Here is a 72089-nt window from a genome sequence, read left to right on the forward strand (position 1 = left end):
CTAGCGCCCCTCACAAATGTAACTGAATTATAATGTATGTCCTATAAGTATGGAATTTGTTGTGTGCAAAATACACAACACTGTGTGGAATATCACAGAAATACTGTGTCAATGATAATGATAATAATAGCCTTTTTGTTAACATGGGAGGACATTTTCATATCAGCATGATTCTTGAATTAATACTATTTAACAATAACAACAACAACAACACAGTGGGGGGAATTATAAACAAATAAAAAGTAAAACAACCTGGTCCCAAAGTGCCCCAGATAGATACGTATGACACTTTTTTACTTTAATGGTTTCCCTCTGTCAGCCCCAGTGGAACGGCAGCTGGCTGATGGAGCTGCTGCTGATAACTGGATACAACGACATCTCTGTGGAGGGACTTCCATTTCCACTCGCTAACATCAGAGACTGTTCTGGGAAAAACAGCTCCTTAAACTAAGTCAGTCGTGCTGCTCATTTGACAAGTGAGGCTATCCCCACTGAGTGTTATGGCATTGTTAGAGCCAATTTGTACTTGTGAGCTAATGGAGCTAGATGTGGGAAATGGAAATTGAGTTCAGATACTGTTACAGATGTGGTAAACTCTCCAAAAATAACTTTGTGTTGTACTATATTTTCAGGATTGTGTGTGTGTGTGTGTGTGTGTGTGTGTGTGTGTGTGTGTGTGTGTGTGTGTGTGTGTGTGTGTGTGTGTGGTTGCAAGATGGCGGCAGGAGTGAACGCTGGTTTACCAGCCAAAATGCACTCATTCCACATTAAAACACACCCGTCGTAACTACCGTCGTCAATGTAGGGAAGAAAGGTTATTATTATTATGGATGTAACCAGATTGCTGCTCGCAATGTGCCTCATTGCGGTGATAAAGTCGGCCTTTAAAGCTGTTTTACCAACCGGTAGAATATATCAACAAAGGTGGAGGGTGTTCGACCCCACGCCAACAGCGGGGAGTCCAAGCACCTGGACAACATTTTCAATAGGTGGCTTAAAAAATAAACACATCCTGTCTAGTAGTGTCAAGTAATAGCATGTCATCAATGTGCTATCTTTTTTTCCTCTGTGTGTTAAGCATGTGCAGCAGTTATATCTGGTTGGACCATATAATGTAACCTAATTCTGATCAGTGTTTGGGTCTATTGTATTGTATTGTCTATTGTATCTTGTGCAGATCCAAATAAAATAATTAAAATGTGTGTGTGTGTGTGTGTGTGTGTATGTGTGTGTGTGTGTGTGTGTGTGTGTGTGCGTGCGTGCGTGCTTGCTATGTAGGCTGGCTATCGGCAATGACTTGGTGGATTAAGAGGGAGAGCTCTCGCCAAGATAAGTACCCACCCAGGGTCCACCTCTCACAGTTCCCCAGGCTGTTGTTGAGAAGTGGTCCATTAAGAGGCCCTCAGGAGGAGTTGCCTGCGGTTTATATTTTTATGAATCTTCCAGAAGGGTTTTTACAGGCTCTGCCTGGCTGCATCCGGCAGATAGCTCCCATGGCTACGGTGCGACGCATTAAAGGGGAATAGTAATTAACGGAATAAACATTTTATGAAGGGATGCGGTGACAATAACATTATCTGTTAGGCAGCAGGCTTTTTCTCAGGAATCACTGTGATTCATTGGAGGAGGTAGGGCGAAAATAATTAGAGCTGACGCATAGTAATAGCTTGATAGCAATTTGTTTCTCATATTTGTGGCATTAACAAATTTGTCACATTGAGGGGCAATTATCATGACGAAATAGCAAAGATGCGAGATTGCACAATTATAAGTTTGCCGTGACATGAAATTGCTCTGTTGCCTGCTGAGTGTATTTAATGAAGTAGCTACAGTATGTTTAATCAAAGTAATTATTTGGATGGTGACCTCAGATTGACTGCAGACGCACACAGAACATCTGCGGTATTAACCTAGGCTGTATTTCACCACTAAATTGCACACACGCCTTTTGAGTGAAAGAGCTTTATGATGGCAGGATTCTCCTGATCCGCCCTTCACGCTGCCAACCCAACAGCACTTTAATGCAGTCCCAGCCCAAGACATCCGTCGCTCAGCACGGCTAATCCAAGAGGAAGGAACTGTAAAAGCAGAGGCTGGTTACATCCTCACCACCCCCACACGACACCCTCACCCCCCGCCCAAGCGTGTCCTCCAAGCAATTTACCTCTGATTAAGCAGTTAATCTCTGGGAGTATTTCCGAGTGATCCATTTCCCTCCTACCAATCCTCTTGGCACTTTGTGGTCACTCTGAGGTCCAAATCTTCAGTGGGAAGTCGGAGAGAGAGAGAGAGAGAGAGAGAGTGAGAGGGCTGCACACTACCTGGGGAGAGACAACAGTTTTCTGGGCTTATCTGTGCTCTCCTGGCCGTCCTGCCAATGCCTTATAGGAAGAAGATGGAGGAGGAAAGCTTTGAAAAGAATCCTCCAGCACCAGAGACGATTAGACCGGCCAAGTCCCAATCAATTTGCCCTGTGTTTCTTGGACTAAAGAAAACCCATCTTTCTTCCCCTCCAAAGGACCAAGTGCACCTTTACTATTCTTGAACACGCTTTGCAGACAGAGCCCTCCGGGGTCTCTATAAAGTAGTTTAGTCAAGGTGTGCAAATTGTCATTTAAGTTTCTCTTACTGCCCGCAAAGGACAATTTCATTTGAAAATGTTGACACTTACTCCTGTATAGTGATTGATGTCAAAATTCACAGTGAAATTAAGTTGTAGTCAGTGTTGTTTTTGTCGGCTATTTTTAAATTTAGTCTCAGTCTTAGTCCAGTTTCAATCACCGTTGTTAGTTTTTATAGTATTTAGTCGAACTCATCCTATTTTTATTTAGTCACGTTTTAGTCGACTGAAAGTCGAGCATTTTAGTCTTAATCTTAGTCCAATAATCCGTAAATGTATTTGTCTAGTTTTGGTCAACAAAAACTGTTGACATTTTAGTCTAGTTTTAGTCTGACAATTATTTTAGCCCTTTACTTTTTTGTCAGCCAATATGTTTCGATCTAATCTAAAAGAATATTTCACATAGCATTTTCTGTCATCCTTTTGATGAAAAACACAATTGTAAGAAATACATCCAGGAATGGAACATGTTTTGATTGAATCTGCAAATATATTTGGAACCATAACCAGTCACAGAAATATCGACGCTTGCATCCTGTTTAACTACTGATCCCAGTACAGTACAACAAGACAACACCAAATGATTAAACCAATGTCCAGTTCAACCAACTGAACCCATGCAGTAGCCTACTTCCAGGGTGGTTGGTTTACCAGGCTAGTAGCCTATAGACTAACAAGACAACATCAACATCTAGTTATAGAACAATGTCCAGTTCAACCACTCTGACGTGGTTTCGTCAGATGATTCTCAACTGATTCTTGTAACTTGGGGTCACCGTTTAACAATTCAAGAGGTGCAATCAGGTGCTCTGAATTTCAGGGCTGTTTATTAAGCTCAGCAGTCCATATACTGAAATAACATAGGCTACTTGAACATTGACGAAGTAGAATTACAATCAGAAGAACTTTCAGAAGCATTCAACCAAGCCATTTAAATGGTGTGCCATTTATATTTTGAATATAGGAGCACAATTACCTAATTGTGCTTCAAGCTTGTGCTAATTGAAGCTTGTGCTTCAAGCAGGATGGAAAACTTAATATAATGACTCACTCCCACTGGGTTAAAAAAAGGATACATAATTGCTGTCCAAGTGTTCAGAATTCAGATCCACCATGGGGGAACAGTGGGTGACGTGGGTCTGCACAAACCTTAAAGACATAGGGAAATGAAAAATATGTTTTCACACTTTTAGAGCATATCCAATCCTATCTATGCCAAAACAATGGGAAAATGTCAATTTTTGTGTATTTTTATATCAAAATTCCATAATTAATTACTTCCTTTGAACGAAAACGCGATGCATGATGACGCGTCGAGGCCCGCATGAATAAACATTGTAACATGTTGACAGATTTTCAACCATTTTGGGCCACGGTGCTGCTTTTCTTTTCTACCTTTCATTACACAGTAGGTTTTGACATTTTCTATGTATGAAACATAAGCTTCTGGCTAAATGTACTATGTGTATGTTTCATTGTGCTGGGTGTCAACCACTTAAGTCTGGAGCTTTTTGGTGGAGCTGTTGCCCACGCAACCCGACAAATAAGCGGTTGAAGATGGATGGATGGATGTACATATCCACATTCATGGATAAACACGCCAAAAAGAAAAGTTGATGCATTAGATACAAAAAAAGAAAATAAATCACACCCGTGTGAGGTGAGGGGCACTAATATATTAACGTCTAACTCATGTTGATTAGGTGATGTAATGGTGATGAAAAACAAACATTAAATTATCTTTATTGTTAATGGGACAAGATGACGTAAATCTTCCCTTCATTGTCAATGGCGTTTTTAAAACAAACATTGAACTAAAAACAAACATTAAACCTGTATATCAAAAAAAGAAAAATCACACCTGTGTGAAGTGAGGGGTGCTCTTATCATCATACATCATCAATATCATCCATCATCATATGTCACATTGCGTGCTCAACCATCAAATCATCACAAAAGTCATTCAGCCAATCACAATTTGCGTCCTCACTTTTCCGTCTTCACTTTTGTCTTCAATGTTTGTGTTTACACAAACACGGAAAGCTGAGCATAGCTGAGTGGCAAGGGCCCCTCAAAAATATATTTTATGGGATTTGGGGGTTTTCAGGCATGAAGGGGTTAATATGCATTAATTAATGATGCATTAATCATAAATCAAATACATTGTGCATATCCACATTCATAAACACTGTAGAAAGAAAATGTGATGCATTTAGACCAAGTATTTTTGCATTAAATAATATAAAGCTTTATTTTCGGGGATTTGTTTGTGTTTCGGGCATTAAGGGCTTAATAACTAAAAATGCTCAAGGGATATCACTGGGCATCCTCTTGATTATTGTTAAGAAGTGACCCCAAGCTACAAGAATCAGTTGAGAAAAAAACTTTATCTGACGAACCATGTTCACCCCCACGGCTCCCAGACTACCACACACACACACACACACACACACACACACACAAACACACACACACCTGCACGCACGCACAATTGCGGGCGTGTAGAATAGATCATTTAGAAGTAATTTAGAAATATAAATGGACTTGTCTTGTAGTTCTACTCTTGTCCACTAGTCCCTCCTTGGAATTTTAGTATAGTTTTTATTTGTTGACGAAAATGTCATTATATTTAGTTTTAGTTTTAGTCATCATAGCTTAGTTTTTATCTAGTTTTTATTTGTTGACAAAATTGTCAGTATATTTAGTCATAGTTTTAGTCATCGTAGCTCATTTTTATTTTGTTTTTATTTTGTTTTCCTCAGTGTAAAAGGGCAGTTGACGAACATTTTTTGTGGTTTCTGGTTGTAGTAGACTTGTTAAGTAGCAGACATTTCTGAGGTAATTTACAATATTGTCCTTGTTTTTTTTACTCATTAGGGCACCACTTTTCCTGTACAGGTGTTTGTATGCCCTCACAAAATCAGATCTACAAGTTTGCAAGGCATTACGGCACATTCTGAGCTTGTTGGTTGGCTATTCAAATTTGAATAGAAAAATAGCGCTTCATTGAGTAATGTTTTGTAATAATAAACAAAATCTAAGTAACTTGTATAAGTAAAGATTTCAAACAACTGCAGTACAAATTACAATACCGGTATTTTTCTGTGAGATGTAGGGGAGTAGAAGTATAAAGTATTAAAAAATGACTCAAAACATACTCAAGTACCTTTAGTAAAAGTACCTTGAAATTTAGCAAATACACTTACAGCTCCGAACAAAGGGAGTCTGCCAAGGCGCCTCAAGCCTAAAACGGCTGATCCGGTGCTTCACAGGTACAAGGACTGGAGTTGCAGAAGGAGAATAGACTGGAGCAGCACGGACATTTAGAGCCTTTTATTAGGTGCTAAAGTATACAAAAGACTAACGTTTCGACCTTGCGGTCTTCATCAGAGTCATCTTACAGATCCTTCTCAAAAAAATTGAATAATATAATTCAAAAAGTGAAACTTTCATATATTCTTAATTGGGAATATTTATGCATGACCATTTCTAAGGAGTTTGTGAAGTTGGTAACCAGGTGTAGCAAAAGCCTTAGAAAATGGACAATCCAGTATAGAAATCAAAACGGTACATTTCATTACAAATTTACCCTGCCACACCAAAGTTTGCTGGTTGTATACGGACATGCATTTGAATTAGGCTACGTCTGTAAATTGGACTATTCGTGAACGACAAAGTTATTGCACAGTGCTTGAATTGGGCTTGCAGTGCTTGAATTGGGCTTGCAGTGCTTGAATTGGGCTTGCATGCAATTAGAGTACCAGTACTGCAGATTTGGCCCACCTGACTGAGTACCCTAATCATAAAACGTCCCAGCCGACACACTCAACCCCAGCTTAAATTATTTTCTTTATCCTTTATTGAGATAGGAAGGATAGTGTAGCTACGTAGCTATAGATAATACACTCCCACTACACCCACACGGAAAGAAAATATATGTCCACCGTAAGACTAACCTAAATACAGTAGGTTTGAATGGGGTTTCTAGGTGTAAGTATGTAGGACTAGTAGGCTTCCAAAGTTTGTGCTATTGCCATTTAGAATGCATTGGACGTTTAAGTTAAATAACTCAGAAACTACAGAACAATTCAAAGTAAAACGTTAGAGCATCTGTCTCCACAGTAAGCTGACTTATAAAAAGTGTGAATGGAGTTTCTAGGTGAAAGTGACTTTTTTGACATGCCACTATCTGCCATTGAGCCCCATTATACATTTCATTTATAATTTATAACAATATTGACATAGTATGTCTTCCGAAACCATGAACTATAGTAGGCCTATGCCGTTTTGCATGATTTTGGAGGATTTAAAAAAATTATGAAAATGATGAAAAAACAACATAGGCCTACTATAGTTAATGGTTTTGGAAGACATACTATAGTATCTCGTTTTTGCTAGATTTTGGAGGATTTAAAAAAAAGTGAAAATCATGAAAAAACGACATGCTATAGTTAATTGTTTTGGAAGACATACTATAGTATGTCGTTTTTCATGATTTGGAGGATTTAAAAAAATAAAATCAGGCAAACTCCAACTCCAACTCAGAGGCAAAGGAACACATGCGCAAATACATCCAAAACAGTGAAATGACAGAAATACATATTAAAGTCCAAAATCTAAATAAGGACAGTCAAAGTTCACGGTCCGAGGAGCGGATCGTGACAAATTTAACACATTTTACAAGCAAAAACAGCAGCACAAGATTTTCGTTTTTTGGTTATACACTTGTATATACATTTCTGGCTTGTGACAAAATACTGCAGGATATTATGCGGAGAACTTTTAACATAAAGTCCAGAAGGGTATTGTCTATGGAAATATGCATTGAAATCGTAGTGCCAAAGACGCGGGAACGAAAATCATTTTCTAGGCACTTTTTCTTGGGTCGCAGCACGGCCTATGTCGTTTTTCATGATTTGGATGATTTAAAAAAATAAAATCAGGCAAACTCCAACTCAGAGGCAAAGGAAGACTGTGTTGTGGCAGGTAGCAAGTGGGTCACTGAGTTAGGGTGCTGTCACCATTGTCTGGAGATTGTGGGTTCAAACCCGACTCAACTCTTTACTGTGAAGTTTTCCTTTCCACACTGACATCAAGTAGCCCGGAAATTCCAGCTGAACTGTGTGCTGCTAGTGGCCCAGTGGATAAATCAGATGATATCAGTAGAATTTCTAGTAGAATTGTGTTGGTTCAAACCCAACAAAATCTATAGGAGGGTGCTGGTTCAAATCATCTTTTGACGTGCCAAAATCTGCCATTGACCCCCATTATACATTTCTCAAATTTGAAAGCACTATATTCCTAGAACTATGAAACATTTCAAAGATTCCTTTTCAGGCAAACTTGTTCACAGTAAGATGAACCTAAATAGGTTTGAATGGGGTTTCTAGGTCACGGTGTAAGACTAGTAGCATACCAAAGTTTGTGCTATTGCCATTGAGAATGCATTGGGCGTTTAAGTTAAATAACTCAGAAACTACAAAACATTTCCAAGTAAAAAGTTCCAGCATGTGTCTCCACAGTAAGCTGAATTATAAAAAGTGTGAATGGAGTTTCTAGGAAAACATACTATAGTATGTTGTTTTTCATGATTTTGGAGGATTTAAAAAAAATGATGAAAACGAAAAAACGACATACTATAGTTCATGGTTCATATTTCTAAAACTATGAAACATTTCAAAGATTCATTTTCAGGCAAACATGTCCACCATAAGATGCACATTTGACTTTTTGCGGGTGATACTGTGTTGCACAAACAAAATTATACTAAGGCGCCCCCATTTTTGGGATTTTTCTAATGCATTTTCACACATTTTCAATTCTGAACAAAACAAAAGGTAAAAATAGCAAATTTCTGTTTGCTGGATTAAATTGAACAAACATAATTATACTAAGGTACCTTGACCACTTTTTGTGATTTTTCGATTAGAGAAGCTCATGTCAAACCCCCGGAAACGCGGAGCCAGTGAAATGTCACGTGGCACAGGAAAAAAGAGGCACAAGTCATTGTGGCATTGTGTGGTGACATGATTATCTAACATGATATAACATAACCTAATGCAATATGACATTTTGTGACTGAAATCAGGCCACGGCATTGATGATGAAAAGGCCGTTTGAAGGATTGTCATATCTGTTGACCACAGCACAGCCATACTTACATATTCAACAATTCACCAACAAAAAATAAATAAAAAAAATACACACACACAGACAAAAAGGTTAAGTTTATGCCCAAAACGTTTGCCTATAATGACATGCCCAACATATAAGGACACCAACATGAAAGTGGTTAAAATGCCTCAGCAGCAGCAGTTGGCTCAAACAGGATTTACTGGTCGGCGTGCTGCCTGGGAGCACTGGGAGGATTGGTGCACAAATCCAGGCCATCGTTAACACAAAAAAAAATAAAAAATAATGTGGAAATCACAACTATACACAACAAAATCATACACCTTTGATACAAAGTTCAGTGTACAAAGTACATACTACATATGTGTGCTTTGGGGTCCACTTTTACTCTGTCGGAGTAAAATTAACAATGAGGATTTTAATATCGCTGTTGTCTAACAGAAACCTCCCATCTCCATAAAACTGTGTTTTTTATTTTTTATAAACGAACGCCATCATACTGCAGTGTCACACAAAAGTATCAAAAGTAGCAGATCGGTAAGCTAAGCGAAGTGGCACGCTTTGAGCGGGATGCACACGCAGATTAGACACACCAACGGACTGAGGAAACAACGGTCGGACATGCGGTCGGACATGCGGTAGGACATGCGGTCGAACATGCGCTTCTCCGTGATTGCGGTTAGGGTTAGGTTAGGGTTTGAGGTAGGTTTTCGGTCTAATGATAGTCGGACCTATAGTATGTCTAAACTAAAGCCTGTACCCCTTTGAAAGTAACAGTACAGTAACAACTTGTTAATCATGTTACCAAGATTGTCTTTTTTCACCTTAGAATCAGAGCCTATTTGTCATTGGACGATGCAAAAACGCTGATCCACGCCTTTGTTTTTTTTTGGCTTGATTACTGCAATGCACTTTTTCATCTTAGTTTTAACTAAAACTAAGATGAGAGTTTTAACAAAAACTAAGATGAGAGAGCATTATTACTCCAGTTTTAGCTTCACTGCATTGGCTTCCGGTTGTTTTTAGGATTGATTTTCAATGGTCTCACACCTTCCTACCTACATGACTGCCTGCCTAAATATGTCCCAAACCGCCCCCTCAGGTCTTCCACTGCTGGCCTGCTCGCTGTGCCTACTATAAACTAAATAAAACTATAAAACACGTTGTTATTCATGTCCTCACTGTATTGCATTACTGCTATTATTTTATTTATTTTCTTTTTTTCTCCATTGCTCTGTAAAGCACTTTGAGCTGCATTTGATGTCATGAAAGGTGCTATACAAATACAGTTTTATTATTATTATTATTTGCAGATCTGCTACTTTTTGCCGTTTCTGAATTTGATCGCTGAAAAGTTACAGTTTTGGACATAGTGTATGAGGTTTCCACCCGACAGATGATAATTATGCAGGTATACAGTTTACGACTGAGAAATATCGACGTATAGTATTTATACGTGTACACACATAGAAGCTTTAAATGAGCTCACAAGAAGTGGAAATCCCCACAATATTAATCAAATGCATCGTGTTGTTCAGCTGGTTCATACTAGATTTGAAGTATCAACGGCCAACCGCAACAGTGGCTGAGGAAGTGCGGTTAAGGTTTACCTCTGTGTTTGTTGCGGTTCCCCCGAAACACACAGATCCAACTGCCCCAGATAGCAACAACAACAATAATAATAATGATAAAAAATCTTCAAATGTTCATGTTTCTCTATGCTAAAAAACAGCACTGTGTATGCCTTGATCCCGCCTCTAGCTGCCGCTGATTGGCCAGGCCGTTTTGTGGCCGGAGCATCAAGTCTGCCTGAGAGTTCCCAGATGGGAGCAGGAGGGGGGAACCCAGTGTACTCTCTGCTGCCCCATCTGGCGGAGTCAGGTTAGGGATTTCCAGGGGGTCTCCAGAAAAATCGTTAATATAGCGTCACAATCACCACATTAACCATATTTTACATGCGTGTGTAGATCTGCTATTTTGCTATTTAAAAAAGTCATGAAAAGTTATGCAAATCTTTCATGTATATTTTTTTAAGCAAACATTTCTTTTACACAAATCTTTGCTTCCGGAGATCCCTAGCTGGCAGAAACGTTTTTCAGGTGCAGGTCCGCGCCACCCAAAAGGACCCAATTTGGGGGCTCACGACTTGAAGCGGTTTGAGAACCACTGTAGAGGAAGCAGAACTTTGGATTGGGTTGGCAACAGCTCTCTCTCTGTGTGTGTCTCTTTCACTGCACCCTCTGGAGGACGTAGACTAGAGGATTCCGATGTTGTCGATGGTGATGAAGGTGGAGAAGTCATGTGTCACGTGGAATCGTGGATCCTCTTCCGGTTGGCTCCCGTCGGGTAGAAGGTCTGGAAGGCCTCGCCCCTCTCCACGTCCCACCACTGGTACGCACGGAGAGAGAGAGAGAGAGAGAGAGAATTAGCAAAACGTTCATCTGTCATCTGTCTACACACAAGCCAAACCAACATGAAAGACGCACACCCTGCACGCACACACATACATAAACACACGTTTAACACGAGTTAGTTTAATCTGGGAGTGTGAGAGAATGTGTGAGAGAATGTGTGTGTGCGTGTGTGAGAGATTTTGAAAGAAAACGGGCGACTTCAGTCTCCAGAAATATCAGCAAGTACTGTAACTGTATGAGCGTACACACACACACACACACACACACACACACACACACACACACACACACACACACACACACACACACACACACACACACACACACACACACACACACACACAGAACTGTATCTTCCTGCTATATCCATTGTTTGTCATCTCCGTCTGTATTTCTGCCTCCTGGGTTTATGGAGGCTCATTTGGGAGGATAGATGCAGTTTAATGAAGCATTAACTGTGTGTGTGTGTGTGTGTGTGTGTGTGTGTGTGTGTGTGTGTGTGTGTGTGTGTGTGTGTGTGTGTGTGTGTGTGTGTGTGTGTGTGTGTGTGTGTGTGTGTGTGTGTGTGTGTGTGTGTGTGTGTGCGTGCGTGCGTGCGTGCGTGCGTGCGTGCGTGCGTGCGTGCGTGCGTGCGTGCGTGCGCACACACGCACAGGGTAAAAAAATGGGTTACAAAATCGTGGGATAAAATAATAATTAATAAACGTTCTTGGCGGCTGAATCACATGACCCATTTGGACTGACCTAACAAACCTCTTTCTCTTCAAGAGATTTATTGAAAACGTAAAAAGAAAAACATACTATACTGTAGTTAAACATTAATACCACATAACGTGCGATATGCCCATGGAACACACAGCACATCCAGAAGTTACAAATTCACCTAGAGAAGAACAAAAATACAATGCATGGATGCAACTGGGACGTATCCCAAGGTCATCGGGGTTTCGGGTCTCACGAACATCATACCCCTCACTCGCCGGGGTGATCAAGTCCCGACTTACGTCCCAGTAGCTACCCTCGATCAGACCCACTAGGGAAAGACCAGGGCCACACAATCCGTTGGAACCACTCCGGAACTACTATAACCTATTACTTTGTAGCTTTTCTTTTATGTGGATAAATCCAGGTCTCTACTGTAGCATTTAGTATTTCTTGGCTGTACGCCTGCATAGTGTAATCCTCTGTTTCTCACCGCCTGCTTTCCTTCTCTCACTTTAACACACTTATCTCTCTTTTTCACGCATCCACACTTGCACACAGGCTAAACCAGAGGTGTACTAACTTAGCCTGGCTAATAAGCCAGACCGAATCAGCCGTTGGCAAAGAAAAATTGCCTCCGCGACAGTGTTGTGTGATATTAGTCTGGCTTATTAGCCAGGCTAGTAATAACTACAGTAAGTACATTGACTCAAGTACTAACTAAGTACAATTTTGAGGCATTTGTACTTTACTTGAGTATTTCCAATTTCCTATACCTTTACTTCTACTACATCTCAGAGGCAAAAAAAAAACTTTTACTCCACTACATTTATTTGACAGCTTTAGTTACTTTGTAGATTGTGATTATTATTACAAAACATATATTAACCACTTCAGCCCTAAAAACATTTTGGCCATTTGAAAATAGCCAATCTACAAGCTCACAATGTGTTTTCAAAAGTGTTTTGATACACATTTGAAAACGTGTGAAATGGGACATTCTGCATACTGAGTAGGCCTTTTGGTACTTTAAGTACATTTTGATGCCAATACTTTTGTACTTTTACTTTTTTTTTAATACATTTTGAATTCCGGACTCTTTTACTTGTAACAGAGTCCTATTTCTATATTGACGTATATCGATACTTTTACTTCAGTATAAAAATGTAGTACTTTTTCCCAACACTGCACACTTGTACACACTACACTTTCTCTTCCAGTATTCATAGTCGCTGTACAACACTGAGTCACAATGAAATATAAATTAGGCTTTATTCTCACCCCACTGGCACAGGTGGCCTGTTCCCTGTGAGGCAGCCCAGCCCACCTGCTTGATCCTCCTGCCATCCTATAGGAAGAAGGAAAGAAAACTGAAGTTCCCGACCAGATCAGCTCCATTCGCCCCTCGGCTTTGAGTGCCATCTGGACGCGTGGTATTTGCCTGACATTCTAATGCTGTGTACATATGTAGGGGGAAATCTGTTTTGAGCACATGGTTGTTTGGTTTACGGGCACGACGTTCATAGTATGCATGTATGCACATACTGTACATATGCAGTATACATCTTAGTCAGTGTATTATTCATCCCAGGCAGATGGGGGCCCCGGATGACAGTGAGAATGTGTATGCGTTGTGATTTATCGACGACTTGGGCGTGTGCTGCGGCACTGTGCGCTGATCTCCATAACAAGTTTTCATTTGTATTACAGACAGGAGTGATTACAGAGAGAGGATGGAGGGAGGGACAGCACAGACTACAAGGAAAAAGTGAAAATGTGTGTGTGTGTGTGCGTGCATGCGTGCGTGCGTGCGGGCGTGCGGGCGTGCGTGCGTGCGTGCGAGACAAGACAGACAGTCGTCCAGACTCTGACACAATGGGCTTCATTGGCCTCTGCAGTTTTCTCTGAAAGTCTTCGTCCCAGCATTTAACTGCTTCCTTTTTACTTTTTCTGTTGAAACTTTCACAGTCCCAGTCCCTCTCTCTCTCTCTCTCTCTCTCTCTCTCTCTCTCTCTGATAAATGGAAGATTATAGGTGCTCCAAATGTAAATCAGCTGGTGGAGAGTTCAAACGCAGAATAGAAATGGTTACAGTTCTCCTGTGAGTCCCCAGAGAAGTAGAGTTTGTAGAACTCATGGGGCAGCAGCAATGCTCCCTTTTCTCTCTCTGTCTCTCTCCAAAGCTTATAGCCTACTGTGACCTAAAACTACACAGTTTCACACTTTATGCAGTGAATGCAAAGAGACGCTGTATTGCTTGACATAAATATCTTCTCTTAAATTATACACTTTGAGTGCATTTGAGTGCATGTTAGATGGGCCAAAAGTAGTAAATTAGTAATCCACTATACGTACATGGGGAGCTGTGTTTAACATGATGTCAAATGGTTCCAATTAAGCTGCCACATGCTAGCATGATGAGGATCCAATTACAGGATAGTGAGGCTAGTTAGTGATCAAAAGCCCAAGCAATTGTTTGGAGCACTGAAATTGTTTGCCAGCCAAGTCTATGGACTTTGAGGATATGTCAGCGTTTTTTAGAGCACTGATGACGTAAATCATTTGCATTTATATATATGCACACACACACACACACACACACACACACACACACACACACACACACACACACACACACACACACACACACACACACACACACACACACACACACACATGAATTAATTAATTTCGGTGCTTTACAGTTAAATGGTAAAATACAGGACTTTTAAAGTATTGACAATACTTATTATCTCAGTTTCAGTTACACTATTTATGAAGATGGAACATGGGTTTTGCTGGACAGTTTTGTCCTCCAAGCCCAGTAAATCTCTATGGTCTGGTATTTCATTTGCAAGTTGTTAATTTGCTGCTCTGAGGGCAGCTTTTGAATGCTGCTCTCAGGGCAGCTTAAATGCTATACATACGTTAACGGTTTTACTGCTCCTGGTGGAACGTTCCGTCATAAGGAATCCAACCAGCAACTGGCTTCTGGCGTAATGTTCCGTCCGATAAGCTTTATTATTGATATCAAACCGGATCGCTGATTTCTTTTTTTTTAAATATTATTTTGGCTTGGCCTTTCCTTCTTTAGCGATCCTAGACCGGATTGCGCAACCGTGCTGTAATCCACCTCCCATTATACAGGCTGACTAAAAAGCGGAATAACTCGAAATCTACGGAGCTCTCCATGGTTTGGATAAAATGCGCGATGTTCGGAGGTCATTGCTGATTATCCGGTGGTTTAGATGGAAACATTGGTGCTTTCTAGAGCAAGGACGGCTTCATTTTAGCTCGCTAGCATTGACGCTATTTATTTAGCATTAAAGATATCCAGACAGGATATGAGTCCAGCGTGTGCTGCATTGAAATCAGCTCGGCAGTCTGTGGTTGGCTCTGCGTCCAGCAGGAGGCAGTATATTAATTTGCTGCTCTGAGGGCAGCTTTTGAATGCTGCTCTCAGGGCCGTTTAAATGCTATGCATACAACTACCGGTATGTTAATTTGCTGCCCTGAGGGCAGCTTTTAAATACTGCTCTCAGGGCAGCTTAAATGCTCTAGCCTACATACACCAATATTAAATTATGCTCTCAGCAGGAGCAGAGAAGAATTCAGCAGGACCAGAGAGCAGATTTGGAAGCTGGATCAGAGTGATGCAATATGGCTGTCGCTCCAACATTCAAAATTCCATTGAACCTGCCTCCCACTCTTAGCCCCGCCCCCTCTCACGATTAGCCCCACCTCCCACTCTTGCTGATTGGATGGGCGTGAGGGCCAATGAAATTGAATGCTGCCCTCAGAACACATTGGCTGCCGAACCTCTTCTGAAAATGTGGTGTTCCAGGGACCCCCAGAAGCAAGCTATGAGTTAAACACGTTTGCTGTGAAAGAATATATATTCAAAGATTTGTGCCACATTTTCATGATTTAAAAAAAATAGCAGATCTACAAGCTAGTAGTCCGGCACTTGGTGCCACGCTATGAGCTTGTATATCTGCTAAAGTTTAATATAATGGTTAAAGTAGTTAGAAGCTAAGGTGACACAGATGCCTTCCAGGTCTTAGTAGTGTTCATTCATTCATGCTATACCACTTTGCTGTTTTTTTGGCACAGCACCCGGCACAACATACACATGTCTGCTATCCATTCTCACAAGGAAGCACATGTGATCCATTCCAAGCCGAAGTGTGTGTTTTTTGTATCATGCAGTATGCATGCAGGTATCTGTTTTCTATTATCCCTCTGATGGTAAATAAATATGGACCTTGATCTTTCTGGCTATGTCAGGAGTCTGTATAAATAACCCATGGTCCGTTTTGACAAATAGAAGCATCCGGGGGGGGGACAAAACACAAATCCTCTCTCTTATCCACTGTATTCCTCACATTCTGATGCATTCTCGAGTGAATTCGGATGCATTCCACTGTTCAATGTCTGTACTTTCTGCATATAGACTATTTTCAAATAAATGTTATGTGAAAAGTGAATCCTGTTTTCTTGTGGGAGCGGTGATTCAAAAGATACCTACTGCACCATATGCACAGCAAGCATTTTAATATTAAACTAAAATAAATATATATACAGCAGCAGTTCAGAGAGAGAAACTATACTACTCTACGGAGCGAAAGTGCAGTACGTTTTTGGGCTCGTAGACTTACAATTTCATTCGACTGACCAGTTGTGAGGTTCGCGGACTTCTAGTATAACAAATTCTCTAAAATGTTGCCATGAACACAACATCCCTTTCATACCTAGCCTGGCTAATAAGCCAGACCGAATCAGCCGTTGGCAAAAAAAAATTGCCTGCTGGCGGATTACGGTCTGGAGAGGCTCAATTGTACGCCCATTTCCTACACCAGAGAACTGGTGTGGCCAATCGGGACACGGTATGCAATATGGGCGGGCTTTGGTACAGTGACGTTCAATGCTTGAGACCTTTGACTGACAGTAGCTCTAACCCAGCGGTGGGCAACTTTGACAATGGAGAGGGCCACTATATTTCATCACTCACTCCCTAGGGCCATATATTATGGTCGTCGCAAAAATAGCCGATCTACAAGCTCAAAACGCGTCGCAGCGCAACGCGTTTTGAGCTTGTAGATCGGCTATTTTTGCTATATTCGAATTGAAATCTTGAATTTTTGCTATTTTTTCTGAAAATTAATATTTTTCATTTCAAATGCCTTTAATTATACTTGTGTTGAAGCATTGAGCTACTAATTTAGACTGAAGTAATTAAAGCGGGTCATGTTTGCATGTTGTGGAATTGTAATCAGCTGAAACCAATATTATATCAGAATTCTGACATTAACCTGAGGGCCGCATTAAGTGAAGGTGGGGGCCGCATGTGGCCCCCGGGCCGCCAGTTGCCCACCCCTGCTCTAACCAATTGCGTCAAAGAGAAAATGTTTGAACCCGCCCCCCGGGAAACAAGATCCATACACAGCATCTCCAGACTCAAATTCCACACGACAGTGTGATTTGAGTCTGGCTTATTAGCCAGGCTATTTCATACCACCCCTTAATAGAGAAGGTGAGATATCTGATATCTCCGATCAGAGGGGAAGGTGATATAGCCTATCTGAAATCTAAGATCAGAACGAATAAAATACTGGGTACCATATATTTTTGTCATGACCTGTATTGCGGCATTAGTATTTATTTGTATTTTTTATCTCAGCAGCTGCAAGAGATGAGCACCGCGGTTCTCCAGATGGCACACGTGTGACTTTGTGTCTGCCGTTCTCCCTGACAGCCACATTAAGCTAAATGTCTCGCTGTAGATTCACTGCATTCAGAGGAAATATGCCTCATGAGAATTACCCCCTTCGGACATTTCAATAATGAATGATCCCTCCCTGTCTGAAGCTCTCCCATGGGTCGGAGAAGGGCTGATGTATGGAAAGCCAGAGGGGACACACAGGACACATTGACTACTGGGGCGGAAATTAACAATACGGTACTCTGACGAGGAAGCGATGGGGTGATGATTGACGATGATGATGATGATGACGGTGACAAAGACAGAGAATGCCAGCATCATCTGACAACTCTCAAACAAACAAGGTAGGACTATTGACATTTTGGCTATCATCAAGTTATTCCCTCAAAGGCTATAAAGTCATTTTTCTCATTTTGCATACAAGAACCATGATGAGAGCAAGGGCAGGGGAGAGAACATCTAGCATAACATAATTCCTCGCTAGCCTTTGGGCAAGCTGTGAAATGTTTTGTTAATCATTCATTACACTCCTCATATATTGAATTTCTGTTACGGTGTGTGCCTGCTTTGCATAGAAGAGGCCAATTAATCCAACTTGGCTGCTGCTCCTTTGAGAAGCCCCACTAATGCCATTAATGGGATGGCGGGTAAAGCCTACGAGGGAGCGTGGGTGACCACGCTTGGCTAGGGGGGCCAGAGCAGCCAGAGAGAGAGAGAGAGAGAGAGAGAGAGAGAGAGAGAGAGAGATAGAGAGAGATAGAGAGAGAGAGAGAGGAGAGAGAGAGAGAGAGAGAGAGAGAGAGAGAGAGAGAGAGAGAGAGAGAGGAGAGAGAGAGAGAGAGAGAGGAGAGAGAGAGAGAGAGAGAGAGAGAGGGGGGGGGGGGGGGGTTGGGGGGTTGACTCTGAACTTCAAAAAGCGCTTGGTCTGATGAAGAAATATTCAAATCACCTTGAACAGCATCTTAAAAACAGAGATGTGCACACACCCAAACTGTTGAGATTTAATCAGCACAGGCCCATGTCTACCAAATGACAAAGTTTAGTTCTAAGCACAGAACAGAACTGGGACATAATGGATAAAGTTGTTATACTCTACTTACAGTATAACCACAACTCAGGATTTCAGTTGCCGATAACTATACACAATTGGAAAGTTCACTATCTCTAGGGCTTGCTGTATTTTTGAAATATTGATACAAATTAAGATTAAAAAGGTCTAACCCTGTATGCATGGGCTTTATTTGAAAAGAGCTTCTTGCTGCTTCACCTCCCCCAGGATACCAACATCACGAAACTATTATGGCAGACAAATAAATTGGAACGACTCCATGGCGTGTGCTTATGTGTGCCGCGAGTCACCACAGTCACAGTTAACTCCGTCCGGCAGGGGCCGCGGCTGCACAGGAGTGCAAAGCGGCTCTAAGTGGTCTCACAAATCCAGAGACAAAAGGCAGACACGAGTGAGTAATTTATTGCTAGCTGCTCTGTGAAGAGCCTCGCACAGCCCACACAGACACGGGGGGGGGGGGGGGGGGTGTTGTTGGGCATATGCTGTGTTAAAAGACAAGCAAGGATTACGCTTATCAAGCATCAACTGTTTGGTCGCGCAGACAAAGGCTTATTGCTGTGGGACAACTTTAATGGCCCGTGGCGCACTGCGAAGAAGAGTGCCTTTTTATAGATCAGAAGATGGGCGAGCTGAGCGAGAGAGTCAGAGCAGGGACCACATTACATGCATAGACTATAGTCAGTGGTACATTGACTTAAGTACTGTACAATGTAGAATGTACAGTACTTGACTTGAGTATTTACAATACTTTTACTTCTACATCTACAAAAGCTTGCCTCCTCTCTTGGTACACACGCCCCAGAGCCGAAGGAGGCGCCTACCTATTTATGTACATAACGGCCGGGTCCATTCAGTTTTGGGTAAAATATTCTATGGGTCGGTCAAATTGGACCCATGAAGACCCCTATACAGTAGGCCACCATCCATTCAAGGGTAACGTTGTGTAATGGTGTATCTGTAAACGAGAAGAAGTTTGGCATGTAGCACATCAATGCACCTCTACCACCTCTATTCCACTCCATCCATCTCCAACTGCCCTGTTATCTCCGACTCTGTCTTTTATCTTGCATGTGAAATGAAATGTTGCAGAGAAACATTCTATTATTGTGCTCCATGGTGTCTAAGAGCTCATCTCCCTGCAGGACTACAGTAATAGGGTCAATTACAATATGCGCAGTGGCAAGCAAAATCAAACCCGCCATTAGCTGCCTGGCAACATCTGCCTCATTGCAGGGTGAGCACGCAGAGCAATGGCATACATTTCAGCCCAAGTATTATTATTTTTTCAGAGAACATACTGTGCTGAGTTTGCTCCTGTTGTACTAAACCATTATTATTGTCAAGGAGGTGTATCGCAGTAAATCTAAGTCAGAGACGGAATAGCATAATAACGGATGGCTCGGGGCGACTGCACAACTACTGCATGCAGTTGTTACTGAGAATAGTTAGTTGAAAAATGATAAGGTCTGCCTGTTAACATGCTCTGTAGGTCTTGAATCTGTAATTGCATGTAAGTGCAAGTTACGTACATGACACAATGCCATGCTACAAAACAGTGCAAAATAAATCAAGATTATATCATTTATAGCAGCACAATTCAGCACATACTGTAACTGAAAAGCATAATAACATCAGCACCCAATGAAATCCCAGCGCATCAAACTCAGCACAGCATCATTACACACACACACACACACACACACACACACACACACACACACACACACACACACACACACACACACACACACACACACACCAAAGGGAATGAAAGTCAATCAGGCATCCGCCGTTTGTTTCTCAATGCCAGAGACTTTGCTGTGAAGTCTGTGGTGGCTGCATGCTAAACAGGGACCATGCAGTCCATGGCTGTGTGCAAGCGGCACCGGCCTCAATCAACTCCCCCTGAGACTGCATGCGGGTTCCCTGCCGGACCCAGAAAGGAGCAGAGACTTTATGCATTGATACCACCCACCAAGGTAAAGAGTTTCAAATGGCTGGAATTACCGGATCAATAGGTGTGATTAGCAGTGGCCTTGTAGCTATTGTGTGCTGCTGGTAATGCATCACGTCAAGCTCAGCCCAAAGGAAGGACTTACTCTTGCTGCTGCTAATGGGGGTCCAAGGAGGAAGATAAGGGATTGGGAGGGACAGGGTGGGTGGGTTACCAGCCTAGTTTCCCGGACCGCTAGGCCGGCCCGGGCCAACCTGATTCAGCATTAAGTCTATTCGGCAGCACATGTTTGGTCCGCTCTCTTTACCTAATCACTTCATTACTTCCCTTAAAGCCAAACATCTTCATTCTTAAAGAAAAGGGGCACAACTGTAATAGAACGTGAGTCTCACATTTCAATTCCTGATGCTCCAAACCATACCTGACAAATTAAACTGAACCCAATGGTTCAAATCCCTAATGCTGAAGGTTAGTGTGTTTCGCTTAAATCTAATTTCTTAAAAATTATATCAACACACACTTTTGTCTCACTTATTGCCGACTTTAAATGAACATTCAGGCAATGAACTAAAAACACAATGTCAATGTTGCTTTAGTTGGAGGGACCCAAGCCATCACAAATGGTTAAAGTTAATTTACGAGACATGGAATGTGGATACAGCTTTCCTTCCAGAAATGTGTTTTTTATCATATTTTGGTATTTTGTCTTCAATCAGGCTTTATGTAAGGCAAAATATAAATAAACAGCGGGTGTGATCAAAATTGTTGAGAGAAAAGTAACTGAGGCTGCAAATTGTTATGGAGATGCGATTAAAGTTTATTTAGTCTAACCATATTCACTTGTCAAATCCGCTATGACACGAATAATATCAATCCAACTAAACATCCAAAGAAAATGCATAAAGAGAACTGAGGTTGACTACAAAGTGCAAGTTATTTGTTTTTAAATTGCTATTCATACTCCACATAAATGCCTTATTGATGCCATTATGAGCCATTATGATGCCCAGTACCGACATTATTCCAGCAATTACGGTCAATTTGAACATTGCCCGTAATGGGGTATAATCTCTGACTCAAGTTGTCTTTTTAAAGCAGGTGCATGATAATTACCGATACCCTGGCAGCAGTGGCCCAGGAGGCAGCTGATTGATTGAATTCTTTATTAAAGCGCAAATAACATGCATTTTAAAACTGCTTTTAATATTTAATATCATATTGTCTATGCCCCTCAAAGTTATTCCTAATGGTTTGAGCATCAATCACCACTCTGATATAACCAGTCCTTGTCATTTCTTTCTGGACTTTGAAAGCAGTTTTAGCTGCAGTACCACAATGTCCTGAGGTGGTGGGGGTGCTGATATGCAGATTATTTAATATTTGAGTCATTATAATACTGATGCTAGAAGAACCCAGGCTTGTTTCCATTCCATGCCAGCTTGGAAAATCAACAATGGTGGAGATTGTAAACAACGTGGAAATGAAAATTTGGAACTGCAGACTGTAGAAGAGGAGGAATTATAAAAAGTAGGGTGACATTGATGACATCACGATGAGGACAAAATCAGTTGAGCTGTTCCTGAGAGCAATTTCCATTAAAGCACCTATATGATATGAAAGCCTGATTGTTCAAAATTGGTTATTTGTGGGAATGGAAAACACATATGGGAGCCCCAAAAACACAAAAGAAATTGAAAAAGTTGAATTTTATGTTATACATCCTTTAACAGTTTGAAAAAACGTACATATAGACCTATATTTTTGTATTCTTATAACTACAGTTATACAATAATACACAATAATGTTGTTTCCATTGTGGTCCTGTGTAGACTGGCCGCCTGGGAACCAGACTGTCCCGGTCCGATCCCATCCGGTCGTCTTGGCTTCGTGATGGGAGTGTCCTTGAGCAAAACACTGAATCTCCGCTTCCCAAAGTTGATGGGATGAGTGGTTCTCCAGAAATGGTCCACTCCAAATAGGCACGCATATTTTGGGAAACTGCTCAACCGAGCGACTTCACATTTGGCCAGTGTATTGCTGAGTACCCCAGGCAGTGCATGTGTCCAGTGGGCACTGTGCAGTCGATCAGATGAGTGCTTCTCCATCAGAACCAGCCAACACACAGCCTAGCTGAACGGCATAACTGGTGGAAAAAGTCAAACAAGAATGACATGCGTATCATTAACTGCCAGGTGAAAGAAGCTCTCTCCGTTGTGCATCTGTCCCTGTCAAGTACAAATGAGCCATAGCCATTTCAAGCCTTTATAAATGTCCAAAGATGAAGGAACTTGGCGTGTGGATTTTTGGGCAGAGCGCAAAATGAATTGGCCTCACAACCTTTTTTCCTTTAATTTTGTTGGCAGCCACACCCTGCCAAAATCCACAATATGGAGAAAACACCCTGTGGGCCCAACACAGAGTGAGTTTGCCTCTCAGCAAAATTGTATAGCATTCTGCCAGCTTAGGGAGGGATAACATTTAAAGACAGGGAAACAGATCGTTTTAAATGTTGGAAATTCAAATAATGTGGAAAAAGTAAAAACTGTTGTTGTAGTTTGGCATTCTCATGTTTATACATTTTGGAAATCTGTGTTTGAACAGCTCCAAAATCTATCTATAAATGCACCATGTCTCTGTCTTTACGTGTGTATGGCTGTAATCCATGCAACTCGAGAACCGTTCGCCCCACCTACTTCAAATATGACACACGCATTCCACACCCCCACAGGGAGTGCAGTGACCAGTGTCACAAAAGGCCTCTGCCCGGGCTCTGGACGGGGCCCCTGACCAGGCTCTGGACGGGGCCCCTGACCAGGCTCTGGACGGGGCCCCTGACCAGGCTCTGGACGGGGCCCCTGACCAGGGTCCATATATTGAGCTGGCCTGTTCTGACATCACAACACTCCATATTTGGCCATGCCTCACACAGAACCCCAGATAGGAATAAAGGGACACAGATGCACGGACATCTACATAGACTCCATATTTGGCCATGCCTGACAAAGAACTCCATATATGGGTATAAAAGGGACACAGACGTAATAACTGGGTGGGGAATGCATTCCCAACTTGTATCATTCAAAGTAGGCCACTGCCCAACGGGCACCGCTCTAGTTAAACAAATGGCCGGTAAATAGTCCACCTTAGTAAATTCACCCAAGCTGCCATACAAATAGCTATAGTTATGTAGGACCCTGCTTTTCAGATTTTCTTTTTTAAAGCAACTGATATTGTTGTATAGATATGGACTGATGTGTAAATATTTGAGGTTGTCCCTTCTGTTGCTGTATCCTTAACGTACAGTACCAGTTACGTATTTCTATTTTTTATCTCCACATTTTGGTTCCATCTAATTCCATTAAATCCATCAGTCAAAATGTGGACAAGAAAGACAAAAAAAGAGCTTTATAATGGTTAAAGACAAATTATTGTACTGCATTTCAGTATTCTTCCATGTTGCCAGCACACAAACCACTCATCACCCCTGGTCCCCCTATAACCTCTCCTCTCACCTGACACTGCTGTATCATAGTCAGTTTACATGTGTTTAGTCCAGTCCTGGTGGTGCGTTTGGAGTTGCTGACTTACTGAGTGAAATTCATCACAGCATTCCATTACACAGACAAGCAGCTGTGGCTGGCCCTGGGATGAGAGGGGCCAATCAATACATTCAGTATCTGCCCCCTCTAATCTCTGTCGCCCATGTCAGCCCTTCTATCTGAAATAGATCTCTGGGATTAGGAGGCACCTCTTTTAAGACACTGCTGCCTGCTTGGTGCTGGCTGGCCAACAGGGGCCTGACTGTGCTGATGCACCATCAGACCAAGAGCCGAAAGACACACACACACTCCACAAAACAGACGGAAGAAAGAGGCATGAGGGAGATTCAAGGGGCATGGAGAAGGAAGTGATGAAGAGAAAGACGTATGAGGTGAGAGAGAGAGAGAGAGAGAGAGAGAGAGAGAGAGAGAGAGAGAGAGATTGGATGGGGAGAAAACTGAGAGATGTGGGGAGGGGGGGGATCGGGGGTGGAGGAAAGATGTTATACAAAAATAGAGAGTGAAAGATTATGGGGGGAAGAGAAAAAGGTGAGGTGAGGTGAATAATGTGCGGGTGCGAGTGAGTGAGAGAGTATAGACTAGAGAATGCAAAAGGGAGATAGATCCAGAAGGGAGGGGGTGGCAGGTGGAGAAGGTGGAGGGAGGGAGCGACAGGAGGATGAGGGAGAGCAGAGGGGGAGAGAGATGAACTGAGGTACAGGGAGGATAAGACAGGAGGATGAGGGAGAGCAGAGGGGGAGAGAGATGAACTGAGGTACAGGGAGGATAAGACAGGAGGATGAGGGAGAGCAGAGGGAGAGAGATGAACTGAGAGGTACAGGGAGGATAAGACAGGAGGATGAGGGAGAGCAGAGGGGGAGAGAGATGAACTGAGGTACAGGGAGGATAAGCTGGACAGGAGGATGAGGGAGAGCAGAGGGGGAGAGAGATGAACTGAGGTACAGGGAGGATAAGCTGCAGAAACAGGCAAGGCGAGAGAGCCCATGTAATTTCTCTAATCCTCCTGGCATTTATACTTCCACCAGCCAGATAATGAAAAATAAAATGGAAAACCTCTCCTCCCAACTGGCCCAAGGTTTTTTTTATTTGTATTTATTTTTAATCTGTTGCATGCCTTAACTTCCCTTTCTCTCTCTCGCTTACTTTCTCTAGCGCTCCTCGCGGCTCAGTGGACGAGTACTGAGCCAGCAGAGATGTCGGTTTGTTTTATTTTGGCAGGGAGGGTGGTTTCTGGTTGATCCTCACATGCATGGAAAGATGGTATCAAATGGAAATAAATATGTTATGGGAATTCAAAGACCTTCATCAGGTTCAATGTCTACAGACCAAAATGTTGTGATTCCATAACATTGTATTTGCATTTGATGTAGACAGTATGTGGGCGTCTTTCCTTCTGCGTTGGTCAGCCATTGGTCTTGGCTATATAATGTGCATGTAGGAGTGACTCTAGTGAGACAAGCTTACATCGGCTCTTAAGTAGAATTGACAGCTGCACCAATTAAAGACAAGTCACTGTAACCTACAGTATGTTAAGTTTAGTGTTCTTGCTGTTCTGCTGAGAGCAGAATGTGATGCAGAAACCAACAATCAGGCCTGACATTCAGCGGACATTATCTCCACCAAGGAAATTATTACGCGTTTTCTTTTAAACGATTAACAGATACTGTAATACTAAAAGGTCTTGTTGTAACTCCAGTCATGTTTTATGACACTATTGTCAAAATAATGATTCAGTAGAACGGACGTGCAGAGATGGTTTAATAATTAACATTCTTGTGTCAATTAAAATTCTGCTCGAGCACGTATATCGGCTCTAATAAGCTACGCTTCTCTGTCTGATTGAAGCCTGTTTACCGCCATGATATGACTGTTATGACTGTTATTTTCACCAAATGAAATGATAATTTAGCCCTGACATGGAAGAGAGCTGCAATACGTGTCAAAAGCAGTGAACATAACACTTCCATTCTGCTCTTAGGACCTGCAGCCATCTGACAAACCCTTTTTTTCCTCACTAAGCAAATGGCAATTAACCTCCAGCATCTCCGGGTCAGAAAGAAACCAGAAACACAAGGCAGCATTTCTACAAGTTTGATGATGCCACTGCCCTCCGTTCTCCCCTGAAACACTCACTCTCCTTGATTGGTTCAACCGAGTGCCAGAGTAATGTCTGTTGTTACCCCTCAGCCCCCGGGCAAGGAAATCTCATTTCAAAATACAGAAGTAAAAAAGAAAGAACCAAATGAATGAGTCACTAGAGCTGATATGAATGTGATCAAAGGGAAAGGGCATTCATTGGAGGTGTTGTTTATCACTTATCGTTGGTAACCTTGCTGTGTGTTTATACGTAGTGTATAGGCACAGTATAAAACTTGGATGTCCTCCACATTCGCAGCCTGAGGCATCCAAATACCATGCATTATTTTTCATAAAAAATAAGGGTTTAATAGTCAGGGAGCCAAAGGCTGATTTTTGGCTGAACGTGGTTTCGTCAGATAAAGTTTTTTTCTCAACTGATTCTTGTAGCTTGGGGTCACCTCTTAATAATTCAAGAGGGTGCCCGGTGATATCCCTTGGGCATGTTTTGTTATTAACCCCTTAATGTCCAAAACACAAAAAATCCACCCAAAATAGAGTTTTATGGTATTTCATGCAAAATACTTAGTCTAAATGCATCAAATTAGCTTTCTACAGTGTTTATGAATGTGGAGATGCACAGTGTATTTAATTTATGATGAATGTATTATTAATTCATGCATATTAACCCCTTCATGCCCGAAAATCCCATACAATCTTTTCAGATTGTATGCACAATAATCAAGTGAAATGTATCAAATTTGCATTCTACAATCTGTATTAATCTGTATTAATTAATCTGCTTTGCATATTAACCTTTTCAGGCCATCCATCTTGAGCATCTTGCACCAAACATCCACCGAACATTTCCCACAAAAATAGGGTTATGCTAGCCTATTTCATTTACTTAAATCCAAACCATCAAATTTACTTTCTCCAAGATGTATTCATACATGTGGTGATGTTCAATGTTTTGAACTGACAGAGTACTTTGACCCCATTAAATAATACTGGTCTATAGAACACAGATACTATTCCACCAAAAATAATAAACATACTCAGCTGAAAATCACAGCTATGAATATTATCAATTCAATGCTGTAGGCTACAGATAATAACCCCAATTCATACATACTTTTTCCTGCTATGCATGCCTTGATGATTTTGTTATATATAGGCCAGTAGGTTCACTGTTAGCTGAAAGTGGGCTTTCTGGTGTTCTGTGACTGTCGGATGTTTTTGCCAAGATGTTGAATGGGAAAGAAGTTCCTTCAGAATGTGTGTGCGTGCCCTGCAGTTGATGGCTGAGCATGTTCTACAGAGTGATTGTAGATGGAGGCTCCATCTATGATGGAGGCTCCAGAGGCAGAGGACCTGATGTGAGCCCAATTGGGTCAGATTACAATTGCTGATGTCAATTGTCATGACATCTAGTCTGAACATGAGATGACTGCCTTCTCCATCTGATGGTATGGCCTCTACTACATGTACTACATGTGCTAACTCTACAGTGTACATGTTCAAAGGTATTTTTATGTGACATCACCTATTGCTGGAGCATGGAATGGTCGGTGGACCAACAGTTCATAGAGTTCACCTTCATGAGGTATGGCCACAGTGCAGGATGAGTTACCTATTTGAATAACCTTGAAGCAAGTGACCCGGAAGACCTTGGACCTGACTTGTCACATCTGCTCCAAGATTAAGACAGACATGGAAGAGACAGGGATACTGCAAAGTCTTCTCCCATGTCTGACTACACTCTCCTCATCTTGTGCTATAGGCATTCCAGGCGAGTGCCATCTGGACCTTCAGGTCCTGTTCCCTTAAGGAAATTATGGAGGAAACTAGACTACTAGCCTGGGAGAAAAGAATGTGGGAAAGGACATGCATCTACTTCAAACCTATAGCTGCACTACTACCACCAACACATCAATCATTCATTGAGAATGTTAAGATGCAAATACACCAGAGTAAAGCCAAGTGTGGACAAGGACGGACACATGGTGGTGAATGGAACACTGTCCCCCCCCCCTCCCAGTGAGCTGTGGCGTTCCACAAGGAAGCATACTAGGGCCTTTACTGTTCCTAATATATGTTAACGACATGACTTCAGCTTGTGACTGCAACTTGTTCCTGTCCGCAGATGACTCGGCACTGCTAGTCTCGGACAGGAAGAAACTGCAGGTTGAAAAGGCCCTCAGCTCTGAACTCGGTAGAATCTGCACCTGGCTCGCTGATAACAAACTATCTTTAAACCTGGGAAAAACTGAATCCATTCTCTTTGGCTCTAATAGTAATCTCAGCAAGGCAAATGGCTTCTTGGTTAGAGTGGGTGACAATGTTATCACACGTAAAGATGAAATTACCTACCTAGGTTCCATCCTGGAGGCTAATCTTTCCGGTGATAAAATGGCCACCAACGTAATAAAAAAGGTCAACCAAAGAACAAGATTCCTTTACAGGATCTCCTCACTGGTCAACAAAAACACCTTGAAGACCTTAACAGGAGCCCTTGTACAAAGTTTCTTTGACTATGCATGCACCTCCTGGTACCACAGCACCTCAAAGGCCCTTACAACTAGGCTCCAGACTTCCCAAAACAAACTGGTCAGGCTCCTACTTGGCCTCGCCCCCCAAACCCACCTCACCCCTGCCCACATCGACAGACTGGAATGGCTTAGGGTCGACGACAGAGTACAGCATCTTGCAATGGGTCTGGTCCACAAGATTCGATACACCACCAAGATACCCATGTACCTGTCTAGATACTGTCCACACCCACAACACCAGAGGGAGTGCAACGAACCATGTACAACCCAGATTCGGCACAAACAAGGGACTAAATTATTTTTGCTCCTATGCCACCAAAATGTGGAACGCCCTACCAACAGTCATTAAGACATGCGAATCCCTTGACTCCTTCAAAACCGCTCTCAAAGGGCACCTACGGATGGCTGCAATTCGAAACTGGCCCCCGTAAAATCTGAATCCCCCAAACACGGACGCAAGGACAACACAAGAGACGGTCGCGGCCACACAGCCAACTCAAGGTAAATGGCCACGGAGCCGACTTGGGGCCCCAACGCAAGGACAACACAAGAGACGGTCACGGCCACACAGCCAACTCAAGGTACGGCCACGGAGCCGACTTGGGGACCCAAAGCAGCTCCTCCAAGGCAAACAAACAAAGGATATCTGTATATGTTTCTTTTCCCTTTTTACCTCCATTATGATGAATTCCTGTTCTGTTCTTTGTCTATATAGAAGTGTCTATTTGTACGTCTCTAATGTTTTGATGAATTGAACATGGTGGACCCTCTTGTAAACAAGTGTAATGCTTAATTGGGTCGTCCACTCACAGTTAACAGCCTTTGTATTGAGTTTGTGCTTGAAATGTACTGTAATTCTGCAAACTGTTAATAAATATTTCAATCAATCAAACAAACATGCACACCGCACAGATGAACAGTCTGGTGAGACGTATAGGACACTAGGCAGGAGGCCTCTCAGTGCCTGATATCCCCCAAGAACACACAAGGCAGAGAGAGCTTCCTGCTAGTTCTGGCAGGAGAGAAAGACAGTGGGTGGGTCCGCGGGGGGTGCCCTGGGCGCGGCGGTCGCTGGGGTGTGGTCAGCACTGGTTTGCTGCACCTGGCCGGCAGGTTTTTCGCACTTCCCTGTTGGCCGGGTGTGGCTCTCTCTCTCCCGGTGCAGGTTGCGCCTCGGTGATGGCTGCTCACGGGGTGCCCCTCCGTAGACTTGTCTATAGCTGGAAGCCTAGAGGAGCAGTGACTTGGCCAATCACTGCTGACCCGCCAACTGGAGAGTCCAACCTTCTTAGAGGGTTGAAACTCTCTAAGAAGGTTGGAGACCACCTGATGACCTCTCTTCCAGGCCAAGGCATCCATTAGAAATGGATTATATTCGCATCTTTGATGTATTTACAAACTAAACAGAAGGCCCACTTTTAAGCAGCTTTGTGGCAAAATATTGATGGGCATCTTCCACCAGCATGGGACCCAGAGTAGTTTGAATGGAAATACACAGATCTATCAGGTCACTGAGCCCTACCACTACCTGAAGATTATAAAGTGTGGCTGTAAGTAAGAGCGAAAACCTGTGTACATAGTAGGCATGCCACGGTATGAGATTTTACAGTACGGTACGGTGCCGGTATTGAAAACCTATACCTCAGTATTCCACGGTATTTATATAAAAAAAAAAAGATTGCCCCCCCCCCCACCCCCCCTATGTCTAGTGACTACCCCACCTCCTTATAATCCCTTCTTTGTTCCCCAACCTGTAGGTCTACATATCTTATTTTTTTATTTTTTACCTTTTATGATAATTTGAATTTTGTTATTTGTCATGTGACTTGTCATGATTATGAATTGATTACCCAGGACCGAATGGAAACAAGACTGCAAGGACTTTTTTCAGTGATCCCTTTGGACATGTGTTTGACTGTACCCTATACTGATTACATTTCTACCAATAAAGTATTCAATCAATGAATCAATAGCTATTCCCCACTGTATTTCACTGTACTATGGCTCCCCCTAATGCCCGTTTTGTACCCTGCACGCTGGAGCGCAATCTGGTACAATCTGGTAGTGCAATCTGCGCATGCTCACAACTGCGTGCCTCTGTGTTGACAGTTCACACTTTTAGTTTAGTACATGTGGAAATATGGAATATACAATTGGATCTGGGTGTCTTTCAGCAACACTAACTCAAAGGTAGGAAGCAACTTTTCAATCTACTGCAGCTGTGTGGTGAAAATAAATGTTTTGCCTTAGTCTGGGAGTGGAGTTGCACTGCATGCGCAGCATGCGCCGTCCACCAACGCTGTATTAAAATACCGTAAACTCGGAGATCTCACGGTATCAACACCGTGGCTGTTCCTGTCGCAGTATTACCGAAATTCGGTAAACCGCGGCATGCCTAGTACATAGTCATTCACATAATGTTCTGTTGATGTTTTGGTGTAGAATGCTCATGACAGGCCTGAAAGAATTAATTCATAAGAAAAGAGATGTGGTGGACATGACCACTTCCAAATAAGCATTTTTTTAGAATGCATTTACATTGATTATTGTATTTTATGGGATTTTTCCGTTTTAAGCATGAAGGGGCTAATATAAAAACATGCCCTATTCTTACATAAAATATTGTACATATCCACATTCATGGATAAACACTCCAGAAAGTACATTTGATGCATTTAGATCTCAAAAGATATAGATTTTATGGGATTTGAGGGTTTTCGGACATGAAGGGGTTATTATGCATTTATTAATAATGCATTAATCATAAATGAAATACACTGTGCATATCCACATTCATGAACACTGTAGAAAGCTAATTTGATGTATTCAGATCAAGTATCTTGCATGCAATATCATAAAACTCTATTTTGGGTGGATTTTTTTGTGTTTTGGACATTAAGGGGTTAATAACTAAAAATGCACAAGGGATATCACCGGGCACCCTCTTGAATTCTTAAGAGGTGACCCCAAGCTACAAGAATCAGTTGAAACCACGTTCACCCCCACGGCTCCCGGACTATACTCAAGTCTAGTCTATCAAGGTTGAAATCTAAATGATGATGGCTGATGCCTCATTGTGAACAATAACAAATTCAAATGCAGAGATTAAACCATGTGAATGGTCACTGGTTATCATATAATAAATAATTAAATAAAAGGCCTTGCCCCTAAAATGACGGAATTCTAGGCCTGGTGCTCAGTGAAACTATACCTTGGATAAAAACAAGTTTAAAAATAAAAATTATAGTCTCAAAAATCTGTTAAATCTGTTATATCTGATGAAATTTGATGATTTTAACAGATACTTGTATGTGCAGGTGTTTGTGAAGCTGATATAATACACATTCAAATTAACCAATAAATATCCCTTATAATGAAATATAATTAAGCAACAGTTATGCGTCTTAAAGAAACTATGAAACCACAGGCTGTACCACAATAAGAAAGTACACAATGTTTCCTTCAACAAGTTTTATTTCAATCATGCTTACGATTTGGGCTTACAAAATAGATCACAAAAACATTTATGCAATGCATTCATATGCTAATTTCTTCTCTCTCAGTTGGAATGCAGACAATGATGTGAAACAGAAACCAGAGAACTGGCAGAGGGTGGAAGAAACACCTGGTCTTTTCTGTGTCACTGACCACATTTGACCACATCACAACACTCACTTGTGCCACAATGTCTAATATAAATATAAAATGTCTTATATACTATAAGCTGCATGGTCCAATATACAATGTCCAAGTTACAATATCAAGTATGCATGGTCAAATTTGACAAATTCTTGCACAAGTACAGAGAAGGTTTTGCAGCAGCAATGAGTAGCAGCAGAGATATCAATGCAGTCTCTTGTACAGGTGGGAGAAATATCACTGTACGTGACAGTACCAGTGCAACAGCAGTGGAGTGTAATCTCTCCATTGATTCGGTCGAAAGTTCTAATTGTTCCTCAAAACAAAAACCTCCACCTCAAGATCGCACACTATTGTGTGGACTTGCTACGACGCAGTGGTTTGGTGCTACTTGGCTTGGTGGTGATGAAGGGATGGTCCAACACCTGGTCAGGTGTTATCCTCTCCTCTGGATCCAGATGAAGCATTTGTTTCAATAGGTCCATGAAGACCCACGCGTTGCCGCTTTCATCAGCATCGTCACACAGGGAGGCGAACACTTCTTCCAGGGAGCAGCTATCGTCCAAGAAGAGGTCTTCATCTTCTGCTCCAAACTCTACCACTGCGGAATACTCCTCCGGTTTCTAGACAAAGTACATAAATAAACAAAAAGTTAGAGTTTCAGTGATTTGAATGAAGAACAATGTTTGTCTCTCTGTGTATGTGTGTGTGTGTGTGTGTGTGTGTGTGTGTGTGTGTGTGTGTGTGTGTGTGTGTGTGTGTGTGTGTGTGTGTGTGTGTGTGTCATACCATGAATCTCCATGTATCGTCGTCCTGAATGAAAAAGCTGCAGGTTGTTTTTCCAGCATCCAAGAGAGATTGCTCTGGCATACCAAGTGTCAAGAAGATGGATTGAACCTGCAGAAAAAAACACCAGGATATATTTCACATAATCATGTGTGATCACTTAAGAATGCGTGTTGTAATGTGCATCTGTAGATTACTCACCAAATCATATTCAGTCTTTCCATGGAATAAATGCCGGCTCAGCATCACATTGGTCACGACACAGCCCAGTGACCACATGTCAAGTGCCTCTGTGAGCGGGAGACCCAGGAATACTTCTGGTGCTCTGTGGGTTTTAAAATAACAGAATGTTAGCGGTATAATAACTGTATAACAATTCTTGTTCTTTCTGGAGAGCAGATAAGGCCAGGATAAATACAATTCAACACATAAATGTAGCACACATACCTATACTCAAGATTTGGCACAATCCTCCATTGCTTGGTCTCGGAGGCAGGAACGGCCAGACCAAAGTCAATGAGTTTGACTCTGAGGGGTTGTTGTCGTTGGTTCACCAGCATGATGTTCTCCATTTTTATGTCTGTGTGGATCAGACCGATGTCCTTCAAGGCCTGGAGTGCAATGGCAAGCTGCAAGTCCAGAATAAAGACCATGATTAATATGAATATGTGCAACACAAGGTGGTGTGAAATTTAACCAAATGTTTTGTTTTTGTATCACATTTCAAACTCATACCTGCCGTATGATGGGCCTCATCTCCGTCATGGACATTGGATTATTTCTCCCTTCCACGAATTCCAGGAGATCAACATCCAGAGACTCAAACACCATGCACTTAAATCCGTTATGCACAAAGCTGTCGAAATATCTCACTATTCCACACGCGTCTGGGTCCAGCACTTGCAGCTTTCGCAACATGGTCATCTGCAAATTCAAGAAGACAGATTTAGAGACAGGTATTAGAAATCATCATTGGTCGTATTATTTAGACAGGTACTAAACCATGCCAAAACTCTCAAAGCCATGCTCACCTCGTGTTCTGCCACTTCATCGTAATTGAAGCATTTTTTTATTATCTTGATGGCCACCTTGTCATGTGTACGCGTGTTGATGGCTTTGGCCACCATCCCATAGCTCCCTTCCTCCATGAAGCTCTGGACGACGTACTGGCCTCCATCCAGCATGTCCTGCTCGACTATGCAACTCTCTGAATCCAAGAGTCCATCATAGTGTTGGGAGGAGCTGGTGATCACTTTGGTCAGTGGCATCATTGGGGAAGAGACAGCTGAGCAGGACACGACGGCGTGTTGTTGGGGGGCCGATGTGGTCAGGATGTCAACGTAAACCGCCGGGGAAGGGACGATGCCAAACAGGTCCTGCTCGACGGTGCCCCATTCTGAATCAAAGTGCTCAATGGAAGTGGTTGGGAAGGGCCCATCGGAGTTGAACACCTCTTGGTCACCTGTGTCCCACTCTGGTTCAGATCCACTGGAGCTGGACATGCTGGAGTGTCGTGGCAACACGGATTTGTCCATGGAGGGTTCAGAAAGCTGCTGCTTTTTCTTGGTGCCTAGAGAGAGTGAAGAGACAGAGGGAGAAGTTATCATTATACACACAAGAAGAATCAACCAGATCTACAGTTCCCTTCCTTCCCACACCACCCATGACCACATTGTGTATTTTAAAACAAAATACCAGACCAGAGAAGCCATGATCACACAGATTATTTAGGCTTTTGTCACACTGATTATTAGCTTCCTTGTCATTATTGTATGAACTGTAAACTGTACATCTGTACTGTTGTGTATCCAATCAATCACATTCAACAGTTAATTTGCTTCCAATCAATCACATTTAACAGTTCATTTGCTCGAGTAGCCTCACTTGAAATCTAATAAAATGCCATCATAACTATTTATTTTCATTATAACATCACAACATATAAAGACATGAAGACATATCATGCGGCTGCATGCCACCATATTAAATGACAAGCTCTTATGGTCACAGTTGAGCATGAAAACGCTTGCAATATTATTTGAGTGATTATTGTATTAGTGTTTGTATTCAGAGTTTGCGTGTCTGCATGCATTTTAATTCGGTCATTAACCCTTACCTGTAGGGCTACATGTCCTTGAAGGTGGTAGCTGGTATGGTTCAAAGCGATGCTTTTTCAGGCCTTCTAGTTTGAGTTTTAATCTGTTGCTCTCCTGTTGTCTCGTGGTCATTAATGTAGTCATGGTGTGTTTCTTGAGTCCTCTTTCTCCTGCTGCTTCCTAGGTTCAAATGATCTGCTCTGAAGGAAACACTGACCACTCTTTATATGCAGTCTAGTCAGGGTACTCAGGGAAGATGTTACCTGGTTGGTCACAGTAGCATGGCCGGCCCCTCTCTGACCATTAACACCTTTCCCAAGGTGTCTGTGAGGGGGGTGGGGGGATTGATTGTATTAACATCTTGCAGAATGCGTATACAGTTCAATGAAGGTACAGGTCGACTACAAAAGCTGCTAAGAGGATAAAACCAGAAAAAGCACTATAAGACTTGTTTACATCAGGGTCCTCCATTTTGAATTTGTCACAACATTAAAGACATACAACCAGGCGGCGGTGGCTCAGGGGTAGAGTGGCTGGATGGTAACCGTAAGGTTGCCAGTTCGAACCCGGGCTCCCCCAGAGTTACTGTCGAAGTGTCCTTGAGCAAGACACTGAACCCCTATTTGCTCCCGATGTGCTGGTTGGTGCCTTCAGCCTTGCATGGTTTCCGCTGCCATCGGTGTGTGAATGTAATGCACAATCTCTGTAAAGCGCCTTGGATAAATTCACCATTTACCATTTACAAATATAGACATCTATGTAAAAAGAATAATCAAATACAGTTCAAAAATCACACCTGTGTGAAGTGAGGGGCACTCTTATCATCGTACATCATCATGACGTAACATCATAACAATGGTAATTTAAACAAAATTACTGATTTGCTGTCACATATGCCGGCAATTCTCCGTTCAATGTCAATGGTATTTTATGTTTATGTTAGAGAAAAATCTACACTATATTGATGGATTGATTGAAGTATTTATTAACAGTTTGCAGAATGGGTTCAATTCACATGAAAGCACAAAGGCTGTTACTGTGGACAACCAACTGATAAAGCATTACACTTGTTTACAACAAGGTCCACCATTTTCAATTCATCAGAAATATAGCTGAATATAATAGGGGCCTGCGCCCCTCGAAAAAGAGAATATGTGTACAATATATAAAAATAGAGGGGGATGACCAAAATAAAACTACTAGTATTTATATTGGCCTGGTATGTCCACATATGAGGAATTGGACTTTGTGTTCTCACATGGAAAAAACAAGTACACAGCAACATAAGAAGTGGAAAGTATAAATTATGATTAAAGAGAGAAAAATAAAAGTATAGCAGTTACAATAAGTGAATATTGGTCACAGCAGGTGATACTTGTCAGTGTGAACAGTAATAGTTGAGTGAAGTCATATCACTTTATACTTCCAAGTGATTTAATAATACTACTATCTGTACCAAGTAGACCTACTGCACATGTAAACAGAGCTACTACCTTTAAACACTGCATCTTAAATCTGTCTTAAATAGTCTTGAGAAGAAATGCTGCCATTTTCCCAAAGTAACTGCAAACAAATGCTGCCATTTGTTTAAAAAACAGCTTTATACCCTTTAGAACATGTGTGTAACGATGCAATGTGACATGGCTCTGTTTTTCAAAATCCAACTGTATATACTTTCCCCATATCCAACCGTTTTCATTGTATTTTGACACTTGCTTTGGCAATGTAAACGTATGTTTTCTCATGCCAATGAAGCTCCTTTAAATGTAATTGATTTGATTTAACTCACCAGCCCAGAATGAAAAGGGGCTTCCAATATATGTAGCTAAACTTATTCTGCATTGATGATATCAATGAAACGACAAAGCTTTGAGTGGAATGGAATGTGGTGATGTGTGAAATGACCTTCAGTAGGGTTTTGATCATTTCATTCAATGCATTTTGAATGGAAACAATGACACCAGGATTCTCTAGAAGAGTCTAGTCTATCACGGTTGAAATCTAAATGATGATGGCTGCTGCCTCATTGTGAACAATAACACATTCAAATGTATAGATTAAACCATGTTAATGGCCACTGGTTATCATAGATCAGCTCATGATCACATTATGGAAGGACGCCATTTTACCCCAATATAATCCTGTCACGGTGTCACGGTGTCACGGTGTTACGATGGCTCAAAGTGACATTGATGAAAAATAAAACTGACTTTACGCAGTGTGAGCTTGTAGATTGGCTATTTTCAAATAGCCGTAATGTATATAGGGCTGAAGTGGTTAATGTGCTTTGTAATAATAATCAAAACATACAAAGAGTAACTAAAGCATGCTGCTTTGTTGTTGGTAAGTTCTTTAAACCCCCAAACACAACAACGATGGCTGTTGTGTTTGACTCTGAGCTCTGTATTGAGACCCAGGTAAAAGGGGTCGTACAGTCCAGACACGTTTCCTTTGAGAATCATTTCTCTAGAACAGGGGTGTCAAACTGGTGACCTCTCCCTGACGGCTTTGTCTCTGCCCAGGTGTGGAATGTTGTCACTGACGGGCTCGTTAACAGTCTATTCAACTACTACCACCTCCTACAAAATGTCTTGTAGCCTACAACTGTAATACAAATAAAGTCAATTTATGTCAATAAACAGAAAGAAAACAAAGCCAAGTGACAACTGTGTAAGTCAACGCACATGAGCTGCAACTGGTCGCGGCCCTCATCAAGTCACCTTTCGCGCAATGTGGCCCTCGCCCCAAAATGAGTTAAATAAAACTGACTTTACGCAGTGTGAGCTTGTAGATTGGCTATTTTCAAATGGCCGTAATGTATATAGGGCTGAAGTGGTTAATGTGCTTTGTAATAATAATCAAAACATACAAAGAGTAACTAAAGCATGCTGCTTTGTTGTTGGTAAGTTCTTTAAACCCCCAAACACAACAACGATGGCTGTTGTGTTTGACTCTGAGCTCTGTATTGAGACCCAGGTAAAAGTGGTCGTACAGTCCAGACACGTTTCTTTTGAGAATCATTTCTAGAATGTAATGCCCTCAGCCTCAAAGCTTGACATCATTGACGTCCTGTGAACAATAGAACAAGTTGTTGCAAATGAGCCACCATCATTGGTACAGATTGTTGCTTCCCCACAAAACAATGGAAGCACACCTTTAATGATGATAATGTGGTCATTCACAGGTGATCTGAGCTAGTCAATACCTAATAGGTGGCCATTAGCACGTTTGATCACAGCAGTATGCGCAAATACATTTAAATGGAACAACCACAAACTGCAGAATCTTTACATGCAGTTATGTTTATCAAATAAGCCAGTAAGCCATCTATATTCCTTGTTTTACTGTGACAGTTTGAACTGTGAGTAGGTCCTACTAGGGGTCTAGGGGTCTAACGATACATTTTAACAGCGATGCGATAGTATATACAGTGTGTGCCATGTTCTGTTAGTGTAAACAAAGGTTTACCACTCATGAGGTTGGATTGAAGTAATATTAAACTCTACACATCGTCCTTTGTGCGTGCGTGTTCAGTCTGTTCACACCACGGGAGCCCTGGAGGCTAGCGATGGATGCTAAAAACAGCCAAACTGACTTTACGCAGTGTGAGCTTGTAGATTGGCTATTTTCAAATGGCCGTAATGTATATAGGGCTGAAGTGGTTAATGTGCAAATACAAAACTGATCAAATTCAGGTTTGTGTGTCTTAAATGAAATACACTGTGCATATCAACATTCATGAACACTGTAGAAAGCTAATTTGATGTATTCAGATCAAGTATCTTGCATGCAATATCATAAAACTCTATTTTGGGTGGATTTTTTGTGTTTTGGACATTAAGGGGTTAATAACAAAAAATGCCCAAGGGATATCACCGGGCACCCTCTTGAATTCTTAAGAGGTGACCCCAAGCTACAAGAATCAGTTGGAAAAAAAACTTTATCTGACGAAACCACGTTCACCCCCACGGCTCCCGGACTATAACTGATTTTCCAATGTTGTCTTATCTGTAAATGGCTTTCACTCTGAAATGATACAGCAAAAAGGGGTATGGCATAGGTCCAGTGTTTGTGGTGTCTGGGATGATGTTAAATGCAGGTCTTAACATTTATTCATTCTGACCGGCACATCTGTCACAGTTGGCTTATGTCCTCAAGGTGACCTACACTATGTGAATACTACATTATAGTAGCAACCTGGAGTCATTGCTATTAGCAATGCCAGCATCTAAACTTTCTGTGGCCTGGGCTGCTGGCAGGGTGGTCTGGGCACCCAAGGCTGCAATGCCAGCCCGACAGCGTGTTGCGGGTTCAAATCCTGATCCCGACTACCAGGCGCGGATTTACTGTAGGCAAAGTAAGGCATTTGCCTTACTTGTTTACGTTTTAGCCTCCCCTCAGTCGAGCGACTTTTTGTGTATTATTTGCCATGTATTTTGCCCTATTCAAGGCTGACAGTGTATCAGACAGAAGAATACACTCTATTCTCTCTGTGCCCTGCGTGTCTGGAAGGTGTTGGGTCTTTTCACACAACGTGTCTGCTAGATGCCTGTATGGCTGCATCCCCCCAGAAACCGGTTTTCACGTCAACGACATATACCACAACACCACACACACAATGTCCCGACCTCATTCTTCATTTGATTCTTGAGACGGCACCGGAGATAGAAAAAAAGTTTGTCCAGGGCAAACTTATTTTCGACGCGAGGACACCTAAACCTGTACAGTTGGAGGCCATCGATATTGTCCTTTTCTTTTTGCTGAGGTTTGCGTGATCTGCGCAAAAGGACAGTTAACCCATTTTGGGCGGGAACCCCTTTTGGTGTTTTAAACATTATGTTATAATTTAGCTATTGAAAAATAGCAGATCTACAAGCTCATAGCGTGCCACCGAGTGGCGCGCTACGAGCTTGTAGGTCTGCTATTTTTGAAAAATCGTGAAAATATTTATTTCAGAAAACAAGAGGATTTAGAAGGATTTTTTAAAATGTTGAGGTCAGGCCGAAATGGGTCAAATGATAAGGGACAATATCGGTGGCACCCAACTGTATGCGTACTACACCACACCGCTATACAGCACCACCACCCGCACTGGGGGGAGGACCAGAGGTCCCTAGCTTTGCTGCTTTTGCGCGCTTCTGTCGCCGGTCTCCACAGAATCATAGCTTTGATCGAGGAGCTCAACCAACTCAACCAATCAATGCTAAATTTAATTACTGGTATGTGCAAGAGAACTAATAGGCAGACAGATTATGACGTGATTATCAGTGCTTGTGGTTCAAGAAAGTACAAAATAAAAGTGTATGTCGTTGTCATGGTTAATCATTTACCAATCATCTAATTATTGTACCCTAGCCTATACAGTATAAGCTAAAACATAAATTTACATTGTATTTCGGTAACTTGTCATTATTTGCAGCTGTCTGGGGCCGATTACTTGACTAATACCTGCTTCTCATCCGTGCAGTGTGGAAACCTACCTGGAAGACACCTGGACTGCATGCTCTTGATGATTATTGTGTTGAAATTCTGAATTGAAGACAAAAGTGAAGACGCAAATTGTGATTGGCCAGCGTGATTGGGTGGGAGATGTGCCATTGTGGTTGAGAATGAGATGATATATGATTGTATGATGACGTATGATGATAAGAGCGCCCCTCACGTCACACTTTTTTTTTTTTTATTGGAAATATTCACAGATCAAATTCCCATGAAATGACTAAGCAAACAAAAAATAAACGTCTCTTTAGTAATTATAGACAACAAGTTTCCTCTGTGTCTCCCTGCGCAGTACGTGTGCACTCATCTGTACACATATCCTACAGACTAATGTTATTTTTCCAGCTGGGAGGATGCCAATTTATGCCAAACATTTTGTCCAAACATCACGCAAATCGGTACACGAACTGTTGTTAAAACAGTAAATAGTATGTAAATAAAGTGTATTTGACAACTTGACAACTTGTAGATCAGCACAAGCGAGTCCCCCGGCCACATGATGGATAGCCTACTCTCACATAATGAGAATAAGAAGTTTCCACATTTTAACCTTACGAGCAAAGGCTAATTTCTACTGAACAATAGCTCACGGAAATGCTGTAACCCGCCAATATCCGATAACACATGCAATCTGAGCTCCCTGCCGTCCTTCGGTCAGTTCAAAGGAATGTTCCAGAACGTTTTTCACAGTGATTGCTCCTGCTTTAATTGATCTATTTTACTGATGGTTGTTCTGTATAAAGTTCCTTTGTAATTTATCCTGATTTATAATGTTGTTTGATGTATTGTTTTTTGACTGTATTTTGTGTATTGTAACCTCGGCTACATTGAAAATGAGGGCTTGCCCTCAACTGTATTTCCGAGTATAAATAAAGGTGATGATGATGATGATGATGAATCAAAATTGTTTTTATTCAGTTAACTAAAATGTAGTTTATTTCACATTTAGTTTCTGCCAGATCGTATGTCACTTGTGTCATTGCTTCCCTATAGGCTCCTGTTAGTATTTCATAGTTTTTCTGAGATCTGCCTCAAATCCTGTTCTGTTCCTGTGTGGAGTTCTTCCTCCAGATCCTGGCTTGTAGATTGTTTGACCTCCGGCCTGTCTCTGGACTCTTATAGGCTGACCCTTTCAAGTTGTTATCCTGTTTGGACTTGGCCGCCTTCCCAGTTTGACCTGCCTCACCTCTCGCTAAGCCTAGTCATTTTGTTGATAAAGTCTTTGCATCTGAATTGCACTCCTTCCGATTGTTCTGCCCTCTTGACACACGTACCAAAACATTGCATTTTGCCATAACCCCTTTATGCCCAACCATAATGTTCAAATGCTTGCTTGGACCAACTCTCTGCCTTGAGTGTCTGGCGTGATGTGCTCTGTGTGCTCCCAGTACAGCCCTGAAACCCAGCCATGTATTGTACTGTAGTAGTCCAACTGCACTTTCAACCATGCTACTTAAATTCAAGTTTGCAGAAAGACCTTTTGGGACTTCTGGCTGGCACAAGGTGTACAGGTGTAGTTAATATGCAGTAAATGAGGTTATGGCCGTGGCTATGGACACTATAGACAAGAACCGAGGGTATGCAGTAGCTGTTCATCCTTGCATGGTTTAACCAAGGGATGGCATGCCTGAGGAAAGAAATGGAGGTCATTACAGAATTAAGTACCTCAGACAGACGCACACGCACACACAAACACAAACACAAACAACCAATTTTACGTTTTCTATATTTTGTACAAGTCTGCTATTTTGACTATACAAATATGGCTTAGGTTATTCATTCATAATGTATTTTTGTAAATTTGGGTGACAACTAAATTATCTATTGGGTCACAGCTGAAACAGTTTAGGAACCCAAGCTATAGAGATGCACACTGAATGAATGACCGTGAACCGTGATGAATATGGCGGCAGTGCAACACATTCTGTTGAGCTCATCGCCAGACTTCCTCAAACCGTTTAGGGTTCAAAACAGGAAGCAGACACGACCCACGGACGTTTGCCATTCATTGTCCGGTGTACCAGCACCATTTTAGAGACAACATGTCTCATGTACGGTGTATAGGGACAATCTTCTTGTCTCAAACTAGCCTCCAAATGTCTAAATACTGTAATGCAGAAATGTCATGCAGATCAGTAGACAACATGGATACACCGAATCAGCAGGACAGCAAATGGCAACTGCAGATACACATCACAAACAGTACATTTGCCATTTGGGGACTTCTTTGGAACACCTTTCCAACTGAATTAAAACTAATACAGGTATGAAATGTGTTTGTACTACAAAGACTGATGGCACATAAAAGTTGTAGCCTACTTGGTTTTTATGACTTTCACATGTTCTGTGGTTGAACGTATGTATTTATCTATGGATCTAGTTCGTATAAATGTTTTGCATCACTGTAAAGTCAGATGTGACGCATTCGTGCTGCACAACCATCCATCCAATCCGCAACAAGTCAGACTAAATAGTGAATAAATAAATACTAAATAATCTATTATACATTTGAAAAGTTGTACCCAAGTGCCCAGAACAAGAGACACAGTAAACAGCTATGTCACTACTGCAACGCCGTCTTACACACTACACTCACGCGGCAGTGACATCACACACTTACTTTCGTTCGGCAGCTATCTCCTCATGTCGCGCCGAACGCCGAGCCTCAACACCACCCGCGGAACAATGGTCATTGCACTGCCACCAAAGTCGCCTCCCTTCCACACTCACGCCGGCAATGCATTTCTTTACTACAAACACTATCGCCCCAAGCACCCACACCCCCGCACGCACACAGTCACACACACAGACACGGAACACTGTCGCCAGGTCTATGAAAACAAGCCCAGAAAAAATGCCATTCAACACGCTACTTACACACACTACCACTCGCTTACAACTCGCGGACATGGCAACACTGCATCCTGCATCCATTGGCTACCATTGCTAATTTGTTGCCACATCTAAGAAAACAAGCCCGCAAACCCTGACTTCCTACAGGCTACTTACACACACTACCACTCACGCGGACCTGGCATCACTAACATGCCCTCTTCCATTGGCTCTAACCCCACCACGTGACCCACGAGTTTCCATGTTACATTGCACAGTTCCGAAAAGCCAACCGGAAGTTACACACTACACACACACACACACACACACACATTAGAAGAAGAACAAGACGAACACTACACACACGCGCGCGCGCATACGCTGCAACACAAAACAGCTGCGTACAACGCAGTGTCACTGCAGACACATGGGTTCACAGTACACTGTGTGGACTTCTGTATCGCAACGCGGGGGACTTTAACTGACAAGTGAGAGAGCGAGCGTGCGTGCGCGCGGGGGGGAATTTTGTATCGCATCGCGACAAGTCAGCGAGCGTGCGTGCGCGTAGTACACATACTCGTGCGTGTGTCTACGATGTGTAACCATCCGTTCCATGTGACGGCCACAACACTGGGTTTAAAAACAGCTGAAATGGCACACACACACACACACACACACACACACACACACACACACACACAGTCGCCTGCCAAGTTCTTCTGCGCATTATTTATTTCCCAGTCCCACCACGGACTCACACGCGTGTTGATTTCAGCATCACTAATCAAAATAATACAAAACAAGTTAACAACACATAATATGCAGGGCAAGTGGAGTCTGTCAAATCCCGCAATTTCCTTCTTCCCATATTGCACTGCAACGTAACTCTAGGATGAGCCGAAATTCTAGTAAAATACAATACTAAAATAAAAACTACAGAAAGGCCATTCATTACCTCATGGACGCAAGCGTCCCTATTCTGGGGTTAGCAAATCTACAAGCTCACAACACGTTACATTGCGATAACATGGGAGCATTCCCAACGTGCACAGTATCAGAAACGGCAATACTAATACAACTTCGGAGAGTGTGCACACTCTGAATCTGTAAACTGTGTAAAAAAACGCGTTTGTATCTGTATCATAGGGAATATTCTATGTGCCTTCATGAACCCCCAGAGGGTGTCCCACTTCCTTACCCCACTTCTCTGTGCTCCTCTACCTCGATCTGCCACAGTATGCCGTGCTTAGCTGGAAACTTCTAAGAAGGCATCTAAGAAGGTGTTAGGAGAATATTAATTCTCCTTTCGTTAAATACAATTAATTCTCTATAATTTTTCATTTTATAATGTGTATTGGGATTTCTATATAATGCTAGAGGTTACTGCATGTGTTGATCCTCACATTCCAACATGTCAAAGTACTCAACTAGGCTTTCCGAGGTCTGCAGGTTTATACTGATAAATAAGGACAAGGTCAGAGGCTGGGTGAGAAGGGCCACTGCCGAGCGTATATTATTCGGCTCGGCAGATGGGCACCCTTTTTCTCAGGCTTATCTTATCGGGCCGGGAGACTCCCTGCTACAACTCATCAATGGGTTCCGGCCTAAAACTGCACTCCTTGATGGGAGCAGATCAGTTGTAATCTTGTAATTAACAACCTGTCATGTAGGACCACCTCTTTCTGAAGAATCCTGTGTGTTTATATATTCAAACCAAAGTGATTTTTGTTCATGTTCATGCGGAGTCTCGTTCTGAGAACTCGTGTCTGCATCATTTCGTACGATCTTAAGACTTGGAATAAATATACCACTCAGACCAGTCAAATTCTTCAGAGTTCCTTTATTTCCTCATCTTGTGTATAAAAGTCTCCTTTCAATTGACGCCGCGAGCAGTGGTCCAGGACATCGCCCTCCAGGCCCTTCGGGTGTTTTGCTGTCGGCTGATTGATCATCACGGAGGCTCTCTGCCAACCGCCCCGGACCGCACGTAGCACCAGCGAAGGGGGAGCCCCGTTTACAAGCACCCGGAGGGACCAGGAGTAAGCGTATACTGGGTCATCAAAGAACCAGACGAGACATTACACACGGTGAGGTTTTTCTAAAAACTAAAATCTTGTTCCTGTGAATCGGGGGGGAATTTTCAAGGTTGTAAAACTAATTGAGTATTAACTCACATATTGGGCCCGTACCTGCATATGTCATAAAGTCTGAACGGAGGTCCGTGTCAGAGGTTAGTCTAATGGTCTGTAAGCATTCGAGGTAGTGGTGAAACAGAGATTATTCTAAGGTCCGCAAAGCATTCGAGGTAGAGGTGCTGCGAAGGTCAGTTTTCTGACGGTTAGTTAATGGTCTGCAAAGCATTCGGGGTAGTGGTGCATAGCAGAGGTTAATCTAAGGTCCGCAAGTGTTCGAGGTAGTGGCACGCGGAGGTCAGTCTTAATATTAAGGTGTTCTTGACACTTTAAGTGACTGAGGGTATTTATGCTTGTTTAACCCACGGTATAACCAGCCTAGCTAAAGAAATTTAACTAGAAAAGGTCACTGAGATCGTTATCAGTGAGGAATAAAAGATGGGCAACCATCAGTCGGCTCCCAATCTAGTGATGGAGAAGGAATTTTGGAGCCAGGTAATGAGAGACATGAATGCTAAATACGGGCCTGTTGCTATTAGTTGTCTGTCTGAGTGGTACCTCATGGGTTTTCCAGAGAAAGGCTCTCTGAGTGTCAGCAAATTGATAGACCTGGGTGACAAGCTGACTGAGGCAGAAAATGAGCTAGTTAAAAAGAAAGGCATTCACATGGTTAAAAAGGAAATTCTGACTAAATGTGCATTACACAGAAGGGTACACGGCTATTGGCTAGAAGAGGCACAGCGCAGACACACACAGGCTTCTGACAGTCTACCCAAAACTGAGGCCATGACAGGGGCATGCATGAAAGAAAATGACTCAGATAAAACAGTACCGCTTTCCTCTGATAAAATGAACCCACATATACACCTGCAATCTCTTTACCCACTCCTCCAGTTATTGCAGTCCCGTGGAGTGGATCCAGATCTGGACCTGTGCCCGCCTGGAGCCGGACGCGGTGGTGGGACCACCCCCGCCGACTCTGAACCCCCGTCCAACCCGAGCCTGGCTTCACCACCGCCGCCTTACACCCTTCCACCAACTTTCCAGGCTCCATCCGCCAACTCCTCGACATCTACTAATCTACCTCCCCACTCGTTGACATTCAGCCAAGGCACTGCAAATTCTGCACAAAGTGGACAGCAGCAACTATTAACCCCTTCACAACCTATGACGGGGATGGACGTGCAGCATTGGGTTAATGTTTCAGCACCACAGATGATGCCTTTTTCTACAATGATACCACAATGGATAGCTCCTCTCTCTGCTCCGCCAGCTGTCAACTCTACTTTTCCAGTCCCACCTGCGGCCTGGGCGACGCCCGGACCTCTCATATCAACGCCGCAGACGACACCCACACCACCTCCTCCCATATCGACACCACCTACTCCCCCAGCACCACAGCACGGCCTGCACGCGATGCAAGCACCTGCCCAGACCGGAGTCCTGACACGCGCAAAAGCCAGGGGAGGCCACGGCCCCCAACCCCGTCATGGCCTTGACCCCAACTACGAACAGAACTATGAGACTGAAATGCAACTTCCGATGGTAGAAGTGGCCGGGGCGAACGGGGACGTAATGATGGTACAGCGTTTGTGGAACCCAGAAGAGGTCAAGGTGTATGCAGCATCATTGAAAAGCCCCTCCATTGTGGGAGGAGAGGCCTTCACGAGAGAATTCAGAATCTTTTGCTCGACCTACCGACCTACATTCCCCGAGATTCTTGGACTACTGGCCAAACACCTTGACGCGACCCAGATGAGAGTCATTCTGCGCTCCTGCGCGCGTCACGACACTGAAAGGCCCGACCTGCCGGACTATCTCCAAAACTATGGTTATAGAGACGGATTGGAACGAGCATGTGAGGAAATAGAGAGATTATTTCCTGTAAAGAAAGACCTGGGGGCGGTGACAAAGATAATCCAGGAGAAAGACGAGAGGATGAAGACTTTCTTTGTGAGACTGGAGGACGCCATGACAACATATGGCGGGTTTGACTTGGCAGACCCACACGCGAAGGCCCTGATGACGACACTACTCCTGTCAAATATGAGGGAAGAGATCTCAACCAAAGTCAAAGACGGACTTTTGGATTATAGCAGTAGTGAGCCAACTCTAATTCTCCGACACGCACAGCATGCTGAAAACCAACTGCTGGCAGAAAAAGAAAAAGAAAAGGGGAAGAGAGAAAAACGAGCGGACGCAGCACACCTTTCCATGCTGTCAAAAGTGGAACATTTGACTGAAAATGATGCAAGAAATCAGAGGAACGACAGAGAGGAGGGGGCTGAGAGAAAGGAGAGAGAAAAGGACCGTGAGAGGGAGAGAGAGAGAGAGAGGGACTACAACCATGAGAGAGAGAGAGACAGAGATTATCAAAGGGTTTACAGGCCAGGAGACAACACTTCACAGTGTTTCAATTGCGGGTCTTATACGCACTGGAGGAATGAATGCCCCCACCAACGAAACAAGCAGAAGAAACCATGGGTGAAGAGGCGGGCCGGAGACGGAGAGGTAAAGGATGGGGGGAAAGAGTCGCAGAGGGGGGGGGGCCGCCGCTGACTAGGCCAGGACGAGGCCGGTACAGATCTCCATCATCTCCACGTGACTGCGGTACAAGGTCAAGTATCACACACCAATACACCGCAAATTACAACACCCCCTGAACCATTAGGAAGCCACACCCCACGCATTGCACACAAGACAACACAACCTGTCACTGACAAAAACATAATCCCACAGCCGCACGCACAGACAGAAACACAATCACACACCAATACACCGCAATTTACAACAACCCCTGAACCATTAGGAAGCCACACCCCACACATTACACACAAAACAACACAACCTGTCGCTGATAAAAACATAATCCCACAGGACAACGCACGCAGCCAGACACCCTCTGATGTACCCAGACACACTCCATCGCTGCACGCGCAGACAGAAACACAAAACACTCAATCACCACTTGATTACATCACACTGAAAGAATGTATTGTGTTCCTAGAAAAGAAATGGTTTCCTGCCTCTCAATTTGCCAAATACGATCCCTCTGTGTCAAGTAAAATACTGCCTGTGTACCATATGACAGTGAATGGGGTGGAAATTGAGTTTCTAGCTGATTCAGGGGCCACGTACTCCACACTGCGTGCACGTGATATGGGGCGGGTTAAGCTGGGAGGTCGAACTGTTTGTACAATCAGTAGCTCAGGTCAAGTGACAAAAGAGAAATTCAGTGTCCCTTTACGTGTGACTGACGGTATTCAGAGTTTAAAACATGCATTTATCATGTCACACACTTGCCCTGTCAACCTGTTGGCCAGAGATTTATTGTGTGCCATGTCTCTGGCGTTGATTCCCTCTGTGGAAGGTATGAAAGTGATGCACATGCCTTTTGAAGGAGAGAGTGACGTCACTAGCAGGGAGGGTGATTTACAGTTGGTTCAAATGGTGTTGCTAGATCCAAACGTAGACAGCAGGTCCTTTACCCCCTATCAGAGTGTGAAATTGGATCCAATGACACCAGTGTATGAGTATCAATCCCGTCTGATAGATAGGGACAAGACAGACAGGTTGTCATGCTTGGCTAGGGAGTATGTACTAGACAAAAGAACAGTGTTCACGCCCAGTGAGAATTTATGCTATACAGTACACACCTCACCAGATCAAGACCTGGCCTTTGAGGAAATGTGGTTTAGCAAAGAAACAGATGAGACGCACATCACAAATCTTTACTGGACTGAAACGGCAGCGTTTCTCTCGGTCCGGCTAGACAAGGAACTGGTTGAATCATGTGATGTGCGATCAGATAGGCCATTCGTAGAGCTGTGCAAAATTCCATCTGAACAGCTGATCCCGCTTGTAAACCATGTCTTCGCCTCTACAGATTGGGTGTGTATCACTCCAGAAATATCTTATTCTCCAGGAACACACGCCTGGAGCACAGGCCTGGCTGTTTTGGCACATTCCCAACGTTCTGTCTCTCTAAAGGAGGAATCTCCCCCGGGCGTTGCCATAGCAACAACAGCCCCCACCGCTGTTCAGCCCTGTCTGCTATCAATAGAAGACCCTATTCTCTCTAGAGTACCTTCGTCGCTGTGGCCAGCTCACGATTGTGACATTGGGTTAATCAAAGGCTGTACCCCAATTACAATTACTCCTAAGTCTGAATACAGGCCACACACGAAACAGTACCCAATTAAACCGGAGAATATAAAAGGTATTACTCCAGTCTTTAATGCTTTACTCAAAGCTGGCATCATTGTCCCGTGCCCTACGTCTCCGGTTCGATCCCCCATACTTCCAGTACGGAAGTTAGCTCCTGATGGTTCGGTCAAGGGCTATCGATTTGTGCAGGATCTGAGAAGTGTTAATCTGCATACTGAGAGCATACCAGCAATAGTAAGCAATCCATATACGATACTCAGTGGCATCGATAAGGAAGCACGGTTCTTTAGTTGTATAGATCTGGTTCAGGCATTTTTCTCAATAAAGGTCGAAGATAAATCCCAAATCTGGTTTGCTTTCAACTTCCTAGGGAAAACTTGGACTTTCACGAGGCTCTGCCAAGGGTTTCATAACAGCCCACATCTATTTCACAGAGCGCTGACTGACGTACTGGAGAGTTTGCAGCTGCCGCCTGGCTGTGGCTATCTCTCCTACGTAGACGACATTTGTGTATTCGGCCCCACTCACGCTTTAACCACAGAGGCCACGATAACTACACTGTGTCACCTTGCAGAGGCGGGGTTAAAAGTCTCGATACAGAAACTCCAGTTTGTGCAAGAACGTGTGACCTTCCTGGGCCATGACATCAGCCATGGGAGCAAACACTTGTCGTCCAAGCGCATTGCTGCCATTCAAGCAATCCCCCGCCCCCTAACAAAGAGACAGTGCATGTCTTTTTTGGGCGCAGTAGGGTTTTGCAGAATGTTTATCCCAGATTGCAGTGCCATGATGGGACCTTTGCATGACATATGTCACGACCATTCTCTAACAACCATGTCTTCTAAGTTACAGTGGACCCCTGAGGCTGTCGACGCCTTCTCCCGTCTGAAAAACGCACTTTCCAGGTGTCCTGCCCTAGGTCTGCCTGACAGTGAGAAACCATTCATTCAGTTTGTGGATGCGAGAGACGGTCACATGAGGTCGGTGCTAACTCAGCCAGCAGCTGGCACATTAAGGCCGGTCGCCTACTTTTCAGGTAAGTTGGATAGTGTGGCAAGAGGGTTGCCATATTGTTTACAGAGCGTTGCTGCGTGTGACTTAGCCGTGCTGGCCTCTAGAGATTTTGTGTTATACCAGCCATTAACTCTTTTAGTGCCACATGCTGTATCACATCTTCTTCTTGAACAGAAAGCCTCACACATGACAGCTGCTCGCTATCAACGGTACTATTGCAACCTTATCGAAATGCCTCACATTACTGTCAAACGTTGTCTCACACTTAACCCCGCTACTCTTCTTCCTGTTGAGACGGAGGGGGCGCCAGACGACAAAGACTTGGAGCCCCATGATTGCCTGGCCGCGGTCGCTTCTGTCTGCCTACCCAGGCCAGACTTGAAGGACACCCCCATAGACAACGCTGACATGACGCTGTATACTGACGGCTCCGCTTCTCGGGACAAACTGCTTGGTGTTAACAGGGTCGGCTATGCGGTATGTACAGACTTTGAGACCTTGATTTCCGGGCCGCTGCCTGGAAACCTTTCTGCACAGGCTGCAGAACTCTGTGCTTTGACTGCAGCATGCCACTGTGCTAAGGGCCTAATAGTAAACATACATACGGATTCACGCTATGCTTGGGGAGTTTGTCATAGCTTTGGAGCACTCTGGCAACTGCGAGGGTTTAAGACCTCGGCCGGCCTGCCCATTTTAAACGGTAAATTAGTAGCTACACTTCTGACAGAAATATTGTTGCCAAAAGCCGTTTCCATCATGCATTGCAAAGCTCACAGCCGTGATAATTCTTTGATTAGCCGGGGCAATATTAGGGCGGACACCGCAGCCCGAGCCGCGTCACTTTTGCCTCTGCCTGTCAATTCTTTACAGCTACTGAGTGAGATCGCGCCCACAGAGGAGGGACTTGACCTTCGCCAGATGCAGACTTTTGCCTCTGCAGCAGATAAGAAAAAGTGGGGGCAGGCGGGAGGTAAGTGTGATTTAATTACAGGGATATGGACGGGGCCCCCTGACGGAAGGGGCCTACAGAAGCCTTGTCTGCCCTCCCACTTCTATACCGCTATGGCAAGTATTACACATGGACAGGACCATGCTTGTGAAGGGGCCATGCGGTCCGCTCTGGCAGTGAGCTGGTACGCAAAGGGGTTTTCATGTGTAGCAGATAACTTCTGTAGAAAGTGTGTGATCTGCAAACAGAACAACTCCCAAGGGACTGTTCACGTCTCTATCCGAGGAGCCCATCCCACTCCGAATTTACCTTTTGACCATATTCAAATGGACTACATCACTTTGTCCCCGTGCGAGGGAAAGAAACATGTTTTAGTATTCTGTGATATGTTTTCTAAATGGACGGAAGCCTTTCCAACGGCTTCAGCTAATTCTGCCACTGTGGCAAAAGCTCTTCTCAACCACATTGTCCCGACCTTTGGCCTGCCGGCCCGAATCTCAAGTGATTCGGGCCCCCACTTTGCCAACAACGCCATCACCCAATTAGGTAAAGTCCTCGGCATAGACATAAGGAAACATTGCATTTACTGGCCCAGAGCAGCTGGGGCTGTGGAGAGAACTAACTTCATTTTAAAATCGAAACTCACTAAGATAGGCAACGAGACGGGTCTATCTTGGGTGAAATGTGTCCCCCTAGCCTTGATGTACATGAGAATGCGACCGCGCAAATCTGTTGGACTGTCCCCTTATGAGATTCTCTTTGGCAGGCCCCCTCGGACAGGCTGGGCGATCCCCGGGGGGGCGGGACCAGGGATAAACGCAGGAGACATGCTGCCTCTTGCGACCAGTGAACTCATCACCTACTGTGCGGCTATGTCTAAAAACTTAACCTTTATTTCCCGCAGTGTTGGAAACGCTCTACCTCGACCCCTGGAAGCTGGGGTCAAATGCCACGACATCCAACCTGGTGATTGGATTTTCTACAAAGACAACAAACGATCCACCTGGAACTCTCCACGTTTCCGGGGGCCCTATCAGGTCCTTCTTACAACCCACCTGGCTGTCAAGGTAAAGGAACGAGACGCCTGGCTTCACGTGACGCACTGTAAGAAGTTCCTTGCCCCGCCCAGTTCAGCAGCCGTGCCTGTCACAAAGCCAGCCGGACGACCAGAGGAGGAGGAGAGGCGCACGACGCGAGGAAGAGGAGAGCTAGAGAAGGAGCAGGCAGAAACTGATTCTCAGGTGGGGGAGGAGAGCTAAATAGAAGCCCACGTGATATAGTGGTGAGTTAGCCAGACAAGAGCTACTGTCTGCGCAACCTCGATGGCTGACGCAGCCAGTGTTACCACTTACGCCTACATTGTCGAATCAACATACAGCCCTTCCACCCAGACAACCACCACTGTCCGCACACTGTCCGACATCACCGTTACTACTACGGTCACAGACGGAGCTGACGCCCGGCCATTTGATAGGCCTCCTGCAAACATATTTGCACAAGGCCTTCCGCCACACGCTAGAAGAGCACCCCGCCCTGCACAATGGATCCCTCAACCGAATTGGATGCCTCCTATCCCCCGCCGCAGACGGGACCGACAGCCCCAGTAGATCCACCCAGCGATGACTCGGACGCCGGCTCGTATGTCTACATGAGCCCATCACCTGACCTGATACGAGCCGGCTTCGAGGTTATGGAGGAGGGAGGGCTTGACAGTCTGGAGGATGGATTCACCAGATGTCTCATCATTCCCATCGCGATGGTGGCTCAGAGGAGAGCCGCCAGGGAGCGACGGCGACGACGTCGTCGTGCCATTGATCTCATATCCGTTTGTACGCTTCTGTCATTCTGGTTCGGAAGCGTCATATGGGTTTGGGCAATGGCCAAGACTACAACAAAGGCTACATCAGGGAATCACACTGACAACCAGACAACCTACTACCCCGACGATCTCCTATGCAGCCTCCTGTGCACGGAGGTACACCAGGCTGACAACATATCCGGGCTGCCACTGATCGGCTCACGCCCGGCCAGGGCCAAGAGATCCACTGAGCCACGCTCTTATGTAGAGCGGCAACCGGCTCAATTCCACGCCAAGAATGTCACACTTCTGAATGCTGCTACGTCAACTGTGATTATTGATGTATGTGATTATGTGTCCTGCAAACCCAATCCTTCAGTATGGGCATGGTACCCGGTTTATTTGTGTTATGTACAGAGGGGGAGGGATGTAACATGTGGGTCATGGAATCAAGCAATTTGGGCAACGGACGGGAGCTGGGGTTACCTCCTACACACTGATTTCACGAAGCTAAGACAGAGAATGTCCATTGCTAAAGTTAACCAACACACTACATCTATCCTATTGACCCTACAAAATGCTCTCCTGTCCGATCAAGGCTGGTATGTAATGTGTATTTGGGCAGCGGGTACAGACCCGTGCGGAGCAATATTTCTAGAAATAGCTCCCACAGCCCTCCCTAGCCTTGTCAATCACACACGCGAGAACACTGAGTATCACCGCAAGACCATACTTACTGAAACCTTGTCCCATTTGCGCCCATTGACCTATCCCGCTGACCACACACACTATGACGACTTAAACAGGACCAGCATAACTGATAACCTTTGGTATAATTCTCTACACATGATGTTGAAGAGGTCTGACTTAAGTGGTAATAAGTCTTGCTATGCATGCTCCCTCTTTCCAACGGCTCAGACTCATTCTATCCCTGTCAAGCCACTACAAATGACCGCGATTCAGATCGCATGCAGATTTGCCGTCCTGACACCACATGTCTCTCCTACCATTCTGTCTGACTGTGCACGACTTAATGTTTCATTACAACAGGACAACACTCCCTTCCGGATCAGAAGCCGCGACTCCATCTCTCTCTACACTGACGCCAAAGACTGGAAAGTCTACAATCCAGTAGGCCAAATTGACGAGCGTCTCATTAATGACGCTTTCCCTGTCTGCTTCAAGCGTACAGGGGATCCAGTGTCTAGAGAGGTGGGGGAGCTTTCTGGTTGCGTTAAAACCCTTGACTCTACATGTTCCTTCACTGTTAACCGTGATGGGCATTTCTTCCATACCACACGTTCCTCCTGTCTCATCCCTGACCATTCTGACCTCGCTAGTGCATCCCTACTCAGCCCTGACTTCACCTCTGACATTGCATGGCCCGGTGACGATGGCTTCGGAGCAACCACCGACATGGTTTGGCTCTGTGGTATGAATTATTATCAGGTCCTGCCACCAAACTGGAAAGGTATTTGCACTCCCGTTTTTCTCATTCCCCATGTTCAGATTTATGACAAGCTGATATACACCACGCACCATTACCCCCACTATAGGCCAGTAGGTTCACTCGCACGCAAGACACGTGACATGGGGCACATCATGGTGAGTGGGGGGGAAAAGTTCTTGGGAGGCCTCCTCCCTTGGTGGGGCACTGTTAGCCTTGCACATCACATTGACCGCCTGCACCTAGAACTTGAGAATTTCACTGCATACACTGTACAAGGTTTTGAGGCTCTGCGTCCCTTTGAGAAAGCGGCTAGGTTAATGATTTTGCAGAACAGAATTGGTTTGGATTTGGTCTTTGCCGCACAGTCAGGATTATGTCATGTTCTCTCTGATAGTTGTTGTACTTTCATACCAGACATCTCGGGTAATCTATCCACTGTTATTAATCACATGAATTCCCTCCTTGACGACATGAAGGCTGAAGAAGTGGCTGAACCCGCGGGGTGGTCTTTTTGGTCATATTTCGCGAACAGCTCATTAACTGCGTGGTTCATGAGACTGCTTGCCCCCGCGGCCTTGATTTTCATATTCCTGTTCGTTTTCGTCTGCTGCATTGTTCCACTGGTACGCATGTGTATTAGTCGTATAATCTATGGCCAGCTGGTTCAGTATCAACTAGTCCAGGCTACCGAAATGCAGGAGGTGGAGGAGGCTGACTACAATCCCTTTGATGTTTAAATGTATTCTCCAATCCATTTGAGCTCTAACTGTGTTCTTGTGTTCCTATTTTGCATTGATTATTGTTTAAATGTTTGATAGTATTACTTTTTGCTTTGCTAAAAAACCATACGAGTGCTTTCATTTGTAGAAAAAACAGCCTGCTATGTTCTTCCTAGCTGTACTTTCTGATGTGCCATCCCTAAAACTCTATATGAGGGGGGATTTCATTGATGTGTGCCTTACAGTTAATGTCCTATTTTGTTGGAGTACATCGACATGTTATTTACACTAAATCTCCATTATAATTGTATTTCACGTTCATTGTTTGATTGTTTAGTTAAAGTGTTTAAATAAACAACAGGGAGGATTGTTAGGAGAATATTAATTCTCCTTTCGTTAAATACAATTAATTCTCTATAATTTTTCATTTTATAATGTGTATTGGGATTTCTATATAATGCTAGAGGTTACTGCATGTGTTGATCCTCACATTCCAACATGTCAAAGTACTCAACTAGGCTTTCCGAGGTCTGCAGGTTTATACTGATAAATAAGGACAAGGTCAGAGGCTGGGTGAGAAGGGCCACTGCCGAGCGTATATTATTCGGCTCGGCAGATGGGCACCCTTTTTCTCAGGCTTATCTTATCGGGCCGGGAGACTCCCTGCTACAACTCATCAATGGGTTCCGGCCTAAAACTGCACTCCTTGATGGGAGCAGATCAGTTGTAATCTTGTAATTAACAACCTGTCATGTAGGACCACCTCTTTCTGAAGAATCCTGTGTGTTTATATATTCAAACCAAAGTGATTTTTGTTCATGTTCATGCGGAGTCTCGTTCTGAGAACTCGTGTCTGCATCATTTCGTACGATCTTAAGACTTGGAATAAATATACCACTCAGACCAGTCAAATTCTTCAGAGTTCCTTTATTTCCTCATCTTGTGTATAAAAGTCTGATGTGTAACCATCCGTTCCATGTGACGGCCACAACACTGGGTTTAAAAACAGCTGAAATGGCACACACACACACACACACACACACACACACACACACACACACACAGTCGCCTGCCAAGTTCTTCTGCGCATTATTTATTTCCCAGTCCCACCACGGACTCACACGCGTGTTGATTTCAGCATCACTAATCAAAATAATACAAAACAAGTTAACAACACATAATATGCAGGGCAAGTGGAGTCTGTCAAATCCCGCAATTTCCTTCTTCCCATATTGCACTGCAACGTAACTCTAGGATGAGCCGAAATTCTAGTAAAATACAATACTAAAATAAAAACTACAGAAAGGCCATTCATTACCTCATGGACGCAAGCGTCCCTATTCTGGGGTTAGCAAATCTACAAGCTCACAACACGTTACATTGCGATAACATGGGAGCATTCCCAACGTGCACAGTATCAGAAACGGCAATACTAATACAACTTCGGAGAGTGTGCACACTCTGAATCTGTAAACTGTGTAAAAAAACGCGTTTGTATCTGTATCATAGGGAATATTCTATGTGCCTTCATGAACCCCCAGAGGGTGTCCCACTTCCTTACCCCACTTCTCTGTGCTCCTCTACCTCGATCTGCCACAGTATGCCGTGCTTAGCTGGAAACTTCTAAGAAGGCATCTAAGAAGGTCAACTTTTTTTCAGAGGATATAAGCCTTATTTTCCGCTCAACGTCCATACTTTTTGTTAAATACAATTAATTTGGAATAGCTGTCCCGCGGGCCTCTAGGGGTTATGAGACTTACTCAGCATGTTGGAGGATCAGGGCAAATATTCAATTCAAGTTACAAAAAAAGAAAAAAAAAAAAAAAAAAAAGAAACAAAGAAAAACATCAGCATTGAAGTGACGAAATATTCACCCAACAGCAGTGTCATGAACTCAATGCTGAGCTGAGCAGATTCGTTAAAAAAAATTCAATCTATTCACAGGTACTAATTGTCAACAGATGGTCAACATGGCGATCAGGTGTGTGACAGGGCTCTGTCAGCGTGAGTGGGGGCTGGGGTGGGGGGGTAGGGGGGTTGCATCTCTGCAGTGAAAAGGTCTGACACAGGGCTTTTTCCAAGGCCTCTCTCCTGGCTCTCACACAAACTCCCAAGGCTCTTTCTGCTGTTGTGGCACAATCAGTGCCTGTGCAGCTGTCCCAATTCATTCTCCCAGCTCACACAGTGGGAGCGCAGAGTGCAGAACATTCCTGCTCAGTTTATGAACAAGAGAACAAGAGAGTGAGAGATACTATATTCAGGTTTTGCAGTAATTGTCTGAGGGAAGGGGCACAGTGGAACGTTAGATTCAGAAGCATTCATGCCGTCCCAAAGGTATGGCACTACAATTCTGATACATACATTGATTGCTTGCAGGCTTTGCTTCAACACATTCTGAGTGGAACAGCCTAAACATAAGAATAATCATAAGCTGTGTGTTGCTTCCAGCCAGTGACCATCTGTGGGTATTTTTCACCTAAATTGACGGAATTTGGTCAAAACGAAACCAAAGATTCAAAATGGTGTGAATGACAGCAATACACAAGTGAAAATGTAGCTAAAAAACAAAAGTGTATAGATAATTTCAGAAGCATAATCATACAGTACCGTACAGGAATGTTGTCAAAACAGACATACTAAGCACATATTGATACAGGGACAAAAGGATTCTGGCTTAACCTCACTAATCTGATAACTAAGGAGAAGGAGGACATCCTTGACAATTTCATTGTCCATGCAGGCGTCATATAGTGGTTACATCCATGCAATGGATGTGTGAGGAGAAAGGCATTGAAAGACAAACTTCACCGCCTCCACAAATATTTTTTTGTTTTCTGAGTTATTAAGTTCCATGTTTGTCCTATGTTCAGGCTATACGAGAGGCCAAATCCATGGTCTTCTGGATTCCCAAGGTCCTGAAGACACATGCCTCATCTCTCCTGGTGGTCCCTGGTGGACCCAAACATGCATGTGTGCACAAGGAAGATGACGCCACAAGCAGGGCAACCCCCAACAAGGTACTTACATTATTTTCTGTAGGCTATTTCCTTGAGGGTTTGCACTATTGAAACAAAGAATACCCAGCTGAACTTAATTCACCTGAAATGATCTGAGATACAAGAATGATGCATGCATGTACGCTATAGCCATTGGATGACTGCCATGAAGAGCAGTGTATAATCAGTGTAGGTGAATAGCCAAAGAATCTCAAATGGGAATCTTTTAGGAATGTTTTACAAACATGAACAAACATGGAGGCCACATTAACATGCTTTGCAAAACATTCTTAATACCTCTATGAATCATTGGTACACACGCACACACACAATGTGTGACAGCCCATTGATCCAAATAGAAATGTCCGATCTGCTTGTATTAAACAACATTAAACTCACCAACATTGCAGCTGTAGGGCAAGCTTGAATTATCCTATTTCTGCAAAGCGTGATGTTGGAGTTTGGAAGCGCTCAGAGATATAGTTAAGTCACAGAACGGCCCTGCGTACCACCTGTTGTTTTGAATGTGCACATAATGCAGGAAGCAGCAGCATGATGCGTTAATAAAAACGAGGCTGTACAGCGACATACCAAAGCCTACACGGGTTGTGCAGTCGACGCGCTGTGATTGGCCAGTCGCTGTGATTGACAGCCTAAACCTAACCCTAACCTCAGTAAAACTATACCTAAACCTGACCCTGGACAGAGGGGGAAAGACGATATGCAGAGAAGCAGTGGATTTTAAAATTAAACACCACATTTCCACAAGGCTTAAACAATACCAATCCATTACAGGAAACAGGGTAGTAAACAAACCATTAAATGCTAAACCTCTAAATTGCTCTTAATTAGAGCAGAGCCAGGACAATAGCAGAAACACAGCCATTTAGATTCAAAATCAGACCATGATCTGATGGTCCGAGGTTGACACTAATGGGCTTGATGGTAGCTCCTTTCGGAACCCTACGTTAAAGTTTCTGACATTTTGATGACTTTACGTAGGGTTCCTTATCATCGACTTCAAGCGACATGGGATGCAATCTGATTTACCCTGACTTACCCCTGTGCTGCGGTGTGGGTGTCACGCTGACATATTCCAAAAGAAGCATATGAACGCTATAGGAGACAACGAACCCTCTGCCCCCCCCCGCGAACGGCTCAGAAGCCGTTAAGTATTTTTAATGTTTGTACGACCGTTTTGGCAGCTCTCTTCCTTCCTTCCTTGACTTCCTTATTGACATCCTATTGTACCGCCTCCATCACTGTGGGTGGCTACCTGCGACAGATGCAGGAACGCGCAGATAGCCAGTTCCGGCGCTCTGTCGCAGGTAGCCAGCCACAGTGATGGAGGCGCAGCACAGGGGTAAGTCAGGGTAAATCAGATTGCATCCCATGTCGCTTGAAGCCGATGATACCGGACCCTACGGGGTAGGGGTCCAAAGGAGCTCAACCCGGGGGGTCCGGAGACGGGCTAGGCTTGATGGGTGGACTTAATCCCCTCAAAGGTAATCACACTTTAATCATTGACCTCCAGAAACCTACCTCAGAGGTAACTAGATTAAGCCAGACTAAATCTAAATAGAAGATTGAGAAACGTTTAGTACTTCTAGTAAGACTAAACCTTAATTGCCCAGACTCTTCTGCAACAAAGATGGCGAAAGCAAACATTCTTTGTTCGGTACTCATACAATAGTATGGTACAAAACATTGAAGTCCTTAAACCAGAAACTTAACCTCAAGAAAACTATACCTAAACCTAACCTTAACCTCAGTAAACTTAACTTGCCCGGGGGCGTGGTTATAAACACAATCCATGTAGGAAATGGGAATTAGTATGTAGCGGCTGTACACCTCATGCCTCCAGGTCAACAACAAACACTCAAATCAGGCTTCTGGACAAACATGAGGCCTCAAACCTGGCCACCCCTTTTATGCACTACCCTTAAAGGGGCAGTGCTACATTTTAATTAAATAAAACATTTCTCAAGCTATTTGTGAATTCATTTATATTCATTGCCTGATGTCAGCCAGTTCACTTCCGTTAAGTTACTTAGATAGACTTATTTTATACTTCACCTATTTGAAAATAGCAGATCTACAAGCTCACAATGTGTTATTTAAGCCAGATGTAGATCAGATATTTTTGAAAAGGTCTGGCAATTATTAAAGGAGAATACCATGCTAGAAGGCTTTCTTACCTTTCTTACCTTTCTTTGTAGTCGTTACGTCCCCACCAAAGAGGTCCAGGTGTTTTTTTGTGCAAAAGCTCCTTATTGGCTATTTCCCCTACCATAAGCCCTCAATGAATTGCATTGAATTGAATGGGAATTGAATGGGGCTATGGGGTGTTGTGCTAATTCGCTTATTTCCATCGCTCAAAATTATTTTTTTTTTGTATATATCCTCTCTTCATAATGTAAATAATATCCCAAGCGGCACACTTTACTACTTATTTAGATGGAAATAAGCGAATTAGCACAACACCCCATAGCCCCATTCAATTCCCATTCAATGCAATTCATTTAGGGCTTATGGTAGGGGAAATAGCCAATAAGGAGATTTTGCACAAAATAACACCTGGACCTCTTTGGTGGGGACGTAACAACTACAAAGAAAGGTAAGAAAGCCTTTTAGTATGGAATTCTCCTTTAACCCCTTTTTATGCGAGTCCTTTTACTTTGGAACTGTAAGTGTATTTTTGGTGCCAGTACTTTTGTACTTTTACTCAACAAGACTTGTAAAACAAGTCCTTTAACCTGTAACAAGAGTATTTATACATTGTGGTACTGCTACTTTTACTTAACACATTCCCTCCCGTTACTATAGGCGGGATCGTGAGGCTAGTGCCAGTGTAATGCGTGGAAAAACGCAGAAGAAGAGACCACTTCCGCCCGACCCTACATCTACAGCGAAGCGAAGACGGTACATCTACACGTTGTGAGCTTGTAGATCAGCTATTTGAACTATTTTAAAAGGTTTTTTAAAATAGTAAAAAATGGCAAATAAGTTTAGGGATAAGGGTTAAGGGGTGGCGCAAGATATAGCCCCTACACACAGAAAAATAAAGGTTCCAACTGGAACCGAAAATGGTTCTTCAGAGTGATTCCATAGAAGAACCATTTTTGGTTTTAGAAAAAAACCTTTTACACTAAGGTTCTTTAAAGAACCATTTACTCTAATGGTTCAATGAAAAGAAACATTAAAGGTGCCTCAAAGAACCATCTCTGTCTCAATTCCCCCATCTCTTATTTTGTACTGGTTCTCTCTATCCTTCCTACCCCTCTCTTTGTCTCTCTCCACTCTCTGGTCTCCCAGTCACTTTGACCTCAAGTGGTCAAACAGTGCTTGAATAAGCATGTTTTTTAGTCTGTTTTTTTATGTGACCGTAGAGCTGGATCCTTATTGGTCATTGCAGTGAGGACTGCTGGAGGAAACCTGACTCTGCAGTTCAACATTGGTAGGACTGCTTCTGCTGCCGGGGCTGTCTGGATCACTGGGGCTTCTTTTCCACTGTAAGTAGAGTGGGGGAAAACAAATTAAGTTCAAGCAAACAATTTAATAGCTTGACAATATCATCTTATGAATATCAAAGATAGTCTGAAATAGATTAGAAGTACACTAACATAATAATTAACTTACAGTTTCAACTGATCCAAAGCAGACATGAACTTATATAATTTTTGAGAAGATTCTCTCGCTCATTCTTTCAGTCATCTGTACAAGTGTGGGATCATCTATTTCATTATCTGTGGCAAAAACAAACAGAACCCAAAACATTAGGGTACAATTGCATCAAAAGTGATTTGTGGGGCGTCCACTGGCCTAGCAGTCCAGGCGCATACCACATGTAGGCTGCAATGCCAGCCTGGCAGCGTGCCGCATGTTCGAATCCCGATCCAGACAACGTTTGCTGAATGTCACTCCCCAGCAGGGCTGGACTGGCCACAGGATGTACCGGGCATATTCCCGGTGGGCCGCGACTGTAGGGGGCCGCCATGATTTTTGGACAGGCAGGCAGGCCAATAGGCGGCAGGCCACCAGCAAAGGTCCAGGCGTGCTGCCATTCTGCCAGTGCCATCATGATAATTTCACTGTACCTGTATCAGTGAGTGACAAATAAACCCTCTACAAAGGTTTGTGTAGTTGTCTGTTGGTTTGTATCATTTATGTTGTTCTGTAAAAGTGGTGGTATTAGGGCTTGTTTGTTTGTGTGTGCCTCGACGTCCCAGTCCAGCCCTGCTCCCCAGTAGAGAGTAGGTTTTCTAGTGGTGCATCGTGGACACTGGTAGGATACCTCCATTAAAAGGCTCACCTAAGAAGATCTGATGGTATTCTTTTAGGTCATTAATCTCTTCCAGCCAAAGGGACACTTCATCAACAGTCCACAGATGTGCCATTTCCTGTGAAGAAGAAAGTATTTTTTAATGAATTAAAAAGGACCACTTCACCCATTTTCAAATCATCTTCATATAATTGGTCCTCACTAATGCTCATTATAAGATGGTACTTCTAACGCTGTGTCTCAAGGCTGTGGACAGTTCAGAAACCCGCCTACCAGTGACCCCAGGCTGTGGACAGTTCAGAAACCCGCCTACCAGTGACCCCAGGCTGTGGACAGTTCAGAAACCCGCCTACCAGTGACCCCAGGCTGTGGACAGTTCAGAAACCCGCCTACCAGTGACCCCATCGGTGGGGAATCCAAGATAATGAAAACGGCAGGCTTTCTGTTCCTGGAACGAAGGCATGCTATCATTTAAGCCATTGTTCTCACATGCATGAATAAATCTGGTTTGAAATTACCAAACATGCCTAACAATGATGACATTGGTAGGCAGTTTTCTGAAATGTCCACAGCCCACCGATGAGACAGACGAGAATTGTACCATATTATAATTATAATGAGCATTAGTGAGTGGTTCTGGTGACATTTATTTTAAAAACATAATAATAATATAATAAATAATAATACTACAATAGAATACACATACTTTGGGTGCAAATATACCTGGACGGGTATGGATTAGTATACATTATTTTGTATACATTATTTTGCTCCAGTAGAACGGTTCCCAAACTTTTCAGGCTATGACCCCCTAAATAATCATACTATTTGAACTGGGGACCCTACACCCTGACATGTAGGCATTACATCTAGTTTGACTCGGTTCCACAGATACATATGAATAAATACCAAACTACCACTTGTACATCGGCCAATTTCAAAATATTTGCCTCTTAGAAGATCTTAAAGGTAATTAAATTGTAACCGGGCGCAATAGATATGATTATGTACTATAAAGTACAGAATAGTACGAATATTGGAATTTTTTGGGTCAGCCCTTTCACACGATAATTGTTTAACTTTGCCTTCACACTGCCAGCCTTCATTTACAGTAAAATACTGACAGAAAATCCCTTCACACAAACACAATTTCTCTGTAAATGGAGGCTTTCTTCATGGACTGCTTTGGCGCTGTTTTAAAAACACCCACCCTCCATAACAGAGGCCACATTGCAACACTTGTTACCTCAAATAGCTGCAAAAACTAACAACATCACATAATGGCGTCTCTTCTCCTCTCCTCTGCTGCCTCTGTCACAACCAAACTTATATAGTACAAAGCTACTGCAAGTTCTACATGGCTGTGGAACATTCCAACATCAACTAAAACATGTTACAAGTAGAAAATAACCTAGTTGTTAATGTTAACTTCTGTCAGTGTCTTCTCTTCACTGAATCACTGGCAGCTGCTAAACACGTAAAAGAGCGGGAAAGGAGGACGTAGTGGGCGGGACCTTTTAAATAACCTTTAAAAATCCCCAAGAACCATATGAGCCACCAGTGGCTTATTTCCCTCAGTGAAGCAACAACATACTGTAGTTTGTTTAAGGCCTGTCATGGCCTATTGGAGCATGGAGAGATGCCCTACTATACTAATACATATTGATAATGATACAATCATGGTAATGATAATAAACTACCTTTGTCACAGCACCCAGGTTAGGATTAGGCATTCTGTAAGGCACATATGGTGTTGCATTAACAAATGTTACGAAGCGACAAGAGCTGCACCACTCAGGCCCATGCAGTGCTGGTCGTCCAGATGCACTTGTTCTGACGAGTGGAGTTAAATGAAGCAAAATTGTCTTTCACACACTTTTCAAATTAGTTCAGAATCACACAAACATGCATTAACTAAATATGCTTACCTGAGCAGAATGCACTGTGTCCCTTTTTCCCCTCCTCATCTGCCAAGATTAGAGGGGCGGAGGGGCCGGGGGGAATCCCCCCCTCCCATCTTGGCAGAAGAAAAGTGAATTTACATTTAGATCAGCCTGAGCATGGAAAGAAACTGAGTGAAAATGTGATCAGGGCCTGTACCGTACTTCTTAATGAAACTTGTGATGTGATGACACATACTCAGTGAGAGAGGCTGCCTGACTTTCATCTGGAGAGGGAGAGGGGACGGCAGTAATCAGTCATTAATATACTGTCCAGCCAGGCAAGGCAAAAATTAGGCATCAATTAAAACTTAGCATAACTCTCCCTGGTATCTGACTTGATCAGCCCAAACAGAGTCGAGGAATTAGATTAGGCTTTTCCCACATGAACCCCCATCATACATCTTCTGGGCATGTCATAACAGGTGAAAATTAAGTTAAAAAAAGAATGGCAGATCTACAAGTTCAGTATCAATTGCAACACAACACATTGTGAGCTTGTAGATCTGCTGTTTTCAGTGAAGAGATTTGGTGTGTAGAGGGAACAAATGAGTAAACAGGATTTAACCTCTTAAACCCCAGGGGAGTCCAGGGGGGGAAATCAAAAACATCGGAGTTGGAACCTGAGACCAATTGGGTCTGAGAGCTGTTCATGAGGTGGACAGCCGCCGCCGGCGGGGGCAATGGGGCTCAAGAGGTTTTAAGCTACTTTTAGCAGAAAATAACATTTTCACTTTGGTTAAAAATGTCCAAGACCATAATATCATAAGAAAGCAATGAACTAACTATGGCTGTGATGAAAGTGCAATAATAGCAAGGCTGCAATTCTGTGAGGTGAACGTGAAGGGTATTAGCACATTTCTACTTCTTCTTAACCACATGAATATAATGTCGCTATTCTGGGCACGTCATAATAGGTGAAAACTGGCAAACATTCCACGAAAATAGGCGACCTTTCAGCGAAATTAGTCAATCGTTCAGTGAAAAGAGGCCACCAATCCGGCGAAAAGAGGAAAACGTTAAAAATAAACATAGAAAGTGTTTCTTGAGCCTGTTAGATTGGCTATTTTCCTTTGACGAACAATTAAGTATATAACGTTTTTAGTTGGATAATCCTGGTTAACTTGGATAGATGACTATCTGGATACATAATAATTGCATTTAGTCTTTTCATATTAATTACTAACATTCATAATTTAGAAATTCCTCCTCCTGGTCTCTAAACTGCCTCCCCCTGGCCGGCCGGGGCGGCTCATGGAGGGGAAAGGAACTGGTTGGAATAACGTGTTCCTTCCACGCGCTACGTCCAACCAGGGCCCCTGTCAGGTGAAAAGAAGCGGTCCTCATGCATTGAAGGACGCATGAGGTCAGTCCGTTGCTCTCCCCAGGTTGGCAGAGGGAGTGTAGAGCCCATGATTACATTAGATAATTGACACTGGGTTACAGAATCGTGGGATTAATTATTAAATAAGAGAAAATGGCAAGCGCACACACGTGAGCTTGTAGATCTGCTATTTTCACTATAGTGTGAGTCCCCGTGAGACATCAAATTTCTCTTTTGGGTCTCGAGCTAAAATGTTTGGGAACCAGTGGTATATATAATACTTTGAGGCATGGCGATTGTAACCCAAGCTCATCTGGACCACACATACCGTGAACGAGGATGCCACACTTCTGCTGTCAGGATGATTTTCTGCACACCACGCAGCACCAAATTGCATCTGCACAGATGGGTGTTCCTTCCATCATCTTGTTTATCTTTGTGTCTCTAGCCCAGTGCAAAGAGGATGAGCTATATCGGCCCCATTTGACCCATTCCTACTCAGCCTCTCTTCATATATTCTCTCTCTCTCTCTCTCTCTCTCTCTCTCTCTCTCTCTCTCTCTCTCTCTCTCTCTCTCTGGGCCAGCAGTGGAGGGACGGGTGACACTGAGAGCAAGGTCAGGGGTTAACTTGACGGCAAGCCTCTCCGTCAGAGAAACTCACACCCAGGGCCGCTAACTAATTTGCAGGAAATTATGGCTATTAGGAAGAAAGGGTCAGTTGAGGCTGTACACAGAAGAAAAATCCTAAGAGTTAGTTTAAAACTGAGAGTGTAATAATTGATCGATAATGTAGGCTTAAGCGTCCCAGTTTTACAATCTTAAATTAACATCCAGTATGTTGCTGTGTATACGGGTCACAACAGAACAGACACTCGCAGGTCAAGGGCGATATTGTTTAGTGGTAAATAGCTCTATATTCAGTAACCATTGGGAAAAGTAGGAGCAGACCATGTGAAGAGACCTGTGGGATCCCGGTCAACTAAGTAATAGGTATATTTATACAGCTTCATCTCAATGAATTAGAATATTGTGTAAAAGGTCAGGCCAGTTGGCCTGACCTGAACCACACAGAGAATCTAGGTTGTATTATCAAGAGGAAGGTGTGAGACATGAGACTCAACAATACAAATAATTTTACGGCTGTTATCAAACAAACCTGGGCTTCCATAACACCTCAACAGTGCCACAGGCTGATCACCTCCATGCCACGCCCCATTGATGAAATAATTTGTTCAAAAGTAGCCTAGACCAAGTATTAACTGTTTTCAGATGGTCTACATTTCTCGTTTAAAAAAATATAATTTTTTAATTATATTATGGAAGAAAATGAACTAACACAATATTCTAATTCATTGAGATGGAGCTGTATAGCATCATAGGCTAATGTCCCTTACTATCGACATACTGTAACATCATAGGCTAATGTCCCTTACTATCGACATACTGTAACATCATAGGCTAATGTCCCTTACTATCGACATACTGTAACATCATAGGCTAATGTCCCTTACTATCGACATACTGTAACATCTCTTTTGACAGACATTTGTTGGCAGATCAATACCCACTCACATTTGAAAAAAGTAAAATAAAACACATTTAATCTTAATATTTCACGCACAAGAACAACCAAATGGCAACTATAATTCTCCACGTACAGGAGAGAAGTTGTAAAGATTTTTTGACTTAGAATAGCGCTGCGTTGTGGAAAGAGTTCTCTGGAGTGCAACCATGTAAACATCTCTTCATTTATTATTTAACCAGAAAGCGCACTTCATAGCATCAAACTGAGAAAACCCAGCAGAGGTTTGAACTTACACAGGAAGTCCAAATTTGATTTGTTTTGGGGCAAAAGTGCTTTCTGCATTTTAATGAATAAACCATCACACGTTTCAGCCAAACCTTTTCCTCACCATACATCATGTTGGGGCGGCAGGACAGGCCATTATAGCTCAAGTCGATCTTTATACCAAAACAAGCTTATTCTGATGAAATGCATACACGAATAAAATAAATGTGTGAAAAATAAATAATGAGCAACTGAAGAATTCCGTTTCATAATGATATCCACCACAAAACAAATTACATTTAAAAGGAAAAGATGCATATTTAGGGAGTTAAATGAAGTGTGAGAGACTGTGGCTCAGGAGGTAGAGCAAGTCGTCCAATGATCCATGGGTCGGCGGTTCGAATCCCGGCTCCTCCTGTCTACATATCGAAGTGTCCTTGGGCAAGACACTGAACCCCAAATTGCTCCTGATGTGCTGGTTGGTACCTTGCATGGCTTCCGCCGCAATCGGTGTATGAATGTGTGTGTGAATGTACTGTAATGTAAAGCGCCTTGGATAAAGGCGCTATATAAATGCACCATTTATTAGGTTTTTTATTACTCTATACTGTATAATAACCAATATTAACTGCTTCACTTACACAATTAACTGCAACAAAGTATAGTAACTATTTAGTATATTTACAGTAATTCGATATTGATGGTGCTTATTTTGAGTGCTTAAACACTTTCAGTTCAATTAATATACTGTCAGTTTCCACTGCATTCTATGTCAACAAGCCTTGCTGTCTGTGTGTAGCCCTCATTTCATGGGTTTATGGTCCAAGCCCATATCCTGGTCATCAGTCCCATGGGAAAGGATAATTTGGTATAGAGTCTGGGTAGGATAAACCACTGGGTTTCGACTTGACACCAAACGCTCCCACAGGTCTTTTTGCTTGAGCAAAAGGCCATTGGTTTGCCCTTTCTCTCTATTTCAAAGTGCCTGGTCAGTAAATTGCTGCAGAAGAACCGAGGGGGCGAGAAAAAGAGATCCTCGATCAATCTTGTTACATTGTCACTGCTAGAGGGTATGTTGTACCAGGGTGTATATTTCATACCTTTTCACCCATGCAACAGAAGTTCAAAATGATGTTTTCCATTAAGAGAATATAATACTTTCACTGAGGTACTATTCTCTATCATTTTCTCTTATTTATAACCAGCCTAGCCTTAAATAAAGCATGTCAGGCTACAATACCACTGGGTCTGCCATTCAAAGCTATAACTCTGCTGTCTGAGGACAACGTTCGGTTTGAAACACTCTCAACTGACCTACTGATGGACATATATGTCAAGAAAAAGACATAAGCCCAGTGGTTTGGTTTTTTTCTTTTTTTTAGAAGAATTACTTTGTTGCAAGTATAAGTCCGGAATTCAAAATGTACTTGAGTAAAAGTACAAAAGTGTTGGCATCAAAATGTACTTAAAGTACCAAAAGTAGAAAGTACTCATTATGCATTAATTTATGTCCCATTTAAACTTTTCAAATGTATACAAATCTTTTGAAAATAGCAGATCTACAAGTTCACAAAAATTGTGAGCTTGCAGAACAACTACTTTCAAATGGCCGAAATTACAGTATATATAGGACTGAAGTGGTTAATGCACGTTTTGTAATAATGCATTATTAAATTGACATTTGTACTGTACAGTATATAGTATATATCCAAAGAGCTAAACACATTATCTTCATTCCACTCACTGTACATTCAATATCGCGTATGATTATTTTCTATGTTGGATAGCTGTGCAAAATGTGGTCACAATATTGCTACCTGATGCACAACAAATAGGGTTGCTACAGAACAGCATTTTGGTGGAAATGTTTAGTTTAGGCAGTCGTGTAACAATAGATGTAATTAAACATAATTAATATTCATTATCTTATATTGTTTCATATTTTAACCCTGGAGGAAAATCAACCTCAAATAGAACTGTACACCTGAACATTCTCGCTTTCTTGAAGGTCCAAGATTCTAGCGTGTGATAACAAGTGACACTTGGTTAGAAATGGGACATTGACTGTCTGGAATCCAATTATTTGTACACAGGAAAGGGTTAGCAATTAATCACCAAAATGTGTACCTATATTGCTGGTAAATCACCCAGGAAATTGCCTCAAGTAGTTCACCAAGTTGGTTCCTTATTCATTATCGAAGGCTGCGGTCCAACAACTTTTGCTTGAGGATGTGACACTAACTACTTTTTTGCCTCTTATTTTCTTATTTTCCGTTTTCCAAGCGAGCTGTTCAAGTTCACTAATATTTATTGCACTGACCAAGCTCAGTACTTCTAAAGATAATTATCCTTTAATTTTAGCCTCATTCAACTCTACAGTATGTGTGTGTGTGTGTGTGTGTGTGTGTGTGTGTGTGTGTGTGTGTGTGTGTGTGTGTGTGTGTGTGTGTGTGCGTGCGTGCGTGCGTGCGTGCGTGCGTGCGTGCGTGCGTGCGTGCGTGCGTGCGTGCGTGCGTGCGTGTCTCACGGCCAAGCTACACCAGGATTTCCGCGCGCGTTTACCCTAAACGCATGCGTTGAATTTAGGTCCAGTCCTATTTTAAAAAACGCACGCGCGTGCCGCGCGTTTAGGGTAAACGCACGTTAGTGTATCAACTCCCGATTGTTTTAACTTGGCCACTTCTAGTCCACCAAATGCTATATTTGCAAGAAGCAGTGATCAAACTATGTATACTGTATAAGTCCGCTGACTTGCTAAAACACTGACAGTAACATCCTTTAAGGTGACCCGACATGATAGATGAGACAGTGCAGACTGCAGGATATTACCATTTCTGTGCACTACCTATACCTCCTTAATCCAACTCACCGCCTGATACCTGAACCCCTATAAATAGTGATAAAGCAGCATACTGTGTTTAAAGTTGTGTTTTATACCACTTGTCTTGACAGCATATTTTTCCTGTATTTGTGTTGTTCCTGTATTCTCCCTGTAGAGCATTTGGAGTTTGGATTGTGACACGGGCACATTCATCATGGAATAAACAAGTGATGCAAGCTGTTACCAAACGGAACGGAAACAATGCCAAACGGAAAGTCAGCGACTGTTTGTCCTGCCGGTGTAGGAGAGGAACTGTTGCTGATGCACTGTGAATATTGGTACCATACCACCATAGTCTGGGTGCTTATGTAATGTGTGTATGAGTAATTGAGTATGTACTGTATGTTTAGCTTTTTTTAGCCGTGATGTGAGCTTGTAGACCAGCTATTTTCAAATATCACTGATGTTCATTGACCGGGATCCCCCAGGGATCTGTTCTTAGTACAGTGGGAAGAGGGGGGTATCATGCACCCCCCGGAAATATACTTCTAATCAGTGTTTTCTTATTGGAAAAAATGTGCTGAAAATGATGAGCTATGATAAAAAGTTGTCAAAATGTCCCACCTACCTCAAAACCCCCTTTTTGGTATATGGCTCTGGCGAAATTGTGTAAAGGCAAATATTAATTCACTAAAATTACATAAATAGACATGGAAGTCTGAAATTTGTCATGGAGTATCCTGACACATAGGGGTAAGTAGAAGAATAGGATTTGGGGGGTTGCTACCATTATATTTTTAAATATGACCTACATTATCCCCAGAAAAACAAAGAAATATGCTGTCCGCTTGACTAATAATAACAAAGATGGTTATTTTTCTCACATTATGGTGAGAATCACTGCCTCACTTGTATATAGAGAACTTCCCATATCCCCAAGCTTCAATTTGAGCCCAAGATAACCTTTCTATCTTGAAAATTACTCTTTCTGTAGCCAAAACTCTGAACTATACCTCAAATCGGTGAAAATTGTATATTCAGTCAGTATCAGCTAT

At 43.0% G+C, this 72089-nt stretch overlaps 1 protein-coding gene and 1 long non-coding RNA gene across 2 annotated transcripts; both read right to left on the bottom strand.

Annotated features, from left to right (window-relative positions):
* Positions 1-10166: 10166 nt before the first annotated feature.
* LOC306929460 lies at positions 10167-59806 on the bottom strand. The gene is made up of 3 exons (XR_013790792.1): positions 59277-59806; positions 13150-13216; positions 10167-11140 (listed from the first exon to the last, which is right to left on the bottom strand). It is a non-coding gene; the product is annotated as an uncharacterized lncRNA (long non-coding RNA).
* On the bottom strand, positions 17544-34409 carry LOC306929245 (homeodomain-interacting protein kinase 1-like; the record flags this gene model as incomplete). Its single annotated transcript, XM_079509687.1, has 5 exons — positions 17544-17550; positions 32935-33062; positions 33693-33854; positions 33961-34149; positions 34257-34409. 5 exons carry the CDS (start codon positions 34407-34409, stop codon positions 17544-17546), a joined length of 639 nt encoding a protein of 212 aa, XP_079365813.1.
* Positions 59807-72089: the final 12283 nt, after the last annotated feature.

The sequence above is a fragment of the Electrona antarctica genome (genome assembly GCF_951216825.1).
Source record: "Electrona antarctica genome assembly, chromosome: 9".
Classification (NCBI taxonomy): domain Eukaryota; kingdom Metazoa; phylum Chordata; class Actinopteri; order Myctophiformes; family Myctophidae; genus Electrona; species Electrona antarctica.